The following is a 72,089-nucleotide window of genomic DNA, read 5'->3' on the forward strand; positions in this document are numbered from 1 at the left end:
AGTGTGGGGCCCAAAACTGGACACAGTACTCCAGATGAGGCCTCACCAATGTCAAATAGAGGGGAACGATCACGTCCCTCGATCTGCTCGCTATGCCCCTACTTATACATCCCAAAATGCCATTGGCCTTCTTGGCAACAAGGGCACACTGCTGACTCATATCCAGCTTCTCGTCCACTGTCACCCCTAGGTCCTTTTCCGCAGAACTGCTGCCTAGCCATTCGGTCCCTAGTCTGTAGCTGTGCATTGGATTCTTCCATCCTAAGTGCAGGACCCTGCACTTATCCTTATTGAACCTCATCAGATTTCTTTTGGCCCAATCCTCCAATTTGCATGGATATGTTCCTGTTCTGGGTTTATACAGAAGCTGTGGATCAATCAGGACTCCCAGCTGTCTGCAAATAAGGTTCCAGTAGTCCTTCTGTCCTAGTAACCATTAGCAGGATACTGGGTGGCAGGTTGGTGCTTAGTAGCACCGCAGGGTGCTGTAGAGCTGGGGTCAAGACCCATACTCCCTAAAACTCACTCAGTTTCAAATACCTGCTTAAGGTCTTGGTTCTAATCTTCATGCATTCCAGTGCAGATTTTGACCCATTGCTTTTTGTTTCAAGAAATGTAATTTCTATGATTTTATAGAAATAACTTAATTCCTCCTTTTTGTAACCGCTAAAATCACTCTGGGCCTCAATCCTGCAAGCACTGCCCACGTGAAACTTGTACTAGTGTTTGTAAGCTAGATATCTAGATCACAGACACCTTAGAAATACCAAAGAGAGAGGGACAAACCAGTATTGACTTAGTAGGAATTCGTGTGTGGAGTGCAATGAGGCACAGGCCTACTACCCAGGCAAGATATATTGACTATATAAAAAATTCTAATAAAATCAAAGGTGGCCATACAATTTTCCCTGCTGTTGATAAATAGAAATCTTCCTTAAACATCCTCTAAACCTGAGTCCCAAGGCAATTTATCACTGCATGCATTGTTTAACGTAGATTTTAGCTATTCAGGATAGCCCACATGAAAGATTGCCTTGTTAGTGTTAAACCACAGCCCAAGTTGTAGGGTAAGTGGAATGCATCAGGACTCTGCATCAGCAGAAATACCCAGAGGCATTATTTCTGACTCAGCCACAATGCCTCCATGGATTTGGACAGAGTGCACACAAGAACAAAGCTATGACTTTCTTTAACATGGCACTGTCTTCACACTCTTTCTTGTGGGCTCACATCTGCCTGATGCTGGACCAAGAGGGAGGGCTCTTGGTCACCCTTTTCCCTTTGTGCACCCCCACAGCCCCAGCTACCGACGTAGAGCTTTACACTGGGAATACTGATGACTGTAAATCTGGCCAAGCTCTGGTTCTAACACCATCCTCCAGATAAAACAAAGCGAAATTCTGCTGTCAGTTAGGCACATGCAAATGCATTGGTATAATTGGAGATGAAATTTTGCCCATTTTCTCTAGTTCAGACCATATGTCAGTGGAGTTCTCACCCTTAGTGCCTGCAGTGTTTTTGGAACAATTATAACCTTCCCCTCAACGTCTTACTTTACTTGACAAATGGCTCCTTGTGAATATTATTCTGTGAAGTTATCTTACAAAGCCTTATGTTTATCGACAAAATGCAAACGACAACAGGAGCAATGCTCTCATATATTTACTACAAACTCCTCATCTGCATCTCAGCTGTCCAATCTCATTTACAATGGAATTACTCCAGATTAACCTTAGGGCAAACCAATCTCTAAAGACTCAAGGGCAGGTATAGTAAGTAAAATTTTCAAAAGCACTTAAATGATTTAGGAGCCTAAATCACGCAGAAGTCTAAGGGCCAGATTTTCCAGATATTTAGGCACCTAGCGGTATAGACAGACACCTAATAGGATTTACAAATCCTAAAGATGTTAGGCACCTCATTGCCATTGACTTTCAATTGGAGTTAGGCGCCTCACTCAGCCACTTTTGTAAATCCCACTAGGTGTCTGTCTACACCTGTAGCTGCCTAAACACCTTGGTAAATCTGGCCTAAGTTAATTTACACTCCTAAATTACTTAGGCATGTTTGAAAATTTTACCCACTGTCTCTTATATGTACTATGATGCACCTTTGGGTTTGGGGAAAAAAACATTCTGGGCCCAAATTCTTGAGGATGTTCTCATTAACTCTGAACTATATAAATATAGTCCAAAACAATGCTATGCTTGGGGTATTACTGGTTAATCAGATCTGGTATGAAATAATCTCTCTCTGCCAGGAAAAGAAACATCTGTTCATTTTACATGGAAAGGCAAGTAATGAAACCCCTAAAATCACATCACTAAGTGCAGTTAGTGTTTGTTGACACTTCGGAAATTAGAACTTCACTAGTGTAATTTTATCTGAGAAAATATGGAAAAGTGTTAGCTCACCCAGCCAAAATCAATATTCAGCTGTAGAGAAATATTTGTCCTAGTACAATCTATTACTTTAATTCAAAGTAGTCTGTGCAGTGATATGCAAATTATTTTGATATTGTTCTTGGAGATTTCATTTCTGTTTCCAATCAATCTTTGTTTTCATATTATACGGAAAAAATATTACTAACCTGTTCTATAACTGTTGTTCTTTGACATGTGTTGCACATATCCATTCTGGTCCAGGTGTGTGCACGCCCTGTGCATCAGAATCAGAGCTATTTCCCTTAGTGGTACTCATGGAGACCAGACCAGTTCAGATGCATGTTAGTTTTGATCAAAATAGGTATTAGTCTTATAAGAACATATTTTAGTGTTTAGACACTATGAAATGCTTGTAAATTTCTGCATGCATTAATCTCACTTGTAATGCTGATATTCCACGCTATAAGAAAATATGTAGGTTTTGCTTTTTAACTTTGAAAATATTTGCTCTGAACATGTGAACCCAGGCACAAGAATCATCTCCGATCCTCCTCGCACCCATCCAACCTACCAAAATCAGATGGGCCCTTGAGGAACATCACAATACAAAGGATTGGTTAATAGCTATGCTATACCTTGGAAATGCTATATGCAAGGAAGCTCCTCCTCTGGAATTGGAAGCTGAATGAAGGAAATGAAATAAAGTTACAGGAAAATTTTCCATCTCTCTTTGCTGTTTGAATGCTTACTGAACTAGATACAACAAACTGAAGCCAGACATCACCAGGAATTACATCCTGGGTTGTGCCCTGAAAGACACTTTGAACTGACAGATCACTACTACTCTGTCACTCTTAGGATTTAGATGATAACTCATATGAGCAAATATATATATATATTTGCTTGCTCTAACCTGTAAATAACTCTTATTTTTTTTCCTAGTTAATAAATCTTTAGATAGTTTATTACAAGACTGGCTATGGGTGTAAGCAAAAAGAAAAGGAGTACTTGTGGGTGTCTTTGGTGTAAGATCTAGGGTATCAATTGATCTGGGGTAAGTGACTGGTCTCTTGGGACCAGAAGCAACCTGAAGATTGTGTGATTTTTGGTGTAAGTGACCATTTCAATGTGGCTCTTAAATCTTTAAGACTATGGAACATCTCATCAGTCTTCTGCATGCCCCATCCAATGATATTTGCAGAGCGGTGCAAGCGAACAACTTGTCCAGCTCTAATAGTGTCTGGAATTCCTCTCTGGCATCCTCTAGCAAGTTGTCTGAGAACATCAGCATATTGTCCAAGAGAAAGAAGCTACATCTGGCCAGTGAGGGTTGTTGATTAGCGATATAAAATTGTAAACCAGATATGGAATACATTTTTCTATCACAAAGGTCTATTTTCTCTGGATCCTTGTTCTTTGTGGCAGAAGAAGGTCAAACCTGATAAGCATCTTCATTCACTGCTGAGACAAAGAATGGGTATAAATATGTCCACATCCTTGAGAAGGAATATGGTACCGTTTCTTGGTTCTCCTAGCTGGCGGAGGCAGAGAGGATGACATTTGCCATAACGATTGCACAGGAAAGCACTGGAGGCTCTGATGATCTAGCTACCCCATAGAACCAAGGGCTTTTCAAGACTGTGTGGTAAATCTGTAGCTCGGGCCTGAGGATCCACCGGTACTGACCGGCTTGTCTCCTGTATCCTCAAGGAGTCCAGCATTGAGAAGTGTAGGTCTCATGCTGTAGCACTGTTCTCTGCTGTCAATGGTACAAAAACATTTTCCTGATGCTGTGGCACAGAAGAAGACAGTATCATTGCAGAGGGTCAGTCTCAATGGCCAGTGCCAGAATCAACAACTCCTGATGAGATGAGGTTGGTACCGGGAAGCTTTTTCCAGACTACGCCCTTCCCTGTTCCCCAAGCTGGTGGGCAGTATAAGGGAGCTCAGTTGCCTCGTGGAACTAACTCTCTGCTCTTCTGAGGAATCTGCCCTCTAGCGCTTTCTTCTCAGCACTGGGGAAGCGGACTGGTGCTGAAGATCAGAAACAAGTTCTGGAGGGAAACTCCTTACCAGTTCTGAAGTACTCAGTGCACTCCCTGAGTGGGAAGGTTCAGAAGATGGCCAAATTCTGATAGCCTTACTCATGTCAAATAGCACCTTACTTCATTAACATATCCAATGAAATCAGTGGGCTACTCTTGAAGTAAGCTGCTCCTCAATGTGAGTAAGGGTGTCAGAATCTGACTCACTGCAAATAAAGAGGTTGGGATTCAGACATACAACATAATTATCAGGTGATAATAATTATTATTACTAACAAAAAAGTCCAAAAAGTAAATGTAAAATACAAACTAAGTGGCTAGAATCGCTACTGGTAAAAATGGGTGAAATTCCATTGAATTCAATAGAGCTGAGTCCATTAAAGCCAACAATGAGTTTAGCCCTAAAAGCACTTACACATAAATGTAGCATGGTAGTGCTAACATAGCTGGCATTCACTGGTAAAGAGAAGTGGAATTTGTTCCATCGTCATTTAAAGAGAAATCGACGAGTTATTCTACCTCACGCCTCTCTGACGGCAATTTCTAGAAATTAAAGTAATTTCCTACAAATATTAGGAAATTAATAACAGCAGTAATAACCCTTGGCATTAACACAACACCAAAGTTGCCAACCGCTCTACCATAATTAGATAGGTAAGTAACAGCAATTAGCAGAAAGAACATCAGGTCTGGGAAACAAGAACAGAAAACGCAGAATAACGTTGTGGAAAATAAATTTTTTACTTCATGGCTGCAAAAGGCCAAACAACTCAGCTGTCTTCAGAACACCTAAAAAAATTATCACATATTGACAAACACCCTGTCATAAATGTAAAGGGAAGGGTAAACCCCTTTAAAATCCCTCTTGGCCAGAGGAAAAATCCTCTTACCTGTAAAGGGTTAAGAAGCTAAAGGTAACCTCGCTGGCACCTGACCAAAATGACCAATGAGGAGACAAGATACTTTCAAAAGCTGGGAGGAGGGAGAGAAACAAAGGGTCTGTGTCTGTCGGTATGCTGCTTTTGCCGGGGATAGACCAGGAATGGAGTCTTAGAACTTTTAGTAAGTAATCTAGCTAGGTATGCATTAGATTATGATTTCTTTAAATGGCTGAGAAAAGAATTGTGCTGAATAGAATGACTATTTCTGTCTGTGTGTCTTTTTTGTAACTTAAGCTTTTGCCTAGAGGGATTCTCTATGTTTTGAATCTAATTACCCTGTAAGGTATCTACCATCCTGATTTTACAGGGGTGATTCCTTTACTTCTATCTACTTCTATTTCTATTAAAAGTCTTCTTGTAAGAAAACTGAATGCTTTTTCATTGTTCTCAGATCCAAGGGTTTGGGTCTGTGGGCACCTATGCAAATTGGTGAGGATTTTTACCAAACCTTTCCCAGGAAGAGGGGTGCAAGGAGGGGTGCAAGGTTTGGGAGGATTTTGGGGAGAAAGACGTGTCCATACTACGTTTCCCAGTAAACCCAGTTAGAGTTTGGTGGTGGCAGTGGATATTCCAAGGACAAAGGATAACATTAATTTGTACCTTGGGGAAGTTTTAACCTAAGCTGGTAAAAGTAAGCTTAGGAGGTTTTCATGCAGGTCCCCACATCTGTACCCTAGAGTTCAGAGTGGGGGAGGAACCTTGACACACCCTGACCAATATATTGATCTCTAAGCAGAGTAGATAACAAAGACTAGGTCATCTCGTCTTTATTTCACATTACAGTGCTCAGAATTCAAGTTGATCCTTCACCTGCTGTTACCCCTTTACACATCCTTTGTGCTTCCTATATGTTTGACTGCCTCTTAGCTAGGGTGACCAGATGTCCCGATTTTATAGGGACAGTCCCGATATTTGGGGCTTTTTCTTATATAGACGCCTATTACCCCCCATCCCCTGTCCCGGTTTTTCACACTTGCTATCTGGTCACCCTGCTCTCAACTAATACTTTGTTAAATTGCAGCAGCTGGATGCAACTTTGATTTCAGAACATGGTACAGTAGTCAAGTAATCCCACATTATAGGCCAGATCCTCAGCTGGTGTAAACTGGCATAGATTTATAGCATCGATTCCCTGTTGCAATGAAGAAAAAAATAAAAATGAATCTGCAAATGGTCACACTTCATATTAATGTCCCATGTCTAAATAGTTTAAAAAGAATTAATACATGATTAATAGATATTATAGGCATGAGTAGGGAGTATTATAGATTTTATAAGCACTTCAGTAAAATATGTTATAAGCCATGGTTATGAACAATCTATTAATTCTTTGGACTCCACAACAATCGATTAATCATTTATTAGAACATCTATTAATCATTTATTAATTATTTATAAACTGGTTATAAATGGAACCTTCAGACAAAGTGTGACCCTACAAAGACTATAGAATAAACTTTTTTTCAATGTTTTATTTAAGAAATTCAGCTTTAACATATTTAGCATGTTAGGGTAGTGGAAGTGATGGCCACAAAAGAGTTAATCGTCCTTTAGCAGTTGCTAGGTAACATACTGTATCTTCAGTGTATTTAAATCCCAGGTTGTAGTCAATCAGTGCAAGTCCATTGATTGGATCAATAATGCTCCATCTTATGTCTCATTATTAGAATGTGTTGCCCTCAATATCCAGAGTTAACGCTGAATGGGTGGCTTTCTAGAAGAACCGGAACTGTTTGCAGTTGAATTTAATCTTAATTACAAACCAGCTGCTATTTCCCTATCTTGCCTCCAGAACTTGCATAGTAAGGGCCCTATACAACAGCCCTTACTTATGTGAGTAGCCCCATTGGAGTGTCAATGGACTGACTACTCATGGGAATAAGAGCTGCAGGACTGGGCTTTAAGACTACAGCACAAACTAATCCTTGGCTGCCACCTACTGAACCTCTGTACACTATCAGATACCTTATTCCTTCCTGTTGTTGCCAGCTAGCTTATATCCTAGAGGAAAAACATATTTCAAACATATATTTCAGATTGTATTGTTTTTCATGAAATCATTCACAATCCAATTTAAGGAGAGAGAATTTTTCATTAAAAACATCAGAGTTACCGTACAAGATTAACGCAAAGCTCAAAAAACCAGTGTTTTTTCCAACAAAAGCTGAATGAGGTTATAATATGGTTGTTTCTATCTCCTATTGTGTAGAATAGGAGCCCCATTCTCCATTTCTGCAACTGGGAGAGTTTTCTATGTCAAAAATCCAGACAATACATTTCCTATCTCCTCTCCCTTGAACTGACATTCACTTCATTACACAGGGGCTGCAGAAGGCCATATGGACCCTTAACATCAGGCTCCGTGCAGAAGAGTGAATGTCACCCTTGATCTTTTGATCTCCTCCAAGCTAACATATTTTAAAACATGCTGTATTTTTTAAAGCAAAAGCCTTGAATTTGAATTCAGGCATATGCAGAGGCATACAATCTCGTATAGTGCAAATTCGGGTTTTACCAGTCGTGCACTGAATTATCATATGCAGTGGAAAACACTTCTAGTGACCTAGGCTATAGGGAGACTCTGGAGCGAAGCAAAATGAAACCACCAAATTGTTCTAGTGCTGTAATGAGTGAAGCTCTATGGGGAAAAAATGACTTTGCTACTGGATGACTTGACTGGAATAACTCCTATCCAAATAAGGATGCTAGGAAAGATAGTGAAACATTACTCTAGGTGTCCTATTTACTCAGGGACTTGTAAAAGAAAAGGGTAAATTAGATAGTGACTGTTCATGAAGGTTACTGATCTGAAGAAAGCCTTTATTTCATTTAGGAAAAACTGTCTTAATTCACCATTACTAGGAGATGTTTCTAATCATTTAGCTTAAATGAAACATAGATGGTTTAATTAGAAGGGTTTTTTTTTTCAAGGCTAGTCCCTGAAAACTATACTAGATTGTTTAAATAGATTTTATCCAAATTCAATATGAACAAAATAAAAAACTAAGTAAAACAGCTTAATATTAATCTTCAGGGTCTGATTATGAAACAACTGCTAACATCATTCATCACTTCACATTTCTTATGACAAGCCATTAGACCTTACTGCTTTAAGCTCTTTATCTTCATTGTTACTAGATGTTGATTGAAGGGGACACTTCGTCACATTCTAATTAAACCATATTTTCATTCCCACTCTTTGGGCATAAAAACTAAGAAAACAAAATGATTGCTGACCAGTGTAGAAGCCTAATCAATACACTCTGATTCATTCGTCATGCTGTTTTATAATCCAAATGGAATGCTCGTTATATATAACAGAGCAAATAAAACATCTAGTATGTTACTGTCAAGGTACAAATGCAGCAAAGCTAATCATTGCTGCTCTGTTTTGGAAAGGGTTTTTGGTACTTGTTTTTAGAATATATGAGGTTTATTAAATAGAAATATGAACTACAGTTTTTCCACCATAGATTGTTTTGGCAGCACTTTTTAATTTACTCTGAGTTACTAAAAGATTTGCAGTATGAAAGTTAAGGTTCCTTGAATGGTTTTCTATGATGGGTGCACAGCTATTGCCTGAAAAAATTTATTTCAAGGCTTAAGTTAATTCAGCTGAGTACAATGCTTTGAGATCCTCAGATGTAAGGCACTATAAAAGCGGAAAGAATTATTCTGTTTGGTGCAGATCCTCCCCCCGCCCCCTATCCTGTAGAAGCCTCTCCAGAGGTCTGACTCCATGAAGGAAGAGGGGTGAAAACACATATTTTTGTTCCCTTCTGGTCCTGGGTAGGTTAAGCAGCAAAGACACTACAGCTACCTACCGTATAAAATAACATAGCCTCCAGCTCCCTCCACGCCCAGTGGTCCACAGGCTGTGTTATCATTTCCGTGGATCCCCTTCTTCCCAGGCATCCTGGGGACAACTGAAGCCAAAAGTTGCCAGTACAATGGACTACCAGGGACCAAGGGTATGGTGTTCAGGGTGGTCCTCTAGGTTTGTGGATCAGCCCTGAAGCCCATTCTGCCGGGAAAGAGATTTCCCTTCCTGTGAGCATTTCCATGAGAGGGGATAACCCAATCCATTATTAGTGTTCTACTAGATAATACCAATAGTACTTCTGGACCCATATGGTGTATCAAACAGTGGCCTATGTCAGATGCTTCAGAGAAAAGCCAAACCCATAATGCATTGTAACATGGGATGATATCGTGCTACCTGCATCTGTTATTCATTGATGCCCCATGGCCTGGGGATTGTCATTGTACTTTTTACCCCCTACGGATGTTATTCTTAATACTAAAAGAAAAAGAGAGCAATTAGATGTGAAAAGGAAATAAGATTGGGCTGCAAAAAAGTCATAATTTGGGGTTACAGTGTGACTAATTATAACTATAAATATTATTTTATTTATTATTTGTAATTCAGCTGTGCCTCAAAACCCTAATCACAGTTGGTGCCTCATTGGGTTCAGTGTTGTACAGAGATATAACAATTCAATGGCAAAAAACTATATTTACTGCACGTTAAGGTGGCTTGCTGGTACGTCATCCCCCTTGCAGAACACTGAGTTAAGCAAAACTCAAATTTCTGAAAACCAGGAACTGCAATTCAGTTTGCCCATGCTTCCTTCCATTTGCTCTCTTTCAGCACCCTGTTAACACAAGTACCTTTACTCCACCAACCTTTACTCCACCACAGTTGCTGAAATGTACATTCTCTTCCCCTCCTTTTACAACTCATTCACTCTCACCCACAGGATTCCATCTAACACTATTAAAAAACAAAAGGGGCGGGGGCAGTTGTCCATGCCACCTTCCCTCTACCTTCTTCAAGCAATGACTCAGTATGCCCATCCTTGCACTGGCCGGTGGCACTATAATATTGCAGAGGTTCCAGGTACATTCACACACTTTGCCAGCTCCTCAGAAAGAATACCACATGTTTACAGTTCAAGAAACCTTTCCCAGCATTTTACAACACCCTTATGTTTACAGGATGCCATCTCAGCCTGCACTTTGACTTAACCCTCATTTAATGCACTAGAATTCTCTATTATTCCACCTCACTGCTAACAATATCCTTTCTAATAAAAGCCCTGTGCCCTGCTATGGACATAGCCCACACAATTCTGTATGGAAATGTTGCATCCTGCAGGTTCCCATGCACCTCCTCTCTTTCCTGACACAAGAGGGTGAAAAACATAGATCTCTTCATATCACGATCACAGCTCTGTCACATACCTCAGAGTAATCCATAGATCTCACAAACACACCAAGCAGTACAGCTACGCCTGACACAAATCACACTCACTTTATCCTGGAGTGCATGCAGATAATAAATGCTTAGGCAGCTCTCCTATCCCAGTTTGCTATTGCCCTTTGAAATACAATTGCAGTTCCCTCCTAATCATATAATGTACACAATTCTGCATTTCTATGATGCATATGGATCCTTTAGGTATCCCTGCAGCTCTTCCCTTTGCTCACACACATTGGAGGGTGCAAAACATCGATTTTATCACATTGTTGCACACCTGAAAGTAACCCACAGTTCTCATAACACAAACACACGTTTCCCAAGCAGGGCTAGCTACTGCCTTCACCATTTAGTGTAGGTACGACAAACACACAGACTGCACTGGGAGTGGATCCCAATAATTCCCATTGGCTACTGCCAGCTCCAGGGAAACAGAGCGAAGGCGCACTTTTTCCCCCCCCTTCAATTGTGTTAAGTAGAATCCTGGGGGTGGCAGCGAATGGCCCGTAAAAGGAGGTGAAGAGCTTGTACATGTCAGCAATTGTGATGCTAACAGAGTGTCACCTTTTGGGATGCAATCCAGACCATGGAGGGCTTGTGCCACTGCCTGGCCTGTAACCCTGGGTGTCTCACATTACTTTGCTGCTGTAGCTCCCAACCTGCGACACTCACAACCAGCCTACCAGCAGGCAGGTCACACCCTGAGTGTTTGTGTGCAGCTGCAGCCCTGGTCCAGCAGATCTGACCCCAGCAGCCTGTCAGCAACACTCCAGTCACACTCTGGCTTCCACCATCTTTGTACAGACTTACAGGGTGACCCCAACACACTCCCAGTCCTCGGTTTTCCAAAAAGTTTTGCACTGTTCTGCCCTCTCCTAGACAGTTCTGATATTAAGGTTTGTTGCCCCTGAAAAGAGTCAATATTCGACAGTTACTTTAACTGGAGTTACCAAACAGTTCATTTACACACAGCACTGGATTGTTTTAAAAATAAAACAAGTTTATTAACAAAATAAGAGAGGATTTTAAGTGAATTCAAGTATATGGGATAAAGTTAGAAATGGTCATGAGCAAATAAAAGTGAATATACACATCTAAAAATATCTAGCAAGATTTGGTTCAAGGCTTTGTTGAAGATGGTCTTTCTCACTCACAGTCTTCCAGCAAGATGGTGACTGACCCTTTCTTTGGTCAGAATCTCTCCCAGAGGCTCAAAGGTGCTGGTGCACCTTCTCTTCTTAGGTGAAAGAGAAAATGTGGTATTCTGCCCTTTTCTTTTTTAGTCCAGTGAACCTTGGAAGTGGGTTCTCCTGAAGTGGTTTCCCCTCCAACTAAAAGCTTATCCAAACCATAAGGAAGGAGACATGGAGTTTGGTGGTGATGAGGCTCCATGCTCTTTATTCCCGCACATGTGTTTGCTAGAATGCAAGTTGTTTTGTTTTCTGTCATCTCCTCCCTGTGCTGTCCTGAGGACTATGTTTACTACTTATATGTAAATTAAGGTAAACACACATTTCTTTGTTTAGGTTAGGCCTGCTTAACAAGTTTTGTGTAGGCAGGGCTGTCTGGTTTTGAACATGTGCTAACATCATCATACCGGGGGAAATCATAACTTTACATATACTGTTGCTACATACGTTTTGCCATGATATTATTGACCAGTGAGTTATTCATCTTCAAATGATACCTCACAAGGCATATGTTGTACAAAGATTATTCCAATGGTATGTAGGGAGTGAATACTGGGTGCTTTGGGACATACATAAATAACAGGTATGAGAGTCAACAGGGTATATTGGGGCATTGCTGAAAGACAGAAGAGTTAAGGTTGCCTGAACAACCTTAAGTGTGCATTGCCTGGTTTTTGGAAATTTGAGTTTTGATCAGCTCACCGTTCTGTGAGGAGATGACATGCCATCAAGCAACCTTAACTCAGAGTTTTCACCATTGAATTTCCTAATTTTTATTAAACAGGAAAAGATATGTTTTTGGTAAGAGTTAGTAGTCATTTAGGAAACTGTACATATGTCCTGCAGTTTGCATGCCTGCCTGGCCAGTACACACACACACACACACACACACACCAGCTGGGCTCCACCAGCCCTGCTTCAGGACCATGTCCCAGACCCATTCACTGTGTTTCTCCCTCCAATTTGGCCTCCTCTGTGCTACAGTACCCAGTCCCTGCCTCCCCCCATCCCAAGCAGACAATGCATATCCCTGAAATTCTCACTCCCTGGAATACAAAGGTGTCTATTGCCATTACTTTTGCCTTCCTATAACCCAACACACACAGTGCCTGGAGTGAAGAACTGCTATTGTCATAAATATAAAGGGAAGGGTAAACCCCTTTGAAATCCCTCCTGGCCAGGGGAAAGCTCCTCTCACCTGTAAAGGGTTAAGAAGCTAAAGGTAACCTCGCTGGCACCTGACCAAAATGACCAATGAGGAGACAAGATACTTTCAAAAGCTGGGAGAAGGGGGAGAAACAAAGGGTCTGTGTGTCTGTCTATAGTCTGTCTTTGTCGGGGATAGACCAGGAATAGAGTCTTAGAACTTTTAGTAAGTAATCTAGCTAGGTATGTGTTAGATTATGATTTCTTTAAATGGCTGAGAAAAGAATTGTGCTGAATAGAATAACTATTTCTGTCTGTGTATCTTTTTTGTAACTTAAGGTTTTGCCTAGAGGGGTTCTCTATGTTTTTGAATCTAATTACCCTGTAAGATATCTACCATCCTGATTTTACAGGGGGGATTTCTTTATTTCTATTTACTTCTATTTTTATTAAAAGTCTTCTTGTAAGAAAACTGAATGCTTTTTCATTGTTCTCAGATCCAAGGGTTTGGGTCTGTGGTCACCTATGCAAATTGGTGAGGCTTTTTATCCAACATTTCCCAGGAAAGGGGGGTGCAAGTGTTGGGAGGATTGTTCATTGTTCTTAAGATCCAAGGGTCTGGGTCTGTAGTCACCTAGGCAAATTGGTGAGGCTTTTTACCAAACCTTGTCCAGGAAGTGGGGTGCAAGGTTTTGGGAAGTATTTTGGGGGGAAAGACGCGTCCAAACAGCTCTTCCCCAGTAACCAGTATTAGTTTGGTGGTGGTAGCGGCCAATCCAAGGACGACGGGTGGAATATTTTGTACCTTGGGGAAGTTTTGACCTAAGCTGGTAAAGAAAAGCTTAGGAGGTTTTTCATGCAGGTCCCCACATCTGTACCCTAGAGTTCAGAGTTGGGGAGGAACCTTGACAGCTATGTTACAGTGGAATGGTGTTCCTGGTCATGTTTCAGAATGGTTGGAGGGTAGAATTTGTGCAGGGCCAGCAAGACAATTCACAGCAAAATACTGACAATTTTATGTTTGAGAGAAAGATTGTCTGACCCCTGTCGAATAGGTGTATCCCATCTCAAGAAACAGAGAAACGTCAGAGCTTATAATGTTTCTATGCCCATACAATGCACATTTTCTGGTCACCCCTCCAATTTCCTAATTAATGTTCTTCCAACACTTCTTAATTTCTTTCATATTGTCACTGTAGCAATTATTCAGACGCTCACAAAATCAGAGAAAACTATCACAAGTCTTGGACACAAATCTCTGATGGGATCCAAATTAGCTCTCATACATTGTATGAGAGTGCACCAGATCATTTCCACTCGAGTGACTCACCAGTGTCCTGTAGATTACAACCTCAAATGAAGAAAACATGATGCTAATGCAGGCCACCTCTCTCCACCCAAATCAGCCTGCAGTCAGCAATCCCTAGGTCATAGTGTACTCCTTGCTCTCCTGCAAACTTCTGCAACTTCATGATCCAGAATTCGCCCATTGTCTCAATTTGAACAGTCAGAAGTCGATTGATCCAAGATCATTATTTATTTTGAAAATTTAGACTATAGCTAGAGTTTTCTTTTGTTTCTCTACTTAGTCAACTTTTTCTATTCTCATAGGCTGAGATCATCTATATCAAATTTTAGCCTGCACAGAATTTGCACATTGAAGTTATAAAACTCTAAAAACAGAAGTCTACAATGGAAAATGTTGACAGATCCTCATTCATAGCCATGTTGGAAAACACAGCTATAATATATGATTAGGATAAAATAACAAAACTACACAAAAAACCCACCACCAACAACAACAAACAACTTGAAGGCAGATGAGGTATTAGAGACTGTGGAAAGAGGACAAGCATTTAAATCAACTACATATCATAAACCTACTGTACAAGTTAAGTCGGGGTGGGGGCTGGGAACTGACTGAGAATTACAAGGGGCAGGTGCGAGTTGTAATATATCACCCAAATTACAGTGGCACAGTGAAGTGGGTAATAGAAAACAACTTTTCAGCTCAGCATGTATTCCCATTACAGCATTATCCAGGCACCAGATAGCAAAGTGTTCAGGAGGACATCAATAGGAGAAATGTCACTGGAGATACCCTGGGTGTTCCTGAATGAAAATCCATGTGGGGAAATTTTATGTTTCTTGCCATCATTTACAGAAGTGCCAGTTTACAAGTCTCTCTTTTGCATTCAGTAAATCCACAGGCATTCATGGACTCTGTTGTTTCACTAGACTTACTGAACTAGTCCCAATCTAATAAAGCCAATAAGTGGTACAGCTGAAGTCAGTGGAACTACTCACATACTTAAAATTGCACGTCCTTACTTGATTTTCTGGATCAAGACCTAAATGCTCCAAAGAAATGTGTAAGTGGTTGCCACATGAATCATCTGGTGGCATTCAGCTATTACAAAGAGTTATTCTTTGGTAAGAACATAGCAAAACCTGGAGACACATATAAAGACAAATGGCCAAATTTTGCACTCAATGATATCAGTTTAAAACTGGAGTCAGTCATCTCATCTGAAATCTAAAGATGACAGTCTGAATATCGAGATTGTTTTTACTATTGTTGTTAACTACTTCACTGCTGATCATTTCAGCAAAAACATCCAGATAACATCAACATTATCCTGATAAATCCCACAGGGATATGGTTTTCTTGCTAATCATGCACCACCCAGCTCAATCTCTGGCAAGGCGCTTAAGGTGGTCAGGTTTCATATTCAGTTTATGACCATCACTGGTAATCTTGTTGTACCACTGAAGCTTTTGACTCCTGTCACAAATATAAAGGGAAGGGTAAACCCCGTTAAAATCCCTCCTGGCCAGAGGAAAACTCCTCTCACCTGTAAAGGGTTAAGAAGCTAAAGGTAACCTCGCTGGCACCTGACCAAAATGACCAATGAGGAGACAAGATACTTTCAAAAGCTGGGAGGAGGGAGAGAAACAAAGGGTCTCTGTCAGTCTATATGCTGCTTTTGTCGGGGATAGACCAGGAATGGAGTCTTAGAACTTTTAGTAAGTAATCTAGCTAGGTATGTGTTAGATTATGATTTCTTTAAATGGCTGAGAAAAGAATTGTGCTGAATAGAATAACTATTTCTGTCTGTGTATCTTTTTTGTAACTTAAGGTTTTGCCTAGAGGGATTCTCTACATTTTGAATCTAAGTACCCTGTAAGGTATCTACCATCCTGATTTTACAGAGGGGATTTTTTTACTTCTATTTACTCCTATTTCTATTAAAAAGTCTTCTTGTAAGAAAACTGAATGCTTTTTCATTGTTCTCAGATCCAAGGGTTTGGGTCTGTGGTCACCTATGCAAATTGGTGAGGCTTTTTATCCAACATTTCCCAGGAAAGGGGGATGCAAGTGTTGGGAGGATTGTTCATTGTTCTCAAGATCCAAGGGTCTGGGTCTGTAGTCACCTAGGCAAATTGGTGAGGCTTTTTACCAAACCTTGTCCAGGAAGTGGGGTGCAAGGTTCTGGGAAGTAATTGGGGGGAAAGACGTTTCCAAACAGCTCTTCCCCAGTAACCAGTATTTGTTTGGTGGTGGTAGCGGCCAATCCAAGGACGACGGGTGGAATATTTTGTACCTTGGGGAAGTTTTGACCTAAGCTGGTAAAGATAAGCTTAGGAGGTTTTCATGCAGGTCCCCACATCTGTACCCTAGCGTTCAGAGTGGGGGAGGAACCTTGACAAATCCCATGTGATTGCTGGCCATACAGTGGCACTCCTGGTACACATGCTTCAGAATTTGTTGGTCACCCACTCTAATAATATGCCCATATCAGGAAAGCCACTGAAACTGAACTAGTGTTGATGGAGGCAGGTGCCATCCAAACAATTTGCTTACTCCTAAATCCTTAACTGCCAACCAGATGTCAAACACCCTAATATCCTCTATCCAGTTGCCAAACCCTCCAGATTGAACCCTGACAACTACTGCAATATAGTTCTTAACTGGAAATTATAGAGGGCAGGCATCCAAAACATGCCAAAAGATCATGCTGGCTGAAATACAAGGCTAAATCATACAGGCATTCATTTACAACAAGGTGAAACATTTAAAAGAATTATGAATATATATGTCCACCTATCTACTCCTATTTGGGACACTGGATTAAGGACTGGATAAATACTTAAATAGTCTTTGGCCAAGAGAGAGATTGGTGGGAGGGAATGATTCTGTAAGGCTGGTGGTTATGGCACTCGCCACTGAGATGGGAGACCCAGAGTCCAGCCCCCTGTTCCCTGCCTGTAAGAATACAAAAATTCAGAACAATTATCATGCAAATAAACTGCTTGACACTACACATTTCTCAAATGAGTCCTCTTTATTCTTTATGTAGAAAACACCTGGAAACACAATCTTAAATGTAGTCAACTTGTAGTTATCCTAGTTCTACAAGATACTTCTGATTAAATATAGACGGCATTCTTATTAGCACTGATATAACTTACTTCTCAGGGAAAAGGTACATCATTGTTTGCATATTTCTTTTCTTGAATCTTATCATCTCAGCCACAGCATTTACTCGATATCCCTTGAGTTCTATTTGAAGAATGATGGTACACAAACTGGGATTTACTGATCATGAATATTCTATAGAGGACTTGGGGATTCTGTGTTCACTGACTCCATTGTTAGTGGAGGCAGGGTTTGTTTTTGATTTATTTTTAATATATGTATATAAATATTTGGCTCTCCCTTTTACTCTACAGCTAAAATATAACAACATCAACATATTCTTAGAATAATTTATCTTCATTGGGAACCAACTGCTCAGAAGAAACATGAGCAGAGTTTGCATGTGTTGGTGGAAATAACTCCAAAAACTGTATTTGCCCATGTCATAAATATAAAGGGAAGGGTAAACCCCTTTGAAATCCCTCCTGGCCAGGGGAAAGCTCCTCTCACCTGTAAAGGGTTAAGAAGCTAAAGGTAACCTCGCTGGCACCTGACCAAAATGACCAATGAGGAGACAAGATACTTTCAAAAGCTGGGAGGAGGGAGAGAAACAAAGGGTCTGTGTCTGTCTGTAGTCGTCTTGGCCAGGGACAGAACAGGAATGGAGTCTTAGAACTTTTAGTAAGTAATCTAGCTAGGTATGTGTTAGATTATGATTTCTTTAATTGGCTGAGAAAAGAATTGTGCTGAATAGAATAACTATTTCTGTCTGTGTATCTTTTTTGTAACTTAAGGTTTTGCCTAGAGGGGTTCTCTATGTTTTTGAATCTAATTACCCTGTAAGATATCTACCATCCTGATTTTACAGGGGGGATTTCTTTATTTCTATTTACTTCTATTTTTTATTAAAAGTCTTCTTGTAAAACACTGAATGCTTTTTCATTGTTCTCAGATCCAAGGGTTTGGGTCTGTGGTCACCTATGCAAATTGGTGAGGCTTTTTATCCAACATTTCCCAGGAAAGGGGGGGTGCAAGTGTTGGGAGGATTGTTCATTGTTCTTAAGATCCAAGGGTCTGGGTCTGTAGTCACCTAGGCAAATTGGTGAGGCTTTTTACCAAACCTTGTCCAGGAAGTGGGGTGCAAGGTTTTGGGAAGTATTTTGGGGGGAAGGACGCGTCCAAACAGCTCTTCCCCAGTAACCAGTGTTAGTTTGGTGGTGGTAGCGGCCAGTCCAAGGATAACGGGTGTAATATTTTGTACCTTGGGGAAGTTTTGACCTAAGCTGGTAAAGATAAGCTTAGGAGGTTTTTTCATGCAGGTCCCCACATCTGTACCCTAGAGTTCAGAGTGGGGGAGGAACCGTGACAGCCCATATGCCATATTGTTTGTATTCAAATAATTGGTTTCACATTCTTGAGGTTGCAATATATACAGTAGAAACTGCGTAACTGGGACAACCCAGGTGGTAGCCTATTGCTCCTGTTAAGCATTTTTTCAGATTATCAAACAACCCTGCACAGCTTCTGAACTCTGTCAGAGCTTCAGTCATGTGGTTGTTAGAAATACAGAGCTTTGAATCACTGCCTCAAAGCAGAATTTAGAAGCTCTTGTGGAACTTCAAAACTTTGGCTGGGATTTTGGCTCCTAAGTGCCTACATCCCTTTTGAAAATGAGATTTAGGTTCCGAAATCAGTTAGGCATTGCAATGTAGAACACAGTAACACCTTTAAAAATCTGGCCCTTAGGTTGTAAGCTCTTTGGGACCGGGACAACATTTTCCCTCTGGATTGTACAGCACCTTGCACAGCGGGGTCCTGGTCCATGTCTAATGCTCCTAGGTGTTACACTAATAAAATTAAATAACAATAACTTCAGTATCTTCAATATTGCATTGTACTTCTATACATGCTTTTAATAGGGAAATTTATCAAATTTCATATCAGCGTTTAGTTTTCTAAGGTATCTGTAAAGATTTCAAAGACCACCACTATGTTTGCCTGTAATCAACCATTTGGCAAAATGCATTACCATCCAATTATCACTACTAGAAAAATAGCTTGATGTTATAATCAATCAACATATGGCTAAAGGAGCCAACTTTACCCTTACGTTTGTGTCAGGTTCCAGGTCATTTTTAGGGGGAGGGATGAACTTTTATTTTCCGAGTCATAATATTTGCTCAAGATATATAGATATAGATATACACACACGCACATACACATACACAAAGTCCCTGCAGATCTTTCTGATATGAAATGCACAGATTATGGACTTGTTTGCAGTAAACAAGATGATCAAATCCACAGGTAGAAGTTAGAAGAGAATGGAATTTCACCCTGGGAGGGGAAAAATAGGACTATCTATTTCTGCTCCTTTTTGAAGATGTGCAATGGCAGTTTTCAGGGAGTAGAATACTGACATACATAATATGAATGATGGTACATGAGGGTATATGAGATATCCACTTGTCACAGTCACAGTAAAATTGCCCCATGGGAATGTCACAGTCACAGTAAAATTGTCCCCCTGCCCCCGGGGGTCCCCTGGGTAAGCCCCAGCATTGTATACTGCTAATGCGTTCATACACATTGGAAAGGCTCTTGGGAAGGGTTGAAGGTGTGAGTGTGGAGCAAAAGATTCCTTTGCAGGTTGCAAGAGGCCAAAAGAGGAGGAAGGGAGAAAGGAACGGGTTAACTCGACAATCCAGCTAGGTCTGAAGATAAGAAGCTGACTCCAGCCATGCAAGGCCAACGCACCCGAGCAGACTCTCTGATGCCAAGAAAGACGGGGGCCTGGATTCCAGCCCCGACCAGCCGTGAGAACAGAGCAGTAAACTGAGCAAGACTGCAGGGGATTGCAATAACTAGTGAGAATGCGAAGGTCAGCAAATGGGAACAAACAACCCTGAAGCCGATGTGTTTTGGGGAAGCCAAGGAAATCTTGAAAGGTCGGTTTGGACCGGTACAGAGAGTACGGGGGACAAAGGTCCCTGGATGAAATGCCCCCAGAAGAACCCAGGACTTAAAACCCTCCCGAGAGCTGAAGCAAGTTGGAGCTCAACAGTGGACCCTGGAGGGCCTGTGCACAGGACAGAATTCTCGTCCACCCTTCCCCCCTTCTTCTTACGTTACACAGAGGCTTGGCCAGCCTCAGGTCGTGCATGTGTGCGTATGAAAGTGGGTTAGGGCTGGAGCACTAACGCTTTCTTTCTTCCTCCGAATGACGTGGGAGTGTTCCCAGCACTCACCGCTGTTATTTTATTAATAAAGCTTTAAAACTTAGTCACTTCGTGTGCTCCTTCAACTCCTCCCCTAAATATTCTGCAGCCTCAGCCTCATCACCTGACGCCCCAGGCAGATTGGTAAGATAAATCTGTCACACACTGATATGTGCTGCCTATATGAAATCAGGACCTGCAGTTTAAAATTGCAATGCAATCGTTTTTTTAATAAATTAATAATTAAAATAGTCTCTATAACATGGATTGATATACTTCAAGTTATACATGAGTAATACCTGCTATTACATTTTAGGAATTAATATAAATGTGTAAAAGGCATATTATTTGCAGACTTTCTAAACAGTTTCATTTCTCAAATTTAAGTATATTTTTAAAAGCAGACCAGATGCATTATGTAGGATAATTTTGTCACAGTCATTTGCAAGAGACACTAAACCGCATCCACTCACATGTTGTGCATTTAACTGAAATTGTTCATTTCATTTTAAAGGTCATGGATGTATAATTCTGACTTTTGCAAATAGCAATATTTTCAAAATATAAAGTCTAACTTTACTGTGCATGTTTAAATATTCATTTGACTGTTTGGTGGACCAGACATCTGAAATCCAAATGATAGTTTCTTTCTTTTTTCTTTACAAGCTACTCCATGAATAAAAAGCATTGCAGATCATTTGAAACAAATTAAAAAAATATTCTGCTGTTATTCAACAAGAACCAATTTATTTGATTAACCTGAACAAACTCTGATTCCACTTATGTAACTCTGGAGAACCAGGTAAGCAGATCTTACTCTATTTTATTGAAATACTTTGATATAACATGTAAAGAAGAATTATTCTGATAACTGCCAAACAGCAAATTAATATTGTGTATAAACCACAGAGTACTATATGACACGTAAGATGCTCTTATGCAATAGTTTACTCTTATTTCGACTCATGATTGCTTTAAACTCCTGAATTTTAAACTGTTTATTTATATAGTGATTAAGATAAAATGTCCACTTAAGTTTGAAAAACACAGTGCAAATTAGTTGCATATTCCTCCACAAAGACCAACATTAAATCCATATTATGGGTTAGATATTCAAAGTGCCATGAATCTGTAAATAAGCATTTAGTTACAAACGTTGATTTTTCATGTTCCAGCACAAATATTTATGCATGCAGCAAATATTTAGAGAGGTTAAAAATCTAATTGTGCAAAATCACCCTTTCAGAGTAGTATCATGCATAAATGAATGAAGTCACCAGCTAATAATACAAATCAAAAATGTCTAGCAATATACATGGCCCATTCTGATTCTAGATGAACTTAAAGAAGTATGGGCTGGATGAATGCACTATAAGGTGTGTAGAAAGTTGGCTAGATTGTCGGGCTCAACGGGTAGTGATCAATGGCTCCATGTCTAGTTGGCAACCGGTGTCAAGTGGAGTGCCCCAGGGGTTGGTCCTGGGGCCGGTTTTGTTCAATATCTTCATAAATGATCTGGAGGATGGTGTGGATTGCACTCTCAGCAAATTTGCGGATGATACTAAACTGGGAGGAGTGGTAGATATGCTGGAGGGCAGGGATAGGATACAGAGGGACCTAGACAAATTGGAGGATTGGGCCAAAAGAAATCTGATGAGGTTCAATAAGGATAAGTGCAGGGTCCTGCACTTAGGATGGAAGAATCCAATGCACAGCTACAGACTAGGGACCGAATGGCTAGGCAGCAGTTCTGCGGAAAAGGACCTAGGGGTGACAGTGGACGAGAAGCTGGATATGAGTCAGCAGTGTGCCCTTGTTGCCAAGAAGGCCAATGGCATTTTGGGATGTATAAGTAGGGGCATAGCGAGCAGATCGAGGGACATGATCATTCCCCTCTATTCGACATTGGTGAGGCCTCATCTGGAGTACTGTGTCCAGTTTTGGGCCCCACACTACAAGAAGGATGTGGATAAATTGGAGAGAGTCCAGCGAAGGGCAACAAAAATGATTAGGGGTCTGGAACACATGACTTATGAGGAGAGGCTGAGGGAACTGGGATTGTTTAATCTGCAGAAGAGAAGAATGAGGGGGGATTTGATAGCTGCTTTCAATTACCTGAGAGGTGGTTCCAGAGAGGATGGTTCTAGACTATTCTCAGTGGCAGAAGAGGACAGGACAAGGAGTAATGGTCTTAAGTTGCAATGGGGGAGGTTTAGGTTGGATATTAGGAAAAACTTTTTCACTAGGAGGGTGGTGAAATACTGGAATGTGTTACCTAAGGAGGTGGTAGAATCTCCTTCCTTAGAAGTTTTTAAGGTCAGGCTTGACAAAGCCCTGGCTGGGATGATTTAATTGGTGATTGGTCCTGCTTTGAGCAGGTGGTTGGACTAGATGACCTCCTGAGGTCCCTTCCAACCCTGATATTCTATGATTCCACCACAAAGTAAAGAAATGTTAGAGTGGCAACAAATTAGTAAAATACATTAGAAAATATCTAATTGCTCTTAGCTGAAGGTTTGATCCAATGCACTTTGAAATCAATGAGAGACATTCCAATGATTTCAACAGAAATTGGATCAGGCCCTGATTAAAAAATGCTTGTAAGGACATGGATGATTTTGATGTTAATTTTTTTCCCTCACTTACAGTCTAGCACCAACAGCCAAATCCTGTAGCCTTTACACACAAGTAACTCTCACTGAAACCAACAGCAGTTTTGCATGCACAAGGATTGATCCCTTAAATGTTTGTTTTAATACTTCTACCTGCTTTTGCTGTTCATGTTGGTGTCCACAAAGGAAAATATCATTTTCTGTTGAATTAGCTTTTTTTTTAAAAAAAGAAATCAGGTGAGGATTGATGGACGTTGGAGGAGACCTTCATCTTGGTTTTTTGTTTTTTTGGGGAAATTGATTACTGACATTTCCTTCTGATATTTTGGTAAGTGGGAAGGTTTTTAAGATGGGAAGTTTATATCCAGAGTTCCTGCACTATCAGTTCTTCCCTCTTGCTGAGTTTATTCTGTATCCCAACATTATAGTAAAGGAACCAGGAAATTTAGCATCTTCCATTTTAGACTCAAATATATTTAAAATAATTTAAAACCTTTAAATAACCATGGTATCTCTAAAGATATTGGGCCAAATTCTGCTTTCATCAGAGTAACTCCCCCGAAGTTTTAGGAACTACATTCAATGGCCCAGATCATTCCCCTTCAGTTGTAAATCTCCCGCTTCCCATACTGAAGGTTGCCATCAGTTGCTGCCACAGAACTGCGGTTTAGGCCAGGCATGGAGATTGCATGGTCAATGAGGAGGTGAGGGCAGGGGACATTATCACTCCTCCAGCCCCATGGAGGTTGAATGAAAGAGTTAATATCGCCAGTGGCTGTTTTGTTTTCTCCACGGAGCCATGGCCAAGCATGGTGGCGGTGCAGCTCCAAAGGAGCTGTGCTGCCGGGGCAGGAAGGACTCGGGTCAGAGAGCCAGTGTGCAGACATGAAGCCTGCATACCACAGATGATACTTGCCGACAACAGATCTCCCTTTAGGATCTGTTAGTTTGGGAGTTAGGCGCATTGCTTATTCACATGAGAGCAAAGTTAAGGCCCCCCCACCCCGCCCCGTCACCGCAAGAGAATGACAATGGAAGAACTCTGCAAGGGGATCCCTGTGTAGATTTTCTTCCTTTGATATCACGTTTCTGTGGGTTTGACTGTGAGAGGGGACAATCCAGGCCAATATTATGGCTCAAAGCATGTTTTCTGCCAGTGGAGCTACCCAGTATTTATGTAGGTGTATCAGAGCAGAAACAGGTCCACAATATCATTTATGGTTTTATATTTTTTTCAGATAGGTTGATCTTTAAAGTTAACCCAGCACCCAATCCGACTGTACCACACTGAAGATTTTCTGCTTATTTTAAAAAGATGAATTACCCACTTCCATATATTGTCTCTCGTTTATATCTGGACAATCTAAAAGTGGCATTCCATATTTTCCCTGATTAGAATACTCAGCTGCTGAATACACTTAATGAAGTGAGATACAAACACTGCATAACACAGGCCCGGTTACAAGGGGATTCAGTATTACTCAGTATCTCAAATGATGATTTGAATACCTAGATCACACCTTACTTTCCAAAAGACAGTGTACACTGGAGTGGAAGTGTTTGCCCATGATTCATAGGCCTCTTGGTTGTCAGCATCAGGTTGGAAAATTTCTCATTTGTAGTAAATGATTTTGAAGGAAAGAAAAAATGCCTCACCCATGTGATTTCAACTCTAGTGAAGGTACAGAACGTTACAGCTTGTGGGAGTGTTAATTATAACTTGACTGACATGTCTTCAAATGAGTTAAAATGCAGTAACTCTTACTTTACAATTTTTTGTTTTGCTTCAATGCATGTATATTATTAGGAAAATTCATTTTCCTGGAGCTAAATCTAATAGAGCTCATTCAGGTATAAAGACCAAGAAGAAAGGGTTGCTCAGAAGTTATCCTTTCCACAAACTTCAGTTTGTATACGCACCTTCTTTAATATTTCACTGCCATGATAGTTTGGGAAATGTGTTCTTCCCTTCTCTAGCTGTGCTCATGAACATTAACTCATGTCACAGGAGACGTCTATATGACACTGGAGACCAGGGATATTCAGGGTGCTCCATATGGACAGGTTAGGACCACGAAGGATGACACAAGGCCCTCTTTCTCTGTATAACTGCTCTGATTGGTTATCTGGAACATGAACCATAGGACTGGTGGGACAGTTGGAACAGCCCTGTGATCCACTGGTTATTTTAGGATTTCCAAGAAAAAATTGTGACATAAGGTAACCACACACAAAGATTTGCTTTTGCTGTTGATTTGTACTAGTCCCTGCTAGTCCTCGTCCTTTTGTATGCCCTTATTTAGTACTTTCTATGCCCACCTTACTTAGCCAAAATTCCCATTAATCTCCATGGGATATATCAATGCCTAACAAGGGGGAAAGAAGGGCTGAATAAGACCCATAATTTGTTATACAGGGGTGTAATCTGGTTCATGTTTAATTTGGACAACCATTCTCAAACAAATTTCCTCCCATCTAAAGCCTAATATTAAACTATAATTATCTCAAAGGCATATAATGTTCCTTTAAACCAGAGAAGGAGAACTTAATTAGCGTACCTCCACCTTCTCCCTGACACTGTCTTTATAAGAAACCAGAACACAAGTCTTCGATCAACTGTATGGGCAAAAGTTTTCCTAAATATTACAAGAAGAGTGAGAATAGACTGATCCCAAATTCATACACCCTTTATCTATAATCTAGATAAAAGAAGCAAAAAATGTTGGTGTGAGAGTTTTATGTGCAAAAAAAACCCCAAACAGGAAAAAAGTAAAGAGAAGAGAGAAAATTCTTTCTTTATACAAGACACCATCAAAAATAAGATATCTTTATAAATAACATGTTTGTCAGTAACATAAAATATTCTAGTGAATCTAGTCCCCAAACAATTAAAGTGGAAGGAAGGTAAAAATAATTAGTATGTCAGTGATAAAGCAGGTGCACTGATAGGATTTATAAACAATGGCATGCTTAATTGAGACAAAGCCAATATTAATATTTATGTCTATGTATAATATCTTAATTATTCATATTACAGGGCTGAACTATTATGAGTTAGGATGACATTGAAAGGTATGTTTCTGCTAAAACAAATTTTTATGGGATTTGCATGTATGTCCAAAAAGCCTGGAGTAATGAATTGCTGATTTCTTATTGCTAAAAAAATAAATAAATGTAAAGGCACCAACAATGCCCATCTGTAAACTGAACAAAGGAGATGATGCAAAATAGACTGGGGGCAGGGGGGAAGAGAGATAGAAAAGAAGAAGAAAAGGCCAAGACCAGGAAGTAGCTAGCAATTACTTGTATTCCACTGTTCTAAAAAAGTATCAAGGAACCAGTCTTGTTCTAAATGTTTCAGTGAAATCTGAATTAAATACTATTTTTGTTGTGTTGCACTGCATCTTATCGCATTCTCTAGTGGTTCACACAGGATGTTTATTTGCATATGGAATTAAGAGCCGGTATTTGTGGGCAGGGAGTACAAGCTGGCTTCTGTTCTCTATCCTGCTTCCTCTATGTCAAAGAAGATTTGGCATTTGGTGTTTTAAAGAGAAGCCTGCCAGCAGTTACATTCCACAAACCTCTGTGCCTTCACTCATTCCTTTTCAAGAACCCTTCTAAGGGAGCCTATAGATCAGGGATTGGCAACAGCAGCCTGGGGCTGCATCTGGCCCGCCAGATCATTTTATTCAGCCAGCCAATTGTAACAGATGATTTAGTCTGCTGTGACATTTCTTTATCACTTATTTTCTGTGGTCAACTGTGAATATTGCGAATACAGACTAACACGGCTGTTCCTCTGAAACCTGTGAATATTAAGCGCTTGTTTCAATGTGGAAGACCCATCACTAGGGGGAGTCATTGTGCACTTCTCTGGATTGCATGTATGATGACTGCAACAAAATTCAATATCCTGAAATGTCAGCTCTATATCCTCTGCACCATGAGTAAAGTGGGAAGTGGCATATGGAGAAGCCAGTGGCTGATTCCTCCTTTACAGTTTTATCATGAGTAAAAGAAAGAGGTAGAGAAATCTAAGACATCCATGTATAGTGGAAACATTAACTTTTTTTTTTTTTACTGAAAAATGGAGGCAAGCCCCATTGCCTCACATGTTTCCAAGTCATTGTAGTGAAAAAGGAATACAACTTGAACGGTCACTATGTACCAATCACAAAGCAAAGTACAACAAATATACTGGTGATGCCAGGGATGCCATTGTTGCTGATCTAAATGGCAAAGTTTTAAGGCAGCAGAGTTGTTTTGCCGGAGCTGCCACAGTACAAACTTCAAGACTTTCTCCATCATAACTTATTGATCTCAAGCTGGTGTGGGCTAAAAAAGCCACCGAGTGATGACAAAACGGTAAAATGATGTGCAATATAAATAGCAAAGGCACTTAGTAACAATAAAATGGCAAAAAAAAATTATTTGAAACAGTATCTCTTTCTTGATGTACAAGTTTACGAAGCGTTTCAGATATGCATGAACATATGGAAGAAAAGCCAAAGAAAACTATCCACGGTTGTTCTTATTTTTCTTTTACATTAGTACAGGTGTGTCATATGTAAGATCAGCTACTGATATACATACAAACAATTGGCAGTAATCTTAACATGCAGAAAGAATTTATGTAGTTAACCTCATTACATGGAACTAAAAAAGACCCAGATATTTTTTGTTGTAGCTCAAGAGGCTGTTGCAGATTTTGGAGGTTTGGAAAAATCAGCTGTTGATATAAATGGACCACCTGCTGCGGGCGGAGCAAAGGTTTATTGAAGAACAGTGCGGTGGATATTTGAAGTTGAAGGAAAGAGAAAGCATCACTGTGCCTAATGCATTAAGACAGCCGTCTGGTTAATCCTAGTTAAAACATTATTCTCTAATTCTACTAAGGTGAGTCATTATTTACTGTAGGGGATCTTCAAAGAAATGGCATGTCTGCAAGCCCCAAACACATGGTATAGGTTATCTGCCATATTAGTGCCAGTCAGATAGATTAAATTAGAAAACTGAGACAGGTAATAAATTACATTTAATTAGAACCTGATTCAATTGCCAATAAAATCAATGGGTTCCAAAGTATTTTGCAAATTTAAAGGAGGAGGCAAAATGCCACAATGTCTGCTTCCTTTCTCTCGCTCTCCACCCCAGGAGGTAAGCAGAGGCATCTGGCTTTTGGGATATGGTTCAGCAGAAATTGGCAAGGGAAGTTTCCTTGGTTTCATAACTAAAGTATTTAACCTTCAGCTAGTTCCCATTGTTTTGTTCTGAGGGGTAGCTTGACTTACTGAGCCTAAAAACACAAGCTGAACTCTGGGGATCCTTTTATGCATGACCAAAACCCTCTCAAATGGCTAGCTGAATCTCACACAACCCAAGAGCCTCATTCTATTCCCACTCATTTCTGTGGAAGTTTGACCATTGATCTCGCGGCTGTTAAAATCAATTCCCGTAAGCTTGAGGGTTTCCTACAGCCCTAGCTGAAATCTGGCAGGTGGTTTTGCTTTGTGTTTATACAGAAAATAAAAACACTCCAGACAAGAAGTGAAGAAGAATCTGCAGGGAGAATTTGGAGAAGCAGAATGAAATCATGGGGAATGAATTTTGGCCAGAACACTAGGGTTAACACTCTTACAAATACTTCTGTTAGATACTTATAAATTAATAAATGTATCAGGCTCGCAGTTTGCTTCTCATCCTGTGAGCATCATGACGACTTCCCACACTATGTTTGTTCAGAGGGAAAGAAAAGTCCAGCTTGTACTATAGTAACTTTTAACATAGTACAAGCTGGACTTTTTCAGTACAGCACAGCCACCTTATGTTCCCTGCTGTACAGCACATATGTACTTGCTGGATCAGAGTTTGATGTTATTTTAATAGTAAATGTAGTCGGGATACCTTGCAATTTGCACCTTCCCTGGAAAGTTGTTTGGTTACATGAGATTTTTCATATCTGTCAGCTAATTCAGAGATCCAAATGCAAAATGCAGCATTTGGAAACACTGAATATTTGTAATACTCCCAAGAGGCCCTTGGAATTGCAGAAAAGTGATTTTGTTACCACGTCCTTTGGTGTAAAGCTTTCCAGTGAATTGATTGTGTTTTATTAAATGTGAATTTTCCATGCAATTTGTTTTCTAAAGACGACCACTTAGACTGGTAATGTATACATATTATGGTCTAACTTCACTTGGGAAAAAACAAATAGAAAAGTATTCTGTAATTTTTGACCTTTATAAATCACCTATATGAAGACCTTAGAATCCTACAAGATACTTTCTTTAACCCTAATAATCTTTGTCGCCAAATTCTGACTGTTAGCCATATGTCTCTGGCCGCTGAAGTTTAACAAGCTTCCCTGCATCAATAGAATTATGTCTTGTTCTCTGCAGAATCAGATAATGAAGTTGTTCATTAAAAATAATGAGCTGCCTTAGTAATGAGCTCTGATCTATAGCTTCTGTTTGTGAAATTTCTTTTCAATTGAAAGATAATTAGATTCAGTTGAGGTTCCCAAGTTGGGATATGAAAGGTAGCCACAAAAATCATACTTAATTATGCAAACTGAATACTTTAAGAATGAAGTTACAAAGATAGAAGATCAGCTATATTTAGTCTTTAAATATAGTTGTTGGTACATGGTAGTTGAAAACAAATAACTAATGCCAAAGTCATTATGTAATATTCTCCATCAGTGAACAGAAAACTGGTGTTCTAAAACACAGGCTGACACATTCAAATTTGGCTGCCTAAAGGCACCTGCATGCATATTTAAATGGAGTGGCTTGATTTTCAGTAGTGTGGAACCCCAATGATTTCAAGTGACTTCAGGAGTTGAGGTAGTCTGACCCCTTCAAACAAAAAAATCAGACTATTTATCATACACAGATGGTTAAATGTGGATATAGGTACCTACTTAAGGCACCCAAAGTTTGAACATTTTAGCTATAATTCTTATTTGAAAGGCTTAGATCTTCATATTTATCAAGCCAACTCAAAGCAATGGTGGTCCTTCTATTTACTTCAGTTATTTTTGGATTGGATCCAAAGTTATTTTCACCAAATCAGATATTTCCAGTTCTGAACATTTTAAATATTTACCTTCCCTTAGTCATCTTTCCCCAATCATGGAAATTCTTTTACAGAGACCATATGAGTGTTAGGCTGCAATTTCTTAAACAAATTTATCAGAGAAATAAAAAGAAACATCTACATTGCACTTTAAATCTCATTGAATTCCAATTTCAGCAAACCATTTGTGGGTATTGAAAAATCTAGTAATGACTGGTTTAAGTAATTTCTGCTTTATCTCAGATCCACTAGCCAATTATTACCCAATTGTAAAGGCTCTCAAACACGTTTCTATTGCTTAATAGTAACATTTGAGATTTTACTATTAATTTTCTGACTGATTAAAAATGCAGTCATTTACTTAAATGATAATATCACTCCTTGCCTCTCTTTTCCAGTAGAGGAATTACTCAGGCTTGAGCCTCAGAGTGGATAATATTGTGAGACTTAGCATATTGCTAGGGAAAACAGAGAGGAAAGATATTATCTGTATTAAAAACAGTTAATATACTTCATTTCTAAGTCCTCCCCACGTAAAAAAAATATAATTTCCTACTTTGCAACAAACTATTTAAGGCTCCCTGCACAGGGATCTGCCTGTGATGTTGTCCACAGGATACAAAAAGGTATTTCCTAAATATTCTCTATTAGGTTTGTCCTGGGAAATGTTCTTCTTCACTATGGCCAGATGTGTTTGCCCCATTTGGATGTGTCAAATATATTTTCCATTTAAAAGAGCATTTTATTAAAAGTGAGACAGACAGAACTATGAAAGGAATAATTTACAGTACATTTACAGAATTCAAGATAATGTACAGGATGGCATAAAGCTAAACAAATGTAGACGTTTATGGAACCATGGTTCAGATAGTTTACATTTATTAGAGCAAGTAGCATACAAAGTTAGTAGAGTGTTCTACAGTCCACTAGGAAGTACCTAAGGGATGTTAGGGTGCAGGATTATAGCATCCCGCATACATGCCTTCAGGCCAAAGAAGAATCACATGCCATGCGTTTAAATAGTTAACTTACCCAAGTAATTAAAAAAATAAGGTAGTTTTATCTGATGTAAAACTAGTTAATGTAGTGCATAAACATATGTAAATAAGAAATAAGTGCAGTGGCTGCATTAAATTCACTTCTTGACTTTTTCCCATTTATACAGGGTTGAAGGTGTCCATGATTCTTCGCCACTCCTTCCAATCCATGGCACAGGTTCATAAGTTTTAGAATTCCACTTCTTTTTCCTTTCACACTTTTCTTGACAGAGTCGTCCCACCATATTCTCTGTCTTCCACATCCTCTCTTACTGTCATCTTACTCCACTGCTGTCTTTGCTAGTCATTCTTCTCCCATTTTAACCACATTTCCAGCCCACCTCTCCAACTATTTATCATTGTGAGTCCCTAGTTCATCTTCCCCCCTAATTTCTTCCACTCACACTCCATCTACCCCCCACTTCTCTGCCATTCTGCTCAGTTTTTTTTATTTTCTACTACACGTATCTTTTCTTCCAGCTCCATAACACCCACCATTTCCACACCATGGAGCAGGTAGGAACAAACACACAGCATACACTTGTCCTATCAGTTTATTACTTAACTGCCAGTCCCACAATATTCCTATCACCTTTTTTCACCTCCGCACCAAATAGACTAAATTATAAAAATAAATTATTAAAATAATCTATACATAATTGAGAGGTAACCATTTCAGTCATCAGATTTAAAAACAACAAGAACATATTTATTGACACAATATGTAGGTTGCTTTTTGAAAAGTCACAATCCCCCTGCTGCTCTAGTCTCAGTGTGACTCCACTGATTCTACCATACTTATTATTTAATTAGCCTTCATGTGTCAGTTTCCAACTGGCCATTTCTTGGTTGGGAGAAATAAAGGTCTTTTATTTGCATTATGCAATCTGGAAGTCATCAAATTGCACTGCTGCAGATCTTAGGATTTTATACTGCTGCCCATCACCATAGTTTCTGAGTACCTTACTTGTAAAATCAAGATGGTCTAAATAAATGACTAAGCAGATAGTTCTTGAAATAAATTGTTTTCAGCTGTGATGCAGTCCTTTTTAAATTCTAAAACCAATCTGCCAGAATCTCTCACAAGAACCTTTTCCTTATTCATAGATATTTAGGTCAGAAGGGACCATTATGATCATCTAGTCTGATCTCCTACACAAAGCAAACCACAGAATCTCACCCACAACTCCTGCGAAAAACTTCTCACCTATGTCTGAGCTATTGAAGTCCTTAAATCATGGTTTAAAGACTTCAAGGAGCAGAGAATCCTCCAGCAAGTGACCCATGCCCCATGCTACAGGGGAAGGCGAAAAACCTCCATGGCCTCTTCCAATCTGTCCTGGAGGAAAATTCCTTCCCGACCCCAAATATGGCGATCAGCTACACCCTGAGCATATGGGCAAGATTCACCAGCCAGATACTACAGAAAATTCTTTCCTGCGTAACTCAGATCCCCTCCCATCTAATATCGCATCACAGGCCATTGGGCCTATTTACCATGAATATTTAATTACCAAACCCATGTTATCCCATCATACCATCTCCTCCATAAAGTTATAGAGTTTAATCTTAAAGCCAGATAGATCTTTTGCCCCCACTGCTTATGTTCAACTGCTTCCTTTAGGTTACACCCACACAAGAATACAAAACATTGCATGATGTCAAATATTACAACAATGTATTTCTCTCTCTCTCTCTCTTCAGATGCACTGTCTTTATGCAAAGTCTCTGAACTCACCATTACAAGTATTCTGCCTAGAGCATGTAAAAATAGAAGTGGTAACGGAAAGCACGTTCTGAGGTTATCAATCATCTTCAATTCATGATAAAACTTCTCAGATTCAATTCACAGACTGCCTATGAGACTATCTGCAAATGTTTGTCTTTAGTGCCGATGGAAGATACCAAATTAATAGCCTAGAGATAAAGTCTCCTGTCTAAAAACAAGTGCAGAAGAAATGACCAGGATGGATAACCTCCAGGATCCAAATTTCTCTGTGAGGCAAAGATGCTAATTTTAGTTTTTGTTGCATTGGTGGGTTTATGATGGAGATACCTGTCCACAATGGAAGAACTAGACGGTTCTTACAATGCTCAAAAATGTTCACAAGAAACCCATTAATACATCATCGGCTGCCCATCAGACAAGATATACAGTACTGAATCATCATCTACAAGATTTTTCTCCACAATTCTTTTACAGAATTTGTTTTAGTATCTGCCCTGTCTCACTGGCAAGGTGCTAAGCATGAGCTCAGCACCTGTCACAAGGTCCTCAATCACCTTGCAGGGTCAAAACCTTTTTCTGCCCCATCAGAGGAAGGATAGTCCAGTGGTTAAGACACAAGCATAGGATTCAAGTGACCTGGGCTGAATTCCCTGCTCTGCCACACACGTCCTGTGTGATCTTGGGCAAGTCATTTATTCATTGTAGTGCAAATCCTCTTCTGTAAAACCCCACTCTCTTTCTTCACACCGGTGTTTGAGGATAAATATATTAAAAGTCTGCAAGACGCTCAGATGCTGTGGTAATGGGAACTATTTAGGCATCTAAGCTTGGTGGGTAGATACAAAATGAGGATTGATAAAGAATGCTACAGAAAGGAGAGGTTAGAATCTGGGTGGCAGTAAAACATGGTGCCTCAGTATTCCCATTCTGGCATTTAGACAGGAAATTGAAAATATTGTTGTGTGTGTCCAAAGTAGATGTAGAGCCACTCTGATGCTACCTTATGTCCCTTAATTTGGCAGGGTATTTGTTAACAACATCCTGGGATTTAAAAGTACAAACAAACAATAGCAAAACTACAAACAGTAGCAAAGGCAGGAAAGCTCAAACAGCATTTAATCATTTCCATAAGATACTCATTTTTTCCCACTTTGAAGATTTTTCTTATAAACTCCCCATAACTTCTGAGAAATAAGCAGATGATCTAACTAATTTATTTTCACTGTTAGCTATTTATATACTTAATTTAAAAATAAAAGCTGATCAGAGATATACAATCAGAGATTAGAGCAAAATCACTGGCTAATATAGCCAAACATCCTCTGTGCAACAATGGAAGCCAGAACTAAATGTACAATTATTAGCAGTTATCAAATATACTGCAGAAAGATGGAAACAGACCTAAATAATTGAATTCAGTTGGCAAAAGTGTAAGCACTCTAACATTCCTTTTCAACATTTTAAAAGGTCACTTTTAGTTTTTGTGCATTGGGCTTTCATTTATGACCTGCAAAACACACAGTAATAGCAAATGCAATTTTATCTTTTTTAATATTCATTTTTGCATTCTCCTGCTTCTTAATCATTTGCTTCATTGATCACTTACTGGGTTAATTTCACTGAATTATTATACTGAACCATAAAATATATTTTTATCTGTGAGCTGGAAAAGGTAGTTTATTAGAGAACTTTAATAAACTTTTAAATAGACTTTGGCTGTGGTCAGGGAACCTTTTGTAAATGTTCTACGTTTGCCAGGGACTGAAATGTAGAGCACCACTACATTTTTTTAAAGTAAATATTGTGACAGGGTCGGGCCAGATAGCTACTGGAGACTAATAGAAGGCAGATATATTAGCCCCAGGTTAAGTAGGTCCCTTTTCCCTGGGTAAGGTAACAGGGAAGGTTCCAGAATAATCAGGAATCTTCTGGAGACAATTAAGACAGGTTGATTAGAACACCTGCAGCCAATCAAGAAGCTGCTAGAATCAATTAAGGCAGGCTAATCAGGGCACCTGGGTTTAAAAAGGAGCTCACTTCAGTTTGTGGTGCATGTTTGAGGAGCTGGGTGCAAGAGGCACTAGGAGCTGAGAGTGAGAATGAGTACTGTTGGAGGACTGAGGAGTACAAGCATTATCAGACACCAGGAAAAAGGTCCTATGGTGAGAATAAAGAAGGTGTTGGGAGGAGGCCATGGGGAAGTAGCCCAGGGAGTTGTAGTTGTCGCACAGCTGTTCCAGGAGGCACTCTAGACAGCTGCATTCCACAGAGCCCTTTGCTGGAACCCGGAGTAGAGGGCGGGCCTGGGTTCCCCCCAAACCTCCCAACTCCTGGTCAGACACAGGAGGAGTTGACCTGGACTGTGGGTTCACGAAAACAGCCAAAGTGAGGGCTGCCGTGAAGCTCCAAGGCAAGCAAATCCGACAATAAGTACAAGACCCACCAAGGTAGAGAAGGAACTTTGTCACAATATACATAGTTTCCACTAAACATTCATTAGAACAGAGGGAGAATACACTCAAATTGTGAATATATTTAATCTAGAACTTTGAAATATTCAAGGAAGTGAACATTTTCAGTTGTCTCTTACCTTTTGTATCTAGTCTGTGTGGCTTAGCTACATCCATTCACCCACATCATGGTAAAAGTAACCCATCATTATTAATGTGGAAAGGCCACAAGGCGAGTATTGGCTCTGGATAAAGGGAATTTCAGCCCGGAGGAGAGAAGAAAAGACCCGAAAGTGAAAACAGGGACTTGAGGAAAAACGATAGTGAGCATAGATAGAGAGGTTCTCAGATACTACATGCAGCAAGTAAGGAGTTAAGACATGTGGGAACTTTTCAGCAGTGGGGGGGATTGTGTGAGAAACAGAGACAAAGGTTATCTGAAAAAGAAAAAGATAGACAGAAACCCTGAGAGGAGACAGAAAGACAGTGTGTTGGAAAGAATTGTGGATAGGACTCAGGAAATAAACAGAGATGGATTAGGACCCTGGAAGCAGAAAGCAACAGATGACAGTGGAAGCGGTCTAGAAAGATACCGTTTTACAGAAGACAACAAGGAATAAAGCAAGGGTAATAGAGGCACTCTAAATAACATTTCCTGCTCAGTAATGGAGCTCTCTACCTTGAGATCATAAAAACTTGTAAACGTTTTATTTCTTACTGAGGTGGTTTGGCTAAAAAAAAAAACAAAAACAAATGGACACCAATCCAACATGTCTACTTATTGTAGATACTCATGCAAGTAGAGTGCATTGAGGGCACAATGTCACTGGTTAATGAAAACTTTATTTTTACAAAATGGAGGGTGCTGTTAAACTCTCCTTCACACACACTGCCACACAGACTTAATGCCAAGGCTCAAATTTCCAATGCAGTTTTCTGCTGCTGGAGGCACAACTGCAATAGGTTAAAATGTTCTGCATATGTACCCACTACACATGCAGTGAAATACTACAACTTGCTGAAGATAGGCGAATTTAAGAAGTATTTTAAAAAACTTTCAATTTCTCCAAAACACAGATATCCAAGAACACAGGATCCCACCTTAAATTAGTTTGATTGTTTGATGGCTGAAACAACCCATGATAAGTGACCTATTATAGCACAGCTCATCCATGACTTCACCACTGTTGGAATCACAGAATCATAGGACCGGAAAGGTCTTCTAGTCCAGTCCCCTGCACTCATTGCAGAACTAAGTATTATCTAGATCATTCTTGACAGGTGTTTGTCCAACCTGCTCTTTAAAATCTCCAATTATTGAGATTCCACAACCTCCCTGGGCAATTTATTCCAGTGCTTAACCACTCTGCCAGTTAGGAAGTTTTTCCTAATGTCCAACCTAAACCTGTCTTGCTGCAATTTAAGCCCTTTGCTTCTTATAACAATTTTTTATGTACTGAAAACTGTTATCATATCCCTTCTCAGCCTTCTCTTCCCCAGGCTAAACAAACTCAGTTTTTTTCAATCTTCCCTCCTAGGTCATGTTTTGTTGGTCTTCTCTGGACTCTCTCCAATATGGCCACATCTTCCCTGAAATGTGATGCCCAGAACTGGACACAACACTCCAGCTGAGGCCTAAAGAGTGTGTATTAAAGTGGAAGAATTACTTCTCATGCCTTGCTTACAACACTCCTATCAGGGGTAAAAGTAACTTAAAAGGACTTACCTGTACTCTGGAGTCCTGAGCAGGGGGGCGTGGCCTTGACTGGATGAGGCGGGGCTTTGACTGGAAAAGGAGGGGCCTTTAAATACCTGGGCCCTTTAAATCAAGATTTAAAGGCCCCAGGGCTCCAGCTGCAGCTGAGAGCCCCCAGGCCTTTAAATCACCCCCGGAGCTACCAGCTGCAGAGGCAGCTGGGAGCCCTGGGATGATTTAAAGGGCCCCGGGCTCCAGCTGCCACTACCACAGAGGAGCTCTAAGCCCTTTAAATCACCGCTGAAGCCCTGCCACTGCTACCCCAGGGGTTCTGACAGTGGGGCTCGGACGGTGCTTTAAAGGGCCCGGGGCTCCGGCTGCTGCGGGGTGCTCAGGGCCCTTTAAAGTGCCAGCCTGGGGAAGCTGGTCCGGTCCAGCACGGCTCTTGCCGGTATGCCATACTGGACCGTACCAGCTTACTTTCACCTCTGACTCCTGTTAATACATCCCAGAATGATGTTTGCTTTTTTTGCAACAGTGTTACACTGTTCACTCAAATTTAGCTTGTGATCTACTATGGTCCCCAGATCCCTTTCTGCAGTACTCCTCCTTAGGCAGTCATTTCCCATTTTATATGTGCAACAGTTTGTTCCTTCCTAAGTGAACTACTTTGCATTTATCCTTATTGAATTTCATCCTCATTTCTTCATACCATTTCTCCAGTTTGTCCAGATCATTTTGAATTTTAATCCTATCCTCCAAAGCACTTGCAACATCTCCCAGCTTGGTATCGTCCGCAAACTTTGTAAGCATACTCTCTACGCCATTATCTAAATCAGATGACCCAGAGCTGATCCCTGTGGGACCCCACTGGATATGCCCTGCCAGCTTGACTGTGAACCACTGATAACTATGCTCTGGGAACTGTTTTCCAACCAGTTATACACCCACCTTATAGTAGTTCCAACTAGGTTGTATTTCCCTAATTTGTTTATGAGAAGGTCATGTGAGACAGTATCGAAAGCTATACTAAAGTCAAGATGTACCACATCTACCACTTTCCCCGATCCACAAGACTCGTTAACCTGTCAAAGAAAGCTATTAGATTGCTTTGACATGATTTGTCCTTGACAAAATCCATTCTGACTATTATTTATCACCTTATTATCTTCTAGGTGTCTGCAAATTGATTGCTTAATTATTTGCTCCATTATCTTTCTGGGTACTGAAGTTAAGCTTACTAGTTTGTAATTCCCCAAGTTGTCCTTTATCCCCTTTTTACAGATGGACACTAAATTTGCCCTTTTCCAGTCCTCTGGAATCTCTCCCATCTTCCATGACTTTTAGAAAATAATCGCTAATGGCTCAGATATCTCCTCAGTCCGCTCCTTGAGTATTCGAGGGTGTATTTAATCAGGCCCTGGTGACTTAAAGACATCTAACTTGTATAAGTAATTTTTAACTTGTTCTTTCCCTATTTTAGCCTCTGATTTTATCTCATGTTCACTGACATTCAGTATGTTAGATGTCCAATCACTACTGACCTTTCTTGTAAAAACTGAAACAAAGAAGTCATTAAGCACCTCCGCCATTTCCACATTTTCTGTTATTGTTCCCCCTCCCCCATTCAGTAACTAGCCTACCCTGTTCTTGGTCTTCCTCTTGCTTTTAATATATTTTATAGAATCTTTTCTTGTTACCCAGAATGTCTCTAGCTAGTTTAATCTCATTTTGTGCCTTTGCCTTTCTAATTTTGTCCCTACATGCATGTACTATTTGTTTATATTCATCCTTTGTAATTTTGATTTTTTGTAAGACTATTTGAGTTTCGGATCATTGACAATTTCATGGTTAAGTCAGGGTGGTCTCTTGACCTACTTCCGACCTTTCCTCCACAGTGGTATAGTTTGCTCTTGTGCCCTTAACGTCTCTTTGAAAAACTGCCAACTCTCTTGAATTGTTTTCCCCCTTAGATTTGCATCCCATGGGATCTTACCTACCAACTTCCTGCATCTACCTTCTTGAAATCCATTATCTTTATTGTGTTGTTTTCCCTCCTACCATTTCTTTAAATCATGAACTCTACCATTTCATGATCTCTTTCACCTAAGCTGCCTTCCACTTTCAAATTTTCAACCACATCCTCCCTATTTCTCAAAATCAAATCTAAAACAGCCTCTCCCCTAGTAGCTTCCTCCACCTTCTGAAATAATTGCCTCCAGTACATTCCAAGAACTTGTTGGATAATGTGTGCCCTGCTGTATTATTTTCCCAATAGATGTCTAGGTAGTTGAAGTTACCCCTCATGAGCAAGTCCTGTGAGTTAACTGTTGAGTTATATGATCTTCCTGTGACAAGTATAAGTGACAAATGCCTGGAATGCTTACTTGTTTCCAGCTAGTTATAGCCATGTTGGTCCCAAGATATGAGAGAGACAAGGTAGACGAGGCAATATCTTTTATTGGACCAACTTCTGTTGGTGGAAGGAACAACCTTTAGAGCTACTAAGTCCTAGTCTACACTACAAACTTCTGCCCCTACTCTACTTGTGCTACTTTGATGACATCTTCATCATCTGGACCCATGGAAAAGAAGCCCTTGAGGAATTCCACCATGATTTCAACAATTTCTATCCCAGCATCAACGTCAGCCTGGACCAGTCCACACAAGAGATCCACTTCCTGGACACTACGGTATTAATAAGCGATGGTCACATAAACACCTCCCTATACGGGAAACCTACTGACTGCTATGCCTACCTACATGCCTCCAGCTTTCACCCAGACCACACCACACGATCCATCGTCTATAGCCAAGCTCTACAATACAACCGCATTTGCTCCAACCCCTCAGACAGAGACAAACACCTACAAGATCTCTATCAAGCGTTCTTACAACTACAATACCCACCTGCTGAAGTGAAGAAACAGATGGACAAAGCCAGAAGTCACCTACTACAGGACAGGCCCAACAAAGAAAATAACAGAACGCCACTAGCCATCACCTTCAGCCCCCAACTAAAACCTCTCCAGCGCGTCATCAAGGATCTACAACCTATCCTGAAGGATGACCCATCACTCTCACAGATCTTGGGAGACAGGCCATTCCTTGCTTACAGACAGCCCCCCAACCTGAAGCAACCATACACAACAGAACCACTAACCCAGGAACCTATCCTTGCAACAAAGCCTGTTGCCAACTGTGTCCGCATATCTATTCAGGGGACCCCATCATAGGGCCTAGTCACATCAGCCACACTATCAGAGGCTCGTTCACGTGCACATCTACCGATGTGATATATGCCATCATGTGTCAGCAATGCTCCTCTGCCATGTACATTGGCCAAACTGGACAGTCTCTACGTAAAAGAATAAATGGACACAATCAGACGTCAAGAATTATAACATTCAAAAAACCAGTCTGAGAACACTTCAATCTCTTTTGTCACTCGATTACAGACCTAAAAGTGGCAATTCTTCAACAAAAAACCTTCAAAAACAGACTCCAATGAGAAACTGCTGAATTGGAATGAATTTGCAAACTGGATACAATTAACTTAGGCTTGAATAAAGACTGGAAGTGGATGTGTCAACAGAAAGTAAAAATATTTCCCCATGTCTATCCCCCACCCCTGCTGTTCCTCAGATGTTCTTGTCAACTGCTGGAAATGGCCCACCTTTATGATCACTGCAAAAGGTCCCTTCTCCCCGCTGTCCTGCTGGTAATAGCTCACCTTACCTGATCACTCTCCTTACAGTGTGTATAGCAACACCCATTGTTTCATGTTCTCTGTGTATATAAATCTTCCCACTGTATTTTCCACTGAATGCATCCGATGAAGCGAGCTGTAGCTCATGAAAGCTCATGCTCAAATAAATTTGTTAGTCTCTAAGGTGCCACAAGTCCTTTTCTTTTTGCGGATACAGACTAACACAGCTGCTACTCTGAAACCTGTGGGTATAACTGTGTCTCTCAGGAGTGTGTAAAATCCCATTAATTTAGCTACCATCTCTCGGGGAGGAGGAGTATCTGCACCAACAGGAGAAGCTCTTCCGTTGATATAGGTAGCGTCTTCACTAAGCACTACATCAGCGCAGCTGCGCCACTGCAGTACTGTAAGTGTAGATAAGCCACAGAGCTGCTTTTTCTTCAGGTCTGGGAAAGAAAATCAGTGTGTCTAAGCTCAATAGAAGTTAGGACAGAAACTTAAGCCTGAGGGGTAATGCATGCAGTCAGTTGAAATGTTGCAAGCAGTCAGTTGAAAATGAAGCGGGCAATTGAGGGTTAGACTGTGATGCATAAGGGGTTTGAAGTAGGGTATTAAGAGTAGCAGACAGTGTGGTGTGTTACAGATTGTTGTAATGAGCCACAAAACCAGTGCAGCACCAGACCCTGCCAAAATAGATGCAAGACCTGCAGACATATCTCCACTGCTACTCCCCAAGACACTCCTTTCAAGATTCATGGGTCCTACACATGCTTATTATAAAGGATGGTGTACCTGATCCAGTGCATCAAATGCTCCAATAACAACTATGTGGGTGAAACCAGATAATGCTCTTGAATGAACTTACACAGAAAAATAAGAGTCAAAAACACCATGTCACCCATGGACAAAAACTTTACACAAAGCAATCACTCTCTCTCTGATCTTTCAATACTTGTCCTTAAAAGAAACTTGTGTAACACCTTCAAAAGGTGAGCCTGGGAACTTAAATTCATAACTCTGTTAGACTGCATGGAATCAACAGGAACAGTGGTTTTATGGCTCATTACAACAATTTGTAACAATCTAACCTTCAACTGAACCCAGTGCGTTTCAAATGATTGCCTACAACATGCATTACCCCTTATGCTTAACCATCTATCCCAACTTGTGTTTAGCTCAGACATTGATTTCCTTTCCCAGACCTGTGTAGCTCAGATGCTTGTCCCTTCCACTGACAAAAGATATTACCTCACCTACCTTTTCTCTCTGAAAAGCTTAACTATTAATTCCTCCTGGACCTCAAATATCAGACAAGCTATCCACCTTCTGATTACCCCAAAATACAGCACACTGCTAAAGTGGACCACCTAGAGAATAAAGACAATAATAAAACGTGAGACACTGTTTAAGGAACCACAGATCAGTTTAGGTTAGAGGTTCTGCTTCCCAAGAATAGGTACTGAGTTGGCAAAAATCAGACCATTGTTAAAGTACCTAGGCAATAATCTCTCATCATTTACATATGGATAAAACTTCTCTCCCCCACTTGCCCTTGCTAAAAACCCCCCTGAAGCAATGTCTACACTGTGCATCCTACAGCGGCACAGCTATGCCACTACAACCATGCCATTACAAGGTATGCAGTGTAGCTGCTCTGTCGGCAGAAGACAGTTCTTCCGACAACATATAACCACCCCCAATGAGGAGCGGTAGCTTCATCGGTGGGAGAGTGTCTCCTGCTGAGAAAGCGCTATCTGGTGCTTTTCATCGGTAAAACTTGTCAATTAGGGGGGTTATTAGATCCTCCTCAAGTAACGTGATGTCAGTTACATGTGGGAGTCATAATTTTTTATAACCTGACTTAAATACATTTAAAATTTCTTCAGTAACATTAATTAAATTGACTTTGTTTAATTTCCCAGGCATTTTAAAAAGAAAAAAAATTCTGAACATCAACTTTAAAGCATTCATGCATTGATATGAATGTGCAGCCTTGTCCTAGATATGATAAGGTGGACATTGAAGTAGTAAGTCCTTCTACAGGTTATTCACTGATTCCAACAACACATTCTTGAGGACTCAAACACTAGATTTATTTAGATTAGATGCCCTGCAGGGCAGGGACTGTCTCTCATTCTCTGTTTGTGCAGTGCCTAGCAGAATGGGGCTTCATTCTCAGTCTGGCCCCCAGGCACTACCATATTAAACATGATTAATAATAGGTGTCTGAGGGAGGGTCATACAGGATCAGCCACTGGAGTATATATACTTGTTGCACCTATTCTATTCAATTCTGGTTCTTATACTGTGGCCTGTATCAGGCATCTTTATATAAAATTCTAGATTAGAATTTGGCAACCCACTTTTAGTGTCATTAAATTAGTATCAGAGTAGGATTTAAAGATGCCACCGATAACACCAGATAAGAGTACTCAAGGCTGGAAGCAAATGTTCAGATCTGAGGGTTCAATAGTGTTAACTTGATGCTCCTGGCTGCAGTCTTGGAAACTTGCCAACGAGTCACAGGTATCCTTCAGAAGTTCTGGTGAAACATGAGATTTGCAAGGAATGTTACCAAGACTGGAGAAAAATATTTTGAGGACCTGCTCCAGCAAAGCACTTAACACATGCTTAATGGAACTTCAGAGGGACACTTCTCATGCTTAAAGTTAAGAATGTACATAAGTGCTTTGCTGGATTGGTGCCAGAGAGAGCAGCATAGAGAAGTTTTAATTGTTGCTGCCCATGCAATCTTTCTGTGTATCAGTGAAAGTCTCCATTCCCCCGAAATTTTATTAGGATTCAAACAAAAAGGTTAATTTTTAGAAGCAAATGAAACCGCAGACCCGCTCTGTGCATATGTTATTAGATCATGTGATTTTTTTTAATGTCACTATAAAATCCATATAGTACTTCTCAATAGTGATAAGGCAGGGGTAGGCAAACCTTTTGGCCCAAGGGCCACATTGGGGTTGTGAAACTTTATGGAGGGCCAGTTAGGGAAGGCTGTGCCTCCCCAACAGCATGGACCCCACCCCCATCTGCCCCCTCTCACTTCCCGCCACCTGACTGCCCCCCCTCAGAACCTCAACCCATCCAACCCCCCCCACTCCTTGTCCCCTGCCCGCCCCCTCCCAGGACCCCTGCCCCTAACTGCTCCCTGGGACTCTACCCCCTATCCAACCCCCCTGCTCCCTGTCCCCTGACCGCACCCCCCCGAACCTCTGCCCCATCCAATCGCCCCCCGCTCCCTGTCCCCTGACTGCCTTCCGGGACCCCTTGCCCCTTATCCAACCCCTCCCCCCCTTACCACGCCGCTCAGACAGGCAGGAGCTCGCAGCCTCACTGCCCAGCAGGAGTGGCGGGCCAGAGCACCGGTGGCACAGCGCACTGAGGCTGTGGGGGAGGGGGGACAGCAGGGGACGAGCCGGGGGCTAGCCTCCCGTGCCAGGAGCTCAGGGGCCGGATGTGGCCCGCGAGTCATAGTTTGCCCACCTCTGCTGTAAGGCATGCAGGTGCAAATAACGATCATACGCAATTGCACTAACAAGGTTTAAAAGAGAACTGGATAAATTCATGGAGGTTAAGTCCATTAATGGCTATTAGCCAAGACTGGTAAGGACTGGTGTCCCTAGTCTATGTTTGTCAGAGGGTGGAGATGGATGGCAGGAGAGAGATCACTTGATCATTACCTGTTAGGTTCACTCCCTCTGGGGCACCTGGCATTGGCCACTGTCGGTAGACAGGATACTGGGATGGATGGACCTTTGGTTTCACCCAGTATGGCTGTTCTTATGTTTTATGTTCTTATGCACTGTCTCATGACATGACTGGAATTACCACAGTTGTCCAGTATATTCCGGATCTAAGAAGAGATAAATAATGGAGTTTTACCTTGAGAAATTTTGTCCTTACATTTGCTCTTAGGCTGTTTTAAATACTAAGTTGTACTAATATATAGTATTATATATTACCACCAGCAGGAGAGTGGGGTGGGGGGAGAGAAAACCTTTTGTAGTGATAAACACCCATTTTTTCATGGTCTGTGTGTATAAAAACATCTTCTGTATTTTCCACAGTATGCATCTGATGAAGTGAGCTGTAGCTCACGAAAGCTTATGCTCAAATAAATTGGTTAGTCTCTAAGGTGCCACAAGTACTCCTTTTAATATATATATCCAGTATGTCTTGCTCACCATGCCTCTAAATCAATATTACCATCAAGAAATCAGACCTAATTTTCATTCATGTAATATTTCTGATAACTATATCTAATTAGAGGATTTATTTTATGTTCAGTGTTCATTTTATGGGCTGGGGCTGGAGGGAAATCCAGTAGTGCTTTAATAGATTTTTCCTCCAATTAAACTAGCATTACATGAATTTAATGGGTGTCTTAATTAGGCAATGCTATTAAGAGGATTTTACACAAATTAAAATCAAGTCCTGTATATTTTAACTTTTTTGTAAACATATTAAAGGGGAAACTCTTTCAAACATGAGAAACCAACCCAATCCTACCATTAATGGGGAAAAAAATGGAAACATTAAGTTTCTATTTGTACTAAGACCTAATGATTAAGTATAAGCACAACTGGAACACAGAGCCAACATAGGTAAGACCAAATTTCATCCAGAAATAAAAAGACCAAACACACTACTAGAAGTAATTCTAGAAGCAGGAGATCTTTATCGGTTGACTCCCTTTATATTCATGTAGCCACACAGGTAACAAACCAAACTTTTGTTACGTGGCTAATTCATGTAATTCCATTAAATTCTATTGTCTTAGGTAACAAAGGCATCATAGCAAAAATTTCCTTGATGTCTAATTTAAGACGGAATTCTGAAAGTTTAATTTTCCCATGCTATAGTCGAGAGATTTTTTAACTCATTCAGTGCATTTTTTTTAATTGAGCTAATTCAATTAGATTTTGATCACTGCCAGTTTATTAAGCCTTTTCACTGCTGAATTAACAAACATATTCCTCTGAGATGCTGATACAAAAGTAGACCTACACTTCAACAGCTGTTCATTCAAGTAAGACCGAAAACTAATAAGATCAGGACAAAGTGTTCCTCTGAGCCAATTCATAATGCGTAAATAAACCCACTATGCCGTCCAGTTGGCACTAATGGTGACAATGTAGTAAAGCATAAAAGCGTGTACGTGTTTTTTTTCCAGCAAGTTCCATTCTCATTAAAGCACTACAGCCAGTGGTTAGTTTGCTGTGTGTGAAGGATTGTATTAACTTAAAAGTAGCTACAATCTCAAATAAGACAAAAGGGTAAATGTACCTTATTTATACTGGAAATTTTTTAAAAATAATATGTATGCAACTGGTCTATGCTGCCTCTGTTTTTTTGTGTGTGCGCGTGTGGTAAAACTGAACGGATTCATCTCACAGAGGTGAGGCCAGATTCTCTACTGCATTATGCCCCTTTGTGCCAAAAAACTAATCTGGCCACAAATGTGCAGCCAAATATTCCTTCTGTCGGAGAGGAAATCCCGACAAGCAAAAGTAGGTCACAGCCAGATTCTGCCTCCATATGCTCTCTCAACCCTATGGCTAAACCAACTGAGTGTCATCTAATGGCACATTATCCATTAGCTAACTGCTTATATATAATCAGACATCCCTCATTTATAGAATGTTCCTGTAACGCCCTTCTATCCCCTCCTTCTTAACCTTCTCTTCAAGCACCCTGCATAAGCTCATCCACTGGAACCTGGAACAGAATCCACTGACCCTGGCCACATGACAAGAGTATTCACCTTGACATCTCTCATGTGATGCACCTGGGGACGGAAAATAGACTGGTCTCTTTTCAGCACTCCTGGGGTGCAGGTCTTTACTGCAGAGTTCTGCAGGGCTTTAGTTCTATAAGCAGGGCTTAAATTCGTATGGAGCAGAGCTCTGGTAAATATTTTCAAACCCACAAGAGCCCCTGTGTGCCCCGCGGGACTGAAGGCCTGAGCCCAGCACACCCCGTGGAGCTGAAGGCTTGAGCACTGAGGCTCCAGGAAATACTTGGTGAGAATTTAAGCCCTGTCTATAAGGTATTGATGTGAGAGGGAGCAACTTAGCATTATCTGTAGCGGACTCCTCAGATATCCTAGAGACTAAATGAGGCAGAGAAATACTGCTTGGAGGTGGGTTTCAAAAGTGTTAGAGCTGCATACCTTCCCTGCACCTGCTGTTATTGGCTCTGTCCCATCTTTTGCTCTGCACCTCATTTTTAAGTGTACTTCTTCCCATAAGAGAGTCTGCATGCTCTAAGCTCAGAGTACCCTGTGGCATTATGATTATAAATATCATGAATAAACAAACAACACTTCCTTGAGGAGTGTTTTCATAATTCTGGATTTCAGAAGACTCATAGGATGTACAAACTTCTGCAAGTGCCTGGTTTTACATACCAGTCTTTGCAATCATTAAAATGACTGATACATATAAAACTACACTGTAGTAAAGCTCCCCGCTGCTGCTCAGGGGCACAATCCCTATATTCTTTCTATAGGGATGTCAAGGTTCCTCCCCCACTCTGAACTCTAGGGTACAGATGTGGGGACCTGCATGAAAAACCTCCTAAGCTTTTCTTTACCAGCTTAGGTCAAAACTTCCCCAAGGTACAAAATATTCCACCCGTCGTCCTTGGATTGGCCGCTACCACCACCAAACTAATACTGGTTACTGGGGAAGAGCTGTTTGGATGCATCTTTCCCCCCAAAATACTTCCCAAAACCTTGCACCCCACTTCCTGGACAAGGTTTGGTAAAAAGCCTCACCAATTTGCCTAGGTGACTACAGACCCAGACCCTTGGATCTTAAGAACAATGAACAATCCTCCCAACACTTGTACCCACCCTTTCCTGGGAAATGTTGGATAAAAAGCCTCACCAATTTGCATAGGTGACCACAGACCCAAACCCTTGGATCTGAGAACAATGAAAAAGCATTCAGTTTCTTACAAGAAGACTTTTAATAAAAATAGAAGTAAATAGAAATAAAGAAATCCCCCCTGTAAAATCAGGATGGTAGATATCTTACAGGGTAATTAGATTCAAAAACATAGAGAACCCCTCTAGGCAAAACCTTAAGTTACAAAAAAGATACACAGACAGAAATAGTTATTCTATTCAGCACAATTCTCTTCTCAGCCATTTAAAGAAATCATAATCTGACACATACCTAGCTAGATTACTTACTAAAAGTTCTAAGACTCCATTCCTGGTCTATCCCTGGCAGAAAACCCAGCATATAGACAGACACACAGACCCTTTGTTTCTCTCCCTCCTCCCAGCTTTTGAAAGTATCTTGTCTCCTCATTGGTCATTTTGGTCAGGTGCCAGCAAGGTTACCTTTAGCTTCTTAACCCTTTACAGGTGAGAGGAGCTTTCCCCTGGCCAGGAGGGATTTCAAAGGGGTTTACCCTTCCCTTTATATTTATGACAAGGGATGTAGTTCACCAATGATTAGAATACCCTTGTTAGGGAGAAACTCACTGCATTGAAAAAACAGGAGACCCAACTCACATTATCTTACTACATAGGCTGCTATTGCATTTGATGAATAATGTTCATGTTGCTGAACAACAAAGTCTATCGTAACACCCACATTACCTCCATTTTAGAGATGGGAAATTGAGGCACAGGGAAACTGACTTGCCAAAGGTTGCACTGAAAGTGAATTCAGGGAGCAGAGAACTGAACTCAGATCTCCTGGGTTCTCAAACTAGCACCCCAACCAGTGGACCATCCTTCATCTTGTTTCCATTACAATGAAGAATAGTGATTGAGAATAAAAATGTTCCCTGTCTTCCCTGATAACTGCCTCCTCTATATGTCTAATCTTCTCTATGCAAGAGAGACACTGTCTTTATTTTTGCTTTTTGTATAGTGCTGTGCACTTGTCAGAGCTCAACAAACAGTCACTATATTTTTTAAAAGCCCACTAATTCAAAAGTTGCTTTCATGTTTCACCTCTGAACATGACCTTGTAATATCAAATTAATTAATTTTGATAATCCTTTGTCATATTTAAATTATTTCCAGCTCTATGTGTGGAACAAACAGGGATTAATATTTAAAGCAGCGTGCAGGGATTTAGCTAGAAATGTCAACAGCAGCCACACAGAAAGGATCACTGCATAGTTGTCTAAAAATATATCCCACAGTGTATTACGTTGAACTTAATTCCACAGGCTATTTGCACCATGCAGTTATGGCTTGGTAAGGGACTGAGAAAAATACACCGAATCAGCACACCTGACACTTTGGCCATGCTTCCTCCATAGCCAGTGGTACCTTTAATGCTGTGACCAAGGACATATGTCTAAGTATTTGTCCTCATGCTCTTCTCCTGACTAATTTGCTTGTTTGTTTCCTTGTAGCCAACTGGACTGCAGCATGTAAATGAGTTAAGGACTAAAACACTGAGAAGGGTACAGGTATTTATTATTAATCATCCCTTAGAGGGCCCAGTCATGAATCAGAGCCCATAGTGCTAGGCACTGCATGAACACAAATGGTTCCTGCCTAAATAGCTTACCATCTATGTATAATTCAAGAGACAAAGGTACAGACAGGATGAGAGGCAGAGATGCTACATCTGATGTCACAATATAATGCTTTCTCTTCACCTCTTGCTGTCTGATCTATTTTTCACTGATATCATAGTCCCACCAGTCAAGAGTGAGTTGTTCATAAGAGGACTTACTTCTGAAGTCATAACCCACACACACTTTGTATAGGAGGAAGAAAACCTTCATTTTCACCATGATACTTCTCTGAGGGTAAAAGCTAGTGCTATATAATAAGCATGAGACATAGCAAAAGAAATGTTTTCACTAACAAGAATACAGGACTTGTCTACACAGTTAATCCATGTCAACCTATGTGTGCATCTACCCCAAAATAAATATTCATATGGACCCTGCTGCTGTGCACTAATGGTTTCCTTAGGTGCTTTGATCTACCCTCTCTGAAATTAAACTAGATCAGAGCACACTAAGGAACTGTTAGTGCGCAGAAGGCTAGTGCAGGATAGAGTCACACCTCATCTTAAGGCAGACTGCTTGTACAAACAAGCCCACACTTTCAATAACTTATTCTACCAAGGGTATGTCTACACAGTAGCTGATAGGTGTAAATCCCAGCTTGGGTAGATGTATTCACGCTAGCTCTGCTTCAGCTATCATGCTAAAAATAGCAGTGTAGCCATGTCAGCACTGGCATTGGCTTGGGCTTCCTATCCACGTATATGCCCAGGAGCTTGGGCACAATTGTATGCAAGTGACTAAACCCAAGCCCGTGTCTGTGTCACTGCAACCACACTGCTATTTTTAGCACACCGGCTCCAGCAGAACTAGCGTATCCATCTACTAAGTGGGAAGCTCCCTCCCAGTTGCCATTTTGGGTTATGTCTACAAGTGAATGGGGCTATGCTCACGTGCTTAAAAGGTAAGTGTGAACATATGCATTTGCAGGATCATGGTCCAAGTTTATAAATAACTGGAAAAATTAATGGCAGAAAATTTTACAATAGCAGCTAAATATTTACTTACCTAGGTTACAACTGCAGAAGAATGCATCTTTATACTTCCGCTCTGGCATTAGCTTATAGGTTTTAGCAGTTTCTTTTTCTGAGAACAACCTTTGTAAGAGTTACACTTTACTTCTTTTACATACACATTTACTTAATTTTAAGACACCCTCTTTAAACAGCTAAATTAACTTTAAAAATAGTTAAAAAGCACCTTTACTTAACACTTAGTATGTGCATTTTAAGACATCTTCACAATGTTTTTAAGGCACTTTCCTTAACTTCTATTTAAAGATAAATTGATGTGCCTTGGTATCAATATTCATAGTAAATTAACCCTTTGACACTTATGGTACAGTACTCTTACTACCTCATGCCAACAAAGAAGAAAGCAAACAAACTTGGTTAGAGCTATATTTCATGAAAGGGTTGAATTCTGCTCTAGTACTTCAGTACAACTCCACTGAAGCAACTGTATTTTAGATTTACACCAGTTTAAATGAGAGCAGAATCTATCCCTTTAACTGATTTTCAAAGGCCTTTTGGGGAAATATTAACTATAAGGTCATCCTCACTGACCCTATTTAACCAATAAGTGACAGCAATTCTTAATCTTTTTGGAAAAAAAGATTTACAATAGCAGAAGTACTATATTAGGAGGCCACTTCATGACAAAAAATTACTCACGTTTTTTGCTGAGGTCAGTTGGCTAAGTTAAATCTTCTGGGAGAGATTCTTGTTCTAATTTAATACCTTTTACTTGTAAGAAGGTAAATTTTTGAATGGAAATATTTAGTATTTCCATATACCACACATTTTATTGTAGAAGATAAGTCAATATGGTGCAAAATAGTCTCCCCCGATAGGCATGTTAATATTTAATACAAATTATGACAACAAAATATAAATTTAGAAAGAAAAATGAAAAAGAAAAACACTAGGATAAACACTTAAGTACACAACCTGATTCCAATCTTACACTTCCCAAATCTTTTTCAATGAGGTCTAAAAAAAAATTACTTACACAAAGAGTACAATATTGTATACTATCTTAGGAGAAAGAAAGGCTCCCTGTATCCTCCCATGCATACTGACATAAGTGTGTCTAGATGTAGATGAAGTTGTATTTGTTTTATCACACAAATATCTCCGTAGTATAATCACACTGGCTTTTAATAATCCAGATTAGACAAATGCACAATAGAGAACAATCCTGTCTTGACAAGGAGATGGTTTAGATTATCAGATTGGATGAGTCTCTTCCAACTCTAACTTCTATTATATTATGACACAGGAAAAAAAAATCTTGCAAGCAGTATGAGTGTGCATGTTATCCATCAGATAATCAGCAGTCTTTAAGAATGAATCCTCTGCCTGTCTCTGGAAAGTAATCCCCATGTATATGAGCAAAACCAATTATGTTTCATTAGTCGCATGAGAAACACCTATGCCAATATTTCAATACAGAATGAGCACATGAAAAGCTGACTGACGTACATTAAGCAAATCATTTTTAATAAGTGAAAAATAAAAGAGAGTTTAAACTAAGAGGTGATGTTATTTTTCTAAGGCAAAATCTTGTGGGAGCACAGAAAGACTCAGTCTTAAAGATAATGTTTCAGATCCTCAGGTGTTATAAATCCACATAGCTCTATATAGACTTCAATTGTGTTATGCTGATTTACACTAGTTGAGAATCTGACCTATATGTATAAAACCAAAATGAAACTAGAAAGAATTACATTGTGTATTCAGCAGAGAACCCTTAAAACCAATAGGACTTGTGTGTGAATATTTTAGAATATTTGTGTGGGAATAGCTTTTTATTTATAGTTATTCAAACTCAAAAGTTTTGGTCTTTTCATAGAGCAATGATGAAGAAAAACATGCCAGTAAGAAAAGCACCTTAACTCAAATAATTACCATGTGCAAGAACACACTAAATATTCCCACTTCAGAAATTTCCAAATGCATGTTACTTTTAAAGACATATGAGGGTCCTCTTACTGAGATGAACAGTGATTTAAGTCTCAGATGTGTAGTGACCTTAAAAAAAATGCAATACACTGACCCAGCACAATTAAATACAATAAGATAAAAACTAAAAAACGTTGCAAACCTCTTACAATTCTTACTTGCACACCAGACTGCAGTATATGCATGCCTACAGAGACACAGAGCACTAAAGAGTTTTGCCTTATGTTTACATTTTCACTATAACTTAGTAATTTGCATGATTTCCTTGTTACTTATATTACTGGAAGCATTATTCACTTTAAAAATGTACAATATAGGGGGAGGTGTTTGTTTTCCTGTTACATCCACTTCTTATGATTCTACTTCTCATTTTCCTTTTTCACTCAAGGGGATGCTCCTTCTACTTTTATTTAAATTAGGTTTTAGAAAAAGCATTATGGGAAAAATTGGAGCTTTGATCTTCCCTCAAACTTAGCTGAGATTGTCTCTGCTAAGTTTCATTTCTTATGATGTGTTATGAAACCCCAGAACCACCTGAAGTCATAAGAATGAATTACAAAGGGATAAAGAAATCATTCTGATATCACGAGTCCTGTATTTCACCTTTCTGTGAAAACACAGGCACAGACACACAAGCACATTATGGAGAAAGATGTAAGTAAATCTCTCACCTATTTCTTATGCCAGTGTAAAGAATCATGTGTAGTCAAAAACTTCAGAAATTTCAAGATTTGCATTTGGAACTAACTTCAAATGAAAACTACTACTGTCAAGTTGTTTAGCCCTAAAAGTTAAATTACCTCTAAGAATGTTAACATTTAGAGCATTCATGAATAATTGACTTGATGCGGTTTCTCTTTTTCTTTGTGAATTTCATGTGAGCAGACTGCAGTTTTCCAATGTGGCATCACGTCCTATGGTCACATCAGTGGCTCCATCACGACAAAATAAGGTATGATCTACATTAGCCTATTTCAAGGCTTTGGGTAGCCAGTGGCATCATCAAGAAAAAATACTTGCAGCTCCAACTTGCAACTCTTTGATGAAATCTGAGACTGACTTAATAAGGTTGCAAGAAAATGGAACACTTCATAACACTGTTGTAGAAGCAGCCATTCAAACAACCGAGTTTGAAATACAACTAAGAAACCCTGTTCCTAGAATTTTGCTTGCAAATAGATAATGCTGGGCATGAGGCTTGTGCTTCCTAAAAAATAAGTGTTTGCCAGTTGGGCACTTTGTTTCCTAAAAGTCCAATCCTGCCTGGTGCCAAGTATCACAGTCCCTGGATAGGCTGTCCCTTTTGAGACCCTCTTCCAGTATCCCAAGTGCACCTGTTTTAACTGACAGGCCGGTGCCTCCACTTCTCTTCTGGGTGAAATCCCATGAGCCAACTACTCTCCAATGGGTCTCCAGGTTACCCCCCTCGGTAAGGTTGCCAGGCATCTGGTTTTCTACTGTAATATCCAGTCAAAAAGGGACCCTGGTGGCTCCAGTTGGCACCGCTGACTGGGACATTAAAAGTCTGGTCTGTGATGCAGTGGGGGCCTGGGAGCTCTGTATGGCTCCCGGAAGCAGCCGCCAGGTCCCTGAAGCCTCTAGGCACATGGGCAGCCAGGGAGGCCATGGGTGCCCGCTCTGCAGCTCCCATTGGCCTGGAACGGCAACCAATGGGAGCTGCGGGGCGGGTGGGGGGGGAGGCATGGCACCTGCGGACATGAGGGCAGACCATGGAGCCTCCCTGGCCGCCTATGCACCTAGGGGCTGCAGGGACTTGGCGGCCGCTTCGTGGGAGCTGCGGTAAGTGCCGCCGGGACCCCGCACTCCCTCCCATATGCAACCCCTTGCCTCAGCCTGGAGTCCCTTCCTGCACCCAAACTCCCTCCCAGAACCCGTTCCAACCTCCTGCTCCAGCCCCCTCCTGCATCCCTGGCCCGACCCCAGAGACCACACCCCCAGACAGAGTGCTCACTCCCCATCACACCCTAACCCCCAACCCACTGCCCCAGCCCAGAGCCCGCTCCTGCACCCCAAACCCCTCATCTCTGCACCCCAGAGCCTGGACCTCACACCACAGCCCCCATCCCCCTCCCAGGCCCCTGAAAGTGAGTGAGGGTGGGGGAGAGTGAGCAACAGAGGAAGGAGGGATGGAGCGAGTGGGCATGGGGCCTCGGAGAAGGGACAGGGCAAGGGCAGGGCCTGGGGGGGGAAGGAGCAGGGCAGGGGTGTTCGGTTTATGTGATTAGAAAGTTGATAACCCTATCCCTTGGTGACCACCCAGGATACCTAGCGGGCCCATTGGGCCTGGCAACTTCAAGAGTTTCTCTTCAGGAGCTTGTGGCTAGTAACAGAATGCATGACACAAAAGCTTCTTCCTCAATACAAAGTAGCATTTATTTGCCCAACGATTGAGAGCACTCAGAGACATGCATTTAAAAACAACAAAGAGACCCATATGCAAACTGTCTTACCTATGTCTGGCATTCCCTTAAGGCTCTAGGCAGAAATTACTTAACCTTGGTGTCCCTCCCAACCCAGCCCCCATTCTCTTTGGGACCAAATTGCTTACCTGCTGCAGACCCTGATTCTGTCAGCCTGCTGAAGCTGATAACATCCTCCCTACCCTTCAGCCAGCAGATCTTTTGTCTGATTAGTGTCTTTCAATCTCGAGGTTCCCGGCCTTGGCAAAATAGCTATGTAACCAGGGTTGGGTCCAAGGAGTTGCCTCTTCATGGCTATTAACGTACTATTGTGTTTGGACATTTGCTCAGATGCTCCTTATCTAGGCCAATTTGTTGCCTTTCCTGTTTGGTTTTCCTGACAGTCCTATTTCATATAACTCCATAACAGATAGCTCATCATAAATAAACCCACAGAGGAATGCACTATAGTCCTAAAAATAATACAGAATTTCCCCAGTTCTCCACACTATGCACCCTCAACTGAGGGCAAACATCCTCTCTCTCAGGAACTACCCAGTGTCTCACAAGATTGGGCCCAAATTAATTTATGAACTGATGCCATCTTTTAGGTGTTGTGTAAAATGACCACCTGTGACTGACCAACATGGCACAGTAAAGGTACTAGCTCTGTGTTCTATCTGGGATTAACTTTGCTTCCTGTCATTTTTCCTATCAACATTTTCCTATGCACTTTCATTACAGTGTTATATCATTCTTCACTTCCTACTGTTGTGTGGGATTGCTGTGTGCTGTTACACAGCTGCTACCTTCCACCCTGAATATTATGAAAATGATGAATTTTTAATTTCAAATAATGAAATTGATCATGAAAGCATTATCTTTGGTCCTTTTTCCGAGTGCTAATAAATAATTGTCCTGCAACTTTCCCTGGAAGAACTATTAGCCCTATCAGCAGCCAAATAATGGGTGGCCTGGCCTAGTGGTTGGAGCAAGAAGCCAGTCTACCAGTGAGAGCTGAATCCAGATGGGGCAGGTCCAGGTGCGAAGCCAAGGGTCATAGCTAGGAGATAAAGACTGAAGTCCGAGACTCCTGATAACCCTTTAGCTCAGTCAGAAGGCACAGCCAAGGGTCTGGGCCATGAGTCAGAAACCAAAACCTACACCGAAGGCTTGGCTGGAGTTGCAGTCAGAAGGTGGGTCTGAGCTGGGAGTCAGGAAGGAGCTGAGGCAAGTCTAGAGACAGTGGAGGTATAGACAGGACCAAGTGCAGCTGCAGACAGAATTGCACGGGACTCTTATTTACTCCCAACTCCTGTCCCACCCCGCAATACCCACTCTCACCTGCTCCCACATCATTTCTTTTTTTTATCCTGCTCCCACTATTATGGCAGCAAGTCCTGCTGAAGCCGCAGGATCCCAGTCCCGCTGCAAGGTTCTAAAATTGTCCCAGCAATGGCTGGACGTGCTGCTCTCAGCAGCACTCACCCACTCCTTGCCCCCGCCCTCCCAACTCACGTATGCAAAGGGATTGGAGTCCTTGTACTCTCCTAGAAGGAGATGAGCAGCACTTGCATCTCCCTTTCCCCACATAAAGGAAGCCTCTAACCCTCCAGCAAATGGCTGGAGAGCCCCTGCATCTTCATGTAAAGGGGACAGTAAGCCCCCCTACACTACCATCCCCAGGTACAGGCAGGCAGGCAGCCCCCATTGCCACCCTTTCTTCTGCACTGCAGCTGGCAGTGGTGCTGCCTTCAGAGCTGGATGGTCAGAGAGCAGTGGCTGCTGGTTGGGGCATTCATGTTGTCTGTGGTGCAGGAGGACTATATTTTTGCTCCAGCGGCAGGGGGAATCAGGGGAGACCCCCCCAAATCCCAGGCCTGGTGCAGGGCTCTAGCTGTAGGCTAGGAACACACTGAGTTGCTGCCTCTGAGCTTAAATCTGAGCCTGCAAACTCCAGCAGCCAATCAGATGGCGCAGTCAATCAGACAGCTTTTGTCAGGGCCAGCTGAGCTCAGCGGACTGCCAGGGGACTGGCTCTGCTGCAGGCTGGCTCCTGACAGCCCCTCACATCACAGCAGCAAATTGTTCATCATAATAAAAAAAAAATTGTTGGCTGTGCACAGAGACTCGACAAGCGAACGGTTTGTAATCAATTTCTATGTTACAAAACATCAGGTTAGCTGTAAATTTACATTACTCCATAGACTAGAATGAGGCTAAGCTGGTCGAGGCTGAATTAAAACACAGGAACTACAGGCTTGTGTCTAGGGACCCAACTCTTAAAGTATTGTCATTACATCATAATCTTTGCTTTCATTCAAATAAAAGTTGGTTACAAAGAAAAGTCTGAAAACACAAACAGTGTAACTAAAGCAACAAGATCCTTCTGAGTTTGCAGACAGCCTGAAACAATAGATCTAAGAGGTGTGAACTGCCCCAGGCAACTCATTGAGGCATCAACTCCAAGACCCACTTTATAAGAGGTTCCCATCAATATCACACTAGTAGCGGACTGTATATGTGGTAGAAGAAGAGTGCAGTAGGCCCAGCTCACCTGCATAAGTAGACTTACCCCAGGGGTAAGTGGTAAGAGGCCCTCTTGCTACTACTCCTGCCTTCATGAAGGGGGCCTCCAAGTGGGTGGGAAAGGTTGCCATGCTACATGGGGGAAAGGGGAGCCCCAGGCAGCTGCCAGTACCTCTCAGGGATACAGGTGGTGGAGGGAAGGGTGAAGGGGGTCACATTGCTTTAGTGTGGCCCTGATGCAGAGTCACAATTTTCAGAATATTTTCGAGAGTTGTTAGAACCCCTCCCCAAAATAAAATTTTTAAAAGCTTGCATATGCAGTGAAACATTGGTGACTAAAGGGCTTTAAACTTTGATTATTTTGCATTCAGTTCCCATTCTTGTCTCCATAATAATTATAAATTATTTGTATTACAGCAGCACCTTGAAGCCACTAAGAATGGGACCCCATTGTGTGAGGCACTGTACAAACACCATATAACAGTCCTGGCCTTAAAGGTTTAAATTCAAAATAAAGAAAGGGCGAGAGGGGAAACAGAAGCATCCAGATAAGAAATATTTTGCCTGAGATCACAGTGCAGTTCAGTTGTTGAGCTACAAAGAGAACAGAGGTCTCTTGACACCCAGTTGTATACCCTAGCCCCCAGACCACACTGTATCCACAAGTAGAGGGAGAGTGAAGCAGTTAAAAATAAAGGGACATTAATTTATTTTTATAGCTGAACTAGAAATGGGCTGAAGAGTTAGCCATCTATAATGGAGTCCTAATGAGACCGATTTTTCTGTGCCATGAATAATGTGGACTTTTGCTGGTTGACATTGTCATTTCAGATTTTTTTTTATTTAATCCAAAAAGACAGTATGAACTCATCTTGCTATTATTCATTTATATGGATTGACACTTTAAATGGAATCATTGCTACTATTCCCTACTGTTTCCAGGCTTCATGAGAACACAAGTGGCAAGAAGGTAGCTCAATTAACTAGAACTTGTTTTTATTTTTGCCTACTCTTTGCTTTCATTTTCAAATTTGGCCATTAAGGTATAATGGTGTCTGAGACAGATTTAGATTCAACAATTAGGCCAGTTTCTTCACTAAGTCTCTGATCCAAAGCCCACTGAAATCAAGTAAAGATTCCAATTTACTTCTGAGGCTATTGAATCAGGTCCAATTACCTGTCTTAATTATTTGCCCATCCTGGAGGAGTTTGAGAATTTTTGAGGCAAAGTAATATAATTTTAAAGTTTGGGATTCAAAGCTAAAGTGTCAGCAGTTCAAATGAGTGAGGGTTGAAGAATCTGATTGTGATGTGAGTCCCTTGCAGTACTTCTCTCCCTTCAACCCACTACAATTGCCTTCTATTTTAACTGGGTTTAGCTTGAGCCAAACCAAAATATCTGCCAGATAGTTAAGTCAAGAGACAGTCCACAAGGAGTCAACAAAAATGGAAGCACATGGGTTAGTATAATCAGCAAATTGATGCCATAATCTAGAAGCACTGTATACTGCTGTGATGGGGTGTACTTGCCCCATGTGGGAGACAAAGGGGTTACACCAGTACTCTTGGCAGGAGAATCCACACCCCCTTGCCCCAGCTGGGCATGCTCCAACTGTTGCAGTATAAAAGGGAGCAACTCAGCTCAGTCTGAGTGAACTACTAAGGAGGAAAGATGCACTTTTCTGTTTCCAGCTGAGCAGCAGCAAGCCCAGGGAGGGACATATGTATGCTGCTGAGACCTGGATAGGCACCCAGGGAGATTGCAGCCTCCAAGGGCTGCACTGCCCAAGGGGCCTGGAGATTCTGAGGACACCCCCCACTTCAACTGCAGGAGTCAAGGTAGGAAGTAGCCCAGGGAGGGCCTAGCCAGTGTCCCTGCAGCAGTTAGTGTGTTGTGGGTAGATTCCCTGCTGACTTTGTGGTGAACCCTTTTGCCACTATCTGGGCTGGGACCTGGTGGAACAGGGAGGGCCTAGGTCCCCCTTCCTGGCCACCCCTCCTTTGGGGGGTAGCCCACCAAACTCCCTCTTACTGACTCTAGCCAGTAGACTATGCTTCCCTGCTGCCATGGGAAGCCCTATTTGTGCTGGCCATACAGCTCTGAGGCTGAGTGCAGCCATATTGACTTAATTATGGGTCTACCACACCCTTACCCCATCACCCTGGTGCTGGGGTATACTTGCCCCATGACAACTGCACATGATGAATGGGGAGGAGTATGTATCAAGTTGACCTGTGTCAACTTGTAATCTTGGCAAACTCATATCTGTATTTTCTGAGCCTTCTCTTCAAGCAAGGAGTTCAAAGATTCATGATGGCTTCTATCAATCTCAACCAGGAAGTACAGCATAGTCAACTGATAACACATGATCAGTTGTCAGTCAAGGACAGATCCCTTAGTCTATTGCCAGGACAACATTTTCTACCACGTTGCTCAGAGCTGTTTCTGTACCATGAGGCTGCCTCTTTCCCCAGACTGAAAGACAAGGTGGGTGAGGCAATATCTTCTATTTGATAAACTTCTATTGGTCACACAAGCTTTCAAGCTATACAGTGCTCTTCAGGTCTGGGAAAGGTATTAAGAGCAAAATACAAGATCAAACAGGTGGTTTACCATAAGTAATGAGCATATATTCTAATGACCCACCTTGTGTGTCAGCTCCAGGATATTAGAGACACAACCAAACACTATATCCAGACTGAAAGGCAGCTGTTTTTTTTTCTCCTGCATTTGAGATGAGGGTGAAACTAATAAATTTTAAGACAAGAAATGTTTTTTTATAATCCAGAAATCCTGGTTTCTCAATGATTTAGCCAGGGCTTGTAATGAGAGTCCTAATGGTTTGCCTTCACCCACATGCCTTCCCATTTCAAATTAACAGTGGACTGTTTACAAACCTGATATAGCAGGTAAGCTGATCTCCAGTTCTGTGTGTTTAATAGGAAAAAAATCACTGAAAAGTGGTGCCTGGACTCAGATAAAATATTAAGCTCTGATCAATACCTCTGGTCTCCCCAAGACACCCCCCTCTAATGTCTCCCAAACAAGATGACAAGAAGATTGAGGATTTGACTGTAACAGGCTATTTTACTACTTTTCTGAATCCTCTCCCACCATGTTCGTTGACTTATTCTGTACTCTGCAGCTATGAAAAGTAGAATCATGTCCTTATCCAGCCTCTCCTTCCCTCTCTCACGAAACAATATAATGAAAATGTTGTTTATAAATATTATTACCCCCACTCTGCCCCAAAGAGTTCTGGGTAAAAACAGTATGTGCCTTTTGATTTGAGACACAGAGCTGTAAACCTTAAAAGCAGCCATTTATTGCCACACTGAACTGACCAAACCAGCCAAAACTGGCTGGGCTAACCCCTAATCTAACTCAGTTGCCATAGCAACAACAAGGTTCTATTACCACAACCAAATACACAACACCTTTCTTCTCAATTGGTCCACTTTAGGCAACATTTCCCAAAGTTTTATTTAAAGCTTTGGGATCCCATGAACTGCCTCATCTCTCAGCTGAGACCTTGCTGATAAGGTTAGAGTCATTGGCGCAAAAGTGCCTCAACCAACCTCATTTACAAATGTTCACTTTGAACTTTCACTCCTCCCAGACCCCAAAGATTGACCTTACAGCGGTTTTTTGCTTAGTACTAACCAGTCCCAATTTCTTTCTTATTTTTAATGAAATAGGTTTCACTTCTCTTGTAAAGAAGCTGGATTACACTCAAACAAAATTTTGTTTTGGTATTATTGCTCAAGTTTCATGCTAGGTGTAAAATAGTTTTCTACATGACCGGGTATGGAATTTGCATAAACTAAATACTGTATATTTCTTTGCAGGACATAAAAGTTTCTATGTGCATTGTTTTTAAAAAGTTAGTTTAATCTAGCATGAGAAATCAAGAGTGAAGCCCCTCCCTTCAGCTCCCTCTGTAGCAAGTCTATACCCAAAGTATGTACAACCTTCCATGTGTCAGGAAGTTGGCACCCTCCAAATATGGGTGGCATTGGCCAGGGTACTGAGAGCAATGATGCCATGCTTTCCAGCAGATGCTTTGGTCTGCAGACATCCGATGGAGCCTCATGAAAATCTAAAGCTGCCCATCTCTAGGAGATGCAGTGGATATGCAGTTTGCCCTCCCCTAGTGATGAATAATCCCTGGAGCACAAGATGCCACACTAGTCACCTTTCCCCTATTAAAATAGTATTTGAGCACCGTGACACAGTGGGATGCAATTTATGGCCAAGACTTTTAAAACTGACTAGTGATTTTTTGGTGGCTTCAATTTTCATGCACCCAGCTTGAGATACTGTGAAAGGGCCCTATTTTTTTTTTTTAAATGCTGAGCATCCATCCTCGGAAAGACAAGACCCTTTAAGATGTAAACAGAGGTACTCAAAATTACTAGTCCCCTTGAAAGCTTTGACCTATGCCCACATGTACCAGCAGAGTTTATATATCCATTTGCACCTGAATTTAACATTAAATTACAAAAAAGGATTCAGTGTATTCAGGTATATAGATATATTTTAAAAATTGAGTGGCTTTCTCCAAGGAGACTTGTGTGAGACTTACACTGATTTTTCGATCCTTTCATAATGTTCTATTAGATGGGCAGTCTTCTAAAGATTTGAAATTCATGGTAACTTTTACAATTATGTAAATTTTCCATAGTTTGTACAGACTGATGTATAGACTCCAATTTGCCCTAAAATGCAGCATTCTCTAGATTTTGTTCATGAGATTCTTGTTTCAGAAATCCATCTCTCTCCATCTGCTTGCTTGTTTTAGAGAATACTGATTAATTTGGGCTGGCATGTTGCCATTGTGATTTATGCAGAATTAATATAATTCTTACACCATCATGTAGAAATTGCATAGACTGTTTGTACACCCTAGTGGGAAAAACTGGTCAATGCATGTCTTATTAAAAAACCCAATAAAATGTACAGTTCATTAATAAGCAGACTCATGGAAACATGATATAGAACTACTGATTAAAATAAAATACTAACACCAAATCATAGTGAATCCATGCCTTGCACTCCTTTATGAAGCGCAAATTCTATTGAAGGCAGGACCTTTGTCACATTGAAATGTCATTTATGTGAAATGGGGCTGAAAGGCACTGTAGATCTAAATACCTGGCCTAGGTAAGCATCCTAAAAGATGTATAAAGACACTGCTTTAAGTCTGAAAATGCACTGAATCTTCCTTTGTCCTACTTCAAATCCCTCCTTTAAACTCACCTCTTCTATAAGGCCCTTAAGCATGTCTAGGCAGCAAGCATGCTGTGATAGGATTAATTCTGATACTTTGCCCTCTCCCAGTTTGATCATCTTCACCTGTTGTCCCATTTCCTTAAAATCTGCAGAACATGAAAAAGATGAACATTGCTGCAAGTAAACTCGTTTGCTAGTATATTCATTAAAAACAAACAAGTCACAACCACTGCTTAACTCAATTGGTGTAAAATGTAAATTAATATTAATGGAAAAGAATTTCACAGCAGACACCTAGGATTTCCAATTAAATTAAGTCCCAGAATCATTAATGTTAATTATACAAGATACTAGAAAGTTTCTTTCAGGTTAGGAAAATGTTCCTTTCTACCAAGCTTTTCTACAAATTATGTTGGGTTGAGATTAAGTCTTAATAAAATTCATCTTGTAGTAATAACAAGAACTAGCTCCTATATAACAATTTTCATTAGGAGGTAAATACAGTAATTCTCTTTCACATAATTACTTCAGTTTTCAAAATGTATGAAGTCCTTTGTTTCATAAAATCTTTACATTTCTTCACAATACAACCTTCTTTCTTGTATTAATTTCATATGAGTGTTCTTAGTTTACATCAGTGGCACATTGTAGAAGTGAAACCAAATATTTTTATGCACCAATATTGGTTGTTTATGTGCAACTGAGTTATCCCTGTTATTACTGACTTTCTAATCGTCTAGCTTTAAAGGCACATTTTTAAACACTATCTAACATGCTGAATCTGTGCATAAGCCTTGCAAGCTGATTGCTTTAATTTTTCTCCTTTAACAAGATAACCCTCTTTGTTAGGTTTCAGTTTACTGGAACTTCAAGCTATGAAATAATGGTGCCATTTGTTTCCATTAGAATCAACATTCCAGTTCAGAACTTAATGCTTTCATCAATTTTCAAAATGAAAGTACACCAGTATCTTGAAACAACTGAAATTAGACCGATATTTTGCAGCTGTAATACACCCCTAAGCTTTGACAAGTCTTCACAATATTTACAAAGCAATAAATATGGAGCTGTTAAAAAGCTGATCATTATTCAGCTATCAGTGATATGTATATTTATCTTGAAATAATGCATTCCACTGTATTTAGTATGTAAGGAAACTATGGTTCCTTTACAAGGCCTGATACAGCTTCCCATTAAAATCAATGAGATACAGGCCCTGATCATGCAAACATGCAGAAAAGTAGTTCACAATTAACCTGTATTAACCCATTGGTGTCAAAGACTATTTACACTCAAGTTGTAGAACCATAGTTTTTTTTTAATGTGCTGAATCCTGTTACTACTTAATTTTTCTCTCTCCAGATCCATCTTTCTTTACCAGCTGGATTCCTATACAGCAAGTTCCTCATTTTGGAATATCACATAGTCCTTGGACAACTCAGTGTATCAATTCTCATACTGCAGTACAAAGGATTTGGACAACTTCCTTCCTTGTAAAACTGTTTTCAAATCTCAGGGGGGGGGAACAAAGATTCAAGCAGGCTTTTGTTCAGTCCAAACAATTGAAAAATGTGGTATGCTATTTTGGAGTATAGCTGAGCCTCTGGTATCTGGCTGCATAGTACAGTGACCAGGTGTCCAGTTTTCAACCAGAACACCTGGTCAAAAAGGGATCCTGGCAGTTCCAGTCAGCACCGCTGACCAGGCCACTGACTGTCTGGTTGGTGGTGCCATGCAGCAGAGCTAGCATGCTCCCTACTAGCCTCCTTGCCACACAGCTCCTGAGAAGCAGCCAGCATGCCCCTCCCGGCTCCTAGGCATAGGGGAAGCTGGGGGCTCCACACGCTTCCCTAACACCACTCCCCACAGCTCCCATTGGCCAGGAACCATGGCCAATAGGAGCTCCAGGGGTGGGGGGACATGCCACTGCTTCCAGGACCTGCTTGAGGTAATCACCACCCAGAGCACCCTCCTACACTCCAAACTCCTTATCCCAGAACCTACACTCCCAACCCACTGCCTGTACCTCCTCCCACACCCCACTCCCTGCCTCAGCCTGAAGCCCCCTCCATACTCCCAACCCCTCATCCCTGGCCCCACCCCAGAGCCTATGCTCCTAGGTGGAGCCCTGAGCCAGCCTGGTGAAAATGAAGGGATGGGGGGGAGGAGAGCAAGCAACAGAGGAAGGGGGATGACCTTTGAGGAGGGGCAGGGCATGGATTGGGGCCTTTGAGGAGGGGCAGGGCCAGGGTGGGGCAAGGGTGTTTGCTTTTGTGCAAGTAAAAGTGTGCAACCCTAATACAATGATTCTGACATTTGCATCTCATGAAATTTCTATCTCTATTCACTGCCCAGTTGCAGCTGAATTAGTAGAATTCCTACAGTAGTACAGTTCAGGTTCTTCCAGTCTGGATCACACCAAAAGTAGTTTTGTCAAACCTTTTTAAATCTCACAAAAGGTTATTTGCATGTCCTGAGTAACTGACCAGTATGTCAGTTCTTAAAGCAGTTCTCTCATCTCTAATCATAGAAAACATTGGTTTCACTAGAGTGTGGAGCTGTAAGACATTACTTGCTCACTCAACACTCGCACTAGATCATACATCCTTTGTATACCCAAAGCTCTGACTTAAATCAGTGGAACTGAGTGCATTAATAATGCAGAATTGGGCCCATATTCCTAGGTATAAACTGTGAGATATGGTTTTTAAAGTCACCGATTCCACTGAGATTGAAAATAAACATTTGTCACCCACTGACTTCTATCTTTCTCCACTTACCTGTACACATTCTCTAAACACTTTGTTACTTTAAAAGATAGTATAACATCACGGATAGCTAAAGTTTTTTTCCTTCTAGATTTTGCTATATCCAGGCCTTAAAAGAACAAGATGACAAATGATTTTTTTTCATGTGACTGTTACTACAACTAACTCAAAAAGAAAAATGATTTTTATTCTACTGGATTTTACTCTAAGCTTTAAAAGAACAAGAAGATAAATTGAAAAGACAAAAATGATGGTTTTTTTAAACTGAAATAATACCCAGAGGAAGCTGAAAATGAAGACCTATGGAGTAATGATAAGATAATATTATAGAAGATACTCTTGAAATAGATATCCATTCCCCATAATTCAAGTGATGGGACTGAGTGCAAAACTTTTTCTCAGTCAATACAAATTGATACATTGATACTCTTTGCCAGAATGATTTTTATTCTACTGCAGGTTGCCATATCTTAAGTCATGTAAGATAACATTTGAAAAAGAATCATTTTTGTACAAATGGAGTAGTTTAGCTAACCTAAGCTGGTAAAAAATAAGCTTAGGGGTTTTTTCATGCAGGTCCCCACATCTGTACCCTAGAGTTCAGAGTGGGGAAGGAACCTTGACACACCTTGTCTCTCTCTTTTCTGGTTTGACGTTAGTTGCAGCCAATGTATCTGTTTCTTTGTGAGCTTATAGTAGAAGATGGTGAAAATTTCAGGGAACATTTTGAATGTCTTCTATTCAAGATGGCAGAAATCTTTCGGGTCAAAAACTAGAGAAAACAAGTCTTAAGATTCGGAGTTTTTAATATCAAAAAAATCTAGCCTTGATTTGTTCTTAAACCTAAACTGAATCTAAACACGACTACTTTTCCCCATTTCTACTGATAATAAACTGAATGTGTCTCATATAATCTCTAACTGAGGTAAGATTCAGTCTTGCACTAAAAATGTCCATGTCTCTAAAGAGCTTTTTCTTTGTCATATCTGAATATTTGTCAATGATAAATATATTTTAAAAACCTTTTTTTAGAAATTGAATGTAGTGGTTAAATTTACAGCTCAGATTGAGTTCCTGTATTTATCCACATTTCTATTTCCAGTAAGTTTTTCCCACCATAATCTCTCAAACCTGGAAAGACAGTCTATATGCTTCTATGGGGCCATACTGTACCTTCAGGAATGAGTTTTCACAAGAGCAACATCACCTCTTCTCCTGAGTGTACCCCACTGAGACTGTGCTATTGAATGAATGCTGTCCTCAGTGCTTGCAGAAACATGGAGCCTGTAGAAAAGGGGGCTCCTGGGAAGAGGTAATACTGTTCCAGGCTGTATTAGTTTACAGAGTGGGGGGTCTCCACAGAGCTCTAGGAAAAGCTATATATATATTCACTCAGCCCAACTTCCACTGAATGTGGACAGCCTGGTCCCTGTGCCCATCCCTATGCTCAGCACAAATCCTGAACCAGCAGAGAGGTAAAAACATGGGGCTCTAGGAAGAAGTGACCAGTGCCATCATGGGGGTATGAAATGGGCCTGCGTCTCTGGCTTGAAAGACCATATACTATACAAAGACTATACCTGAAAGACCCACTGATACCAGTTTATTTATATCAGACACGTTTATTGCTTTCTTAAGCCTGGCCTACACTATAATTTAGGTTTCAGAGTGGTAGCCGTGTTAGTCTGTATCCGCAAAAACAACAAGGAGTCCTTGTGGCACCTTAGAGACTAACAAATTTATTTGAGCATAAGCTTTTGTGGGCTAAAACTGACAATCAGAAGTATGAAGTGAAAAACACAGTCAGTAGTATAAATATTACAGCACATGAAAAGATGGAAGTGGGGGTGGGTAGGTGCTAATGAGGCCAATTCAATTAAGGTGGAAGTGGCCTATTCTCAACAGCTGGCAAGAAGGGGTGAGTATTAGCAGAGGGAAAATTACTTTTTGTAGTGACCCATCTACTCCCAGTCTTTATTCCGGCCTAATTTGATGGTGTCTAGTTTGCAAATTAATTCCAGTTCTGCAGTTTCTCGTTGAAGTCTGTTTTCCAAGTTTTTTTGTTGTTGTTGAATTGCCACTTTTAAGTCTTATTGAGTGTCCAGGGAGATTGAAGTGCTCTCCTACTGGTTTCTGAATGTTACAATTCTTGATGTCTGATTTGTGTCCATTTAGTCTTTTGCATAGAGACTGTCTGGTTTTGGCCAATGTATATGGCAGAGGGGCATTGCTGGCACATGATGGCATATATCACATTGGTAGATGTGCAGGTGAACGAGCCCCTGATGGTGTGGCAGATGTGGTTAGGTCCTATGATGGTGTCCCTTGAATAGATATGCAGACAGTGTTGCCAACAGGGTTTATTGTAGGGATTGGTTCCTGGGTTCATGTTTTTGTTGTGTGGTGTATAGTTGCTGGTGAGTATTTGCTTCAGGTTGGGGGGGGGGGGGGGCTGTCTGTAAGCGAGGACTGGCCTGTTTCCCAAGGTCTGTGAGTGAGGGATTGTCCTTCAGGATAGGTTGTAGATCCTTGCTGATGTGCTGGAGAGGTTTTAGTTGGGGACTGTAGGTGACGGCTAGTGGCGTTCTGTTACTTTCTTTGTTGGGCCTGTCCTGTAGTAGGTGACTTCTGGCTCTGACAATCTGTTTCTTCACTTCTGCAGGTGGGTATTGTAGTTCTAAGAATGCTTGATAGAGATCTTGTAGGTGTTTGTCTCTGTCTGAGGGGTTGGAGCAAATGCGGCTGTATCGTTGAGCTTGGCTGTAGACAATGGATCATGTGGTGTGGTCTGGATGGAAGCTGGAGGCATGGAGGGAAGTACAGCGGTCAGTAGGTTTCCAGTATAGGGGAAATGATGAAAGGCAACAAAAAAATCTGCTGCTTTTACAACTGTGCCATACAGTAGAACCTCAGGGTTATGAACACCCTGTTTGCAATTCTGAATTGTTCATAACTCTGAACAAAATGTTACGCTGGTTCTTTCAAAAGTTTACAACTGAACATTAACTTAATGCAGCTTTGAAATTTTACAATGCAGAATAAAATAATGCTGCTTTTAACCATCTTAATTTAAATGAACATGCACAAACAGTTTCTTTACCTTGTCAAATCTTTTTTTAAACTTTCCCTTTTCGTAGTTTATGTTTAACACAGTGCTGTACTAAATTTGTTTGTCGCTGCTGCTGCTTGATTGTGTACTTCTGGTTCCAAATGAGGTGTGTGCCTGACTGGTCAGTTTGTAACACTGGTGTCTGTAACTCTGAGATTCTACTGTACTTGGCAGTGACCCCCTACCAGCACCCCACATTCTTCTGTGGGCACTTCGCAGGAGCCTGAGGTAGAGTGGCAAGGAGAGAGGCAACATGGGTGGAGACTCAAAACATTCCATAAACCAGGAACTGTTTGAAACTCCAGAGTCAAGCCAGCCACACCAAGCAAGCACGAGTGAGCCCACTGATGAAGGGGAAGGGATCTTGAGTGAGTGTGTATATGCATTATTTATCTTTTTGTTGCCTGAAACCTCACCTCCTTCCCTCCCTTTCCTGCCCTTCTTCCACCTTTAAAAATGGTGTCCATCCCATCTATAAGTTTAGAGTACAAAGGCACTGAGAGTTTTCATTGCTTACTCTGCTGAACCTGGTATATGTCAGAAAGTAAAATATTAGAGAATTAATTTAAAGTAGTATGGCCGTTCAATTACACACTCCACATCAGATTGTTTCCTGTACTTGGGTAGACACACAACAACCAGGGGTAGTTCCAGCATCTGCTTTTCAGCTCTTTGGTTTGTTGGGCTAGAGGAGGCAGGGACATACAGAGTTCTTTGTTTATCTGAATAGGTATGTCCTTTTTTTATCCTCTTAAGCCATCTCAATGAAAGTTTCCTGGACCATTTCTAGGGATGGCAGCCTTGTTTTCCCCTGCAACAGGAAACTTCACACCACTCTGTGATGAGTTTGGCTGGCTCTATTGCAGTAAACAGGCTAGCAACATCCTGGCTCGCCCAGTGCCAGTAGCATCTGGGTTCTCTGCCTTTGTTACCCTCAGGAGTGAGAACATCTAAAATAACCACTACCTGGTTCTTGAAAAGAACTGTCTGTGAACACTGCCTACACTTTCCCAATACCCATTCCAAGGAGACTACAGCATTTAAACCCTCCATGCCACAAAACACGCCTCTTCATCGCTTCTAGGCTAGGCAGCACTCACCATGGTTTGAGCTACAGACCAGGGCTGTAGCAAGCCACTCCAAAATTCAAGTGAAAATTATCATTCCTTATTAAAGGTACAAAAGGGAATAATGTTGGATGTTTTCAGACATCTTTCCCTTCCCACTGTGACTGTAAATCTAATGGTGTAATCTGTCTGTTATAATCAGCAGCCTCTGGCAATGTGGCCTGGATGGTCGCCCCTCCATATCTGCTAAATGTCTGACCTTGATCAGGAGGAGAAAGAAGCATACTAGGAAGGATATGCTCTCAGAGATTCTCTGATCCTTTATGGTCTTGAACCATGAACAGAGGGGTTGGAGGGGCTTTGTGACCCTGACCATAGAGAAGACCCTGATCGTAGAAAAATGAAGAGTGGTTGCCAAAGGAAAGATGCACCAGAACATCATGGGTTTGCTCAGATGTTGCAGAGCATTACTGACCTACGTGCCCAAATAGCCCAGACTCGGCAGCCTATCCAATCCTTGAAAAACTCCATGATTGGTGCTTCCTGTACTCCTCTCCACGCACATATCAGGTGGCAGTATTTACTACAGTTTAGTAAACTGTGGCTGATTCTGTGATTTTTTTTTTCCATAGACCAATATATTGGTAGCTATGTTTCTCCTTGTTTTCTCCAGGCATGGAGTGGTAGAAGTAAGTGTTACATGGACATAAACATTCACTGTTTGCTTCCATTTTTACATGGGGTTTTAAAGTACGGCTCATCCTGTTAGAGTTGCTAGAAGGTTTTTACCTTCTGTGTTTGCATGTTAATGTTGTTGCCTGTTCTGCACACAAAGTTTATTTTTGGGAACTCAGGCTCTGTCAGGAATGAGAGTTTTTATAGCTACATCCACCTAGTCATCACCCAGCCAATAAGCACAGCTGGGACACAGCAGAACTCCTTGATTGGTTAAGTCAGTCAGGAGACTTGCTCTTAAACCCAGCAGTTGTGAATGAAAAGTGGCTGCTCAATGCACATGTCTCTGGATTCTCAAGCTCCTTGTGCTCACCACACTTCAGGCCCTGCTCCTGGTTGTTACTGTATTGCTCCAGGCTAGACCTGGCCCTGCACCCCACCTTCTCCAGTTCTGCAGCAGTCTTGTTCCTGTCTTGGAACCAGCGCTGCTCCAGCTTTTCCTGATTCCAAGTAACTTGATTCTAATCCTCAACTCTGATTTCTGGCTCCCACTCTGACTCGACCCTTAAGTCTGGTATTCAGACGCCGATTACAGTTCTGACCCTCAGCTCTGGCTTTGACACTTGGCTCTGGCATTTTGATTCTGCCTTCAGTTCTGACCTGTGGCTCTGACTCTGCTTTGACCTTGGGCTCTGGCACTCTGACTCTGACCACTAGATGTGACTCCTGTTCTGACCACCTACAACCCAGACACCTGAGACTATTTTCATTAGTCTACACCGTGCAATATAGAATTCATAACGGGAAGCACTTACCCGCCTACATTTAAGTTCCAATCACATGAGACATGCTATTTCAGACAAGCATCAGACAACATTACTAAGATTAACTGTTAAAATGGTCTTAAGACCTCCGTCAGTCATGTAGCTCCAGGGTGGCTTTTTGAATAGCTTTTGTCATCTGGTCAAGTTCCTCAGATAGCCGGTCCACCTCAACCCCTCCAGCCAGATGGTAGACTTTCCTTGTTTGGCTCAGAGATGTTACTCAGGACACAACATGCAGCTATGACAATGGTGATGTTTGCCTCTGTGAAATCCAATCTAGTGAGTAAATAGAGCCAGTGACCCTTCCGTCTACCAAAAGCACAATCACAAATGGCTCTGTACCTGCTGAGCTGGTAGTTGTTTCTTTGGTACCGTTGAGATGACCAGTGTCTGGCTTCATGAGCCAAAGGAAAACTGTGTAGGCTCAGAATTGCTATTGGCATTTCAATATTGCCAGTATTAATGCATCAGTCAAGAGAAAATGTCCCTGCTTGCAGCTTTGTAAAAAGTTCTGTGTTCTTAAAGATGTGAGTGTCATGTATCTTCCCTGATTATCCTACACTGATATCATTGCAGAGTCCCTGGTAGCTACGTAACCATGGAAAAGCGTTTTTTTTTTTTTTTTTTTGCTGATGTACTCAGAGGGGATAGTGCCAGAATAGGGAGATGTTTGAATTCCATTCCATCTCAGTTTGGGAATCCTATTACTACAAATCCAGTACTATTTCCTGTACATTACAAAGACACTGTCCTGCACAGGAGGGTACACTGAATGACCTTACACACTTGGATGAGAATGGTTCCCACTGTGGATCTTCCCACTCCAAACTGATTGCCCAGTGACTGATATCAATCTGGTATTACGAACTTCCAGAGCACAATCACTACTTACTTCTCTACTGTCAATGCCGCTCTCAATTTGGTGTCAGTGTGCTGGAGATCTGGAGTGAGCTTGGCATGCAGATCCAGGAATATGGCGTTTCACATCCAAAAGTAACATAGCCACTGCTTATCATCCCAAATCT

This window comes from Lepidochelys kempii, chromosome 11 (assembly GCF_965140265.1).
Source record: "Lepidochelys kempii isolate rLepKem1 chromosome 11, rLepKem1.hap2, whole genome shotgun sequence".
Taxonomy (NCBI): domain Eukaryota; kingdom Metazoa; phylum Chordata; order Testudines; family Cheloniidae; genus Lepidochelys; species Lepidochelys kempii.